Source organism: Melanostigma gelatinosum, assembly GCF_949748355.1.
Source record: "Melanostigma gelatinosum genome assembly, chromosome: 1".
In the NCBI taxonomy this organism is placed as follows: domain Eukaryota; kingdom Metazoa; phylum Chordata; class Actinopteri; order Perciformes; family Zoarcidae; genus Melanostigma; species Melanostigma gelatinosum.
The window spans coordinates 16959262-17031350 of record NC_136634.1 but is presented as its reverse complement, the minus strand read 5'-3'; the positions used below and the strand labels follow the sequence as shown (position 1 = coordinate 17031350).

The following is a 72089-nucleotide window of genomic DNA, read 5'->3' as shown; positions in this document are numbered from 1 at the left end:
TTTGAACCAGTCTTGTCCAATGCAGCAATTAAATGGAAAAGTCTAAACATTTACATCATGGTTTGGATTTTTCCGTTTGTTCCTGATCCTTTATGGAAAGACAGGAGTTACTGGAAATGAGCATGCAACACAGGCCCTATGTAGGCCAACGAACCCACCAGGATGATAACTGAACAAACATTTTCATGAGTGTCTTTTAGCTGATGCTCTATTAAAGCAGGGATCTCACAGTGGTTGGAACAGAATGATAGAACTTCGGCCTCTTTAGTGAAAATACTACAAGCAACAAGCAATTAATCCTAAAGTGCTCAAAACGAGATTGAGAGCTTTTTTATTGCCTCTAAACGGCTCTCAACATGGCAACAGCTGAGCAGAGGAAGCGGAGGGTGGATGCTACACTTCCGCCACGTCGCCATCGGTCAGGACGGCGACGTCAGCTGGAACTATGAGAGCAACGCAGGGCAAGTCTCAGATTACAAGACACACAGAAGGAGAGCGACTTCCTTGTCTGCTTACTCCACTATATCTTTACTATTTGCAAAAAGTTGTTTGCTGCTAAACTCATGCTCAGAAAATGGAATTAAATTCTGAAGGTATTACCGGATTCCTTAAAAACTCTCCATTATAAAAAGATCTTTAAAAAGTTTCCCAAGTTAAGACTCTATTTCCTATCCAGGTAGCCGGAGATGTCATCACTCTTTGAACGTTTTGTGTGGCACAAAATAAATGACAGCCAAAATAATGTACAAAAATAAAAGGTTATAGAAAAACAAATAAACTGATTCAAGTACTGCTGATTTTGCGATCCTTTGAAATATAAGCAAAGTCACTCGCCCTCCCGTTTCAGCAAGTTCCCAATTATGTTTACGTTCAAGAGACAAAGCCCTCTAGCAACCGTATTAATTATGATGGAAGCAAAGTCTGCAACATGACGAGTAGATGGATGGATGAAGAAAACATCAGTGTAACACCTGAGACAGATGTTAGTTTCCTGTTTTAAACTGACAATCAAGGTTGTTTTCAATCGTTCCATAACCTTCATCAAGTGTTTATTGTTGTAACCATGATAATAAAGATCACTTAATCTTAACAAAGTAGCGCTCATATTTTAAATCACAATGTTTCCCGAAACCTAAACAAACTCATTTGTGTGGTTAAAACTAACCCAACATTATAAACATGATAAAACAGATTCATTTTTCAACAGTGATTTTTAATGGTATTAGAAGGCACAAACAAATGATGTCGTCCTGCAAATGGACGGCAGACGGCATGGACACACATTTGATCTCATTTGGAGGACTATCATGGAGGAAGTTGCAACTTGGAAAGGCACAAACTGGAGCTAACCAGCCACTGTATAGGCAGCGGGACAGTTCACCCACATTATCTGGAGAAAAGTTGCACCGAATATAATTGTGCTCTTGTACAGCAATACATGTTTGAAAGGCAAATATTGATTTCAGTGTGGGATTATGTTTTTAATCTATATTTTACAGGAATCCCTTATTGGATGAACTGTAAAATGGCTTGGGGAAATGTAATGTGGATATAGGTAAAAGCCAGTGGATTGATATTGGTATTCTCCGTTGCAGAGGTTTCAGCTGCTGCCGGGGGATTGGCTGTGACTCTGTAGCTCTCAATACATATTGAGGGTCATTCCAAATATTTGGGAATCAGGAGGGAGAATTTGTCAAGGCCGGGGGAAGGTGACCAGGGCGCTGTGAGGAAGTGAAGCTAAGTGCTCAATAGTAGCAACATGAATTCAGCAACGCCGTGATTTTCCATTCGACCTATGACCCTGCTCTGAACGCGGAATACAGCGGCATGCCAGAAAGTCACAAAAATGAATTTCCTTTTGGCAGTGGTGTTCAGTACAGCTGCCACTTCTGTAATTACGTGACAATCCAGAGCCATGAACAAGTAAACACATCCTGTTGGAAAACCCAACGCCTATCCTCACAATAGATCTATATTAGAAAGAAAAAAAACAATCCTGGAAAGCCAATCAACAGATAGGAGCAAAAAAAAGCTCAGAGTTGGAAAAAAAAAGTTTTAAAACGGGGACAAAAACACATCCTGCCTCATATTTAAACCTCACTGACTGAGCAGCTGTTGAAAGTACATCCCGAATAACAGGCATTTTGGTGTCAGGGTTGGCATCCTGGAGTATGCTCAGGGAGGGAGAAGCAGAAAACGGACGCAGCTGGGCCCAAAGGTGGGCCTCCAACCTCTGGGCCGCACTTTAACCAAAGAGATGTCTGCAAAGCGGAAATCCTCTTTAATAGCCACGGGACATCGGACTGTCTGAGGAAAACAGAAAATAGCACAAGCCTGCATGCGAGATGAGCTCTTTCAGACTGACAATGGCAAAAAAAGCATATAGGCTTCCCCATTCAGTTCAATGAGACCACTTCCTTTGCATAGCCGGGTGCCGCTGCAGCAGGAGAGAAGACAAAGCACCCAGAAAGCTGCAGAAGCTCTCTGGGTGCTTTGTCAACAGTAAATGTCAGATCATCAAGCAACGTCTGGCATCAGTAAACCAGAAACATGCGGGTGTATCTGCCAACGAAAAGACCTTGTAGCATCGTCGTTGTGCTACCTTTCTAGCATTGAAATAGATGACAAAATGACTGCTGCTACGACAACATTCGAGAGTTGTTCAATACTGAACAAATATATATATATAAATATATATATATATATCCTGAGTATAAACAATTCTGTGGTGTCAATCATAAGATTTAAGGCGATTGCATATTTGATATCCTTTACCAAACCCTGGTGCAACATGCCCACAACAATTCAGCCCCTTGCATTGTGTTAACATGGTGCTACTGTTGGACTAAATGCACAATTGTAGTACACTCTCTTAAAAATACTATTTTGGCAGTCTGAAAGTTGAGAATATTGCTTGAACAGGAGGTTCTGTTTTGCCCCCAAAATTACATAACCTTCAAAAACAACAATCTAAGAGTCATGCCCATCATCTGCAGTGTGTGATACGCCCTATTCCCTCTGTGTTGGAAGTGATGTAGAGGAGTGCCATTTTGCAGAGAAGACACAGGAGGAGTGCATCGGAGATCAAGTTCAGATATGCGCTCCCTGCATCTCCCATCCACATATTGAAATCACGATGGCCCATCTGGAAACATCGATTTTCTCTTTTTATTCTTTCAGTTTGGTTCACAATGCAGGCGGGGAGAGACTCACACACATGCTCCCAGTGATGAAACACGCAAAGACACACCGAGGCAGGACGGACGAAGAGTCGGATCGTCAGCCAGATACAGTAAGAAACCACAGACACACAAGACCTGCAGGGTTGACGCAGGGTAACTGGGGATTGAACTTTTACCCAGATGCCAGTATCCACCCAACTAATGCTCTCCTTATCCAAACGCTATCCATTTGCTCTATGTCATGCAAACACATTCACTCTCATATACAAAGGTATTAGAACGTACACAAAGGCGAATAATCCAGCTCCTCTCGCCACATTACTCAAGGATACCCTGTGTGGAAAACATGGGGCCATGAAGAAATCCGGGCCAAAAAACGTATTAAATAAATGAAGCTTGTGCCAAATGTTTTCATCAACCTCTCAATTCAAAGCAACCTTGCAGCTGTAATGCAGACATAAAACATGCTCTGTATACATTTGTTCGTATTTTACTTGATAAATGGAAGCCCACTGAGCGGTGGTCCACACTACAATCGAGTTGAGATGGGGACACGGGGTGACCAAGGCCTCAAATCAAACACAGCAACCTCAAAGAGTCCCCCAACTCCACCATAAACTCTGTCAAAGATCTGTTTGAGGAGTTGTGTGTGTAGACGTGTGTGTTCCACCCAGCATTTTGGAAACTTCTGCCAAACACAGATCCATGTAAGGTCATTAGCCCACCTCGGACGTCTCTGCTTTGTGTCTTAATGGCAACTTCCCAAACACTCAGCTCCTCTCTGCCAGGGCTTCCCACAACTCACACGAACACGCTTGTGTAGACTCACACTCACTCTCTCTCTCTCTCTCTCTCGCTCTCTCGCTCTCACACACACACACACACACACACACACACACACACATATACATACAAACAGAATACAACCTGGCTGCGATAGTGTACGAGGCCTGGAGGAGCCCAGACATCAGTCTATAAATAGTGGTTGGTCTGATTGTGTGGTGCCCAGGGCGAGAAGTTATTTAAACTGACTGTATCTACTTGTTGTCATTATTTCCTCTACTGTAGAACTGCAGAGATAGAAAGAATACTAGAATGTTGTACTTGAGTAGTAGTACAGATATTTTGAACATTTCACTGATGTAAAAGTAAAAGTACTTGTGTAAAAAGGCATTTCAGTAAAAGTAAAAAGTAGGTCAGTTAGAGTAAACTTAACTGTGTTACATTTTAAAAGAGTAAGGGATGAGGATATATGATACTACTGTTAAATTAAAGAGTAGGCTACAAAAGAGATTGCACTAAATGTAAACTTATAAAGTGGGATAACATCAGCAACAAGAAACTGTATCAGCACTCTCTCAACTCACAACTTAATTATAAATATACATTTAGCGTAGCCTAACAATAAACCACAATTAAGATAGATGCAACATTTTATTTTAACGATGTCGAGATAGAATAATGCTAGTACCGCACTTAACATCACACCGCATTTATGATCGTTAAAATTAGATTATGCTTGAAGCGCTTTCCTCGGCCGTGAACTCGGCCTGTGAACGCAAACATTTTGTAACGTGTAAATTTCCTCTCCGGAGCTCCGCCCTCCTGTGGCCGCAGTCACAACTGCAGCTTCTTCTCTGATGCTGCTGATTCTTCTCACTTTTTCTGGTGACTTTTGCTTTTACTCTGATATGGATGCAACTTGAAATGATGTAGAATACATGTGATATATAGTACTGAAGCATTACAGATTTTTTTCAGAATACTCAGAAAAGACTCTGTTACAGTAGCGTGGGTAAATGTAATTATTCCACTCTGAAAAAGGCTCCCGGCTCCCCCCCACTGCCAGGCCTTAACGTTAAGCTTTTACCAAACTAACTGCCAGCCATATAAATGAAAGTATTACAACCTTGTACTGCGTCACAAACTCAGTCAATACTGTGTGACAAAGTTCAGATCGTGTGGATGGTGACTGACCCCTCGGGCTTACCATTGCCATATGCGATCGCTGCGGAGACCGTTCAGCAAACACAACTCGACTTGACCTGACTCGACTCCAAACTAAAAAATGCCAAAGAGAGCTATGAGAGCTTTGGGGTCAGATTCGTTCCTGTAGCATTACAATACTCGCAGCAGACTCAATGCTTTTCAGCCTGTGGATACTATGGCTGCCTGCCGACTGTGTTGAGACTCGCTGCTGCAGTTTGATTGAGGGCCAGACAACGTTTAGTGCCGCTTAGCGTTGATAGTTGTTTTGCATTTTGAAACTTTCATCATTTCCAGGTCATTACATATTTAAACAATGGGACGTACAAAGGATTAACACAATTACAAGCAAAATACTTTGAGATTTGATGTTTTCAATTTGATGTAGCTTACAGTTGAATCATTTGAGAGTGTAAGGAAGCATATTGCTTTGCTTGCACTCGATAACCACAGTGGGCTCTGAACTCCTTTGACCCGAAGAGACATAACACTCAAACCTAGTGGCCAAAAATCTGTCAGTAACCAGAAATTTGTCGAAACTAAAGGTGAGCACTGGACAAAAGAACTGATCGTCTTGCCTTTGCATTCTTCACAGGAACACACAACCTCAGGGAATACATGATCTGTGCGATACTGGATTAACCAACGTAGGCCACACCAGTCAGCTCCTAATGTGGGAAGGTTGTGTTCTTCTTTGGAAATAGACTATCGTGACAGGAGCCTGCTGTTCCTGAATGTTGACACCTCCGTTCCAGCATGCAGCTCTTTGGTCCAGGTCAAAAGAGGAACACTATTTCGCTGACTTAGCTTAGATAGTGTCATGCATTTACAGATTGGTCGCCAAATGCACTGTAGGAGCGTCAAAAACGATTCAGGTTTGAACCATACAGGGTTCCTCAGAGGGAGATTTAGTTTGATATTTAAAAAATCAACCAGTTAATCCGTCAGTCAAAAACTTACAATGAAACCAAATGGCAAAGTTGTTTTTTTGGAGTTGCTGTTTTAGAGCGCAGTCCTGCACTCGTCACCTGCAGGGAATTTATTAGACCCCTCCGTGGATGAGGTCAACGTGTTTCATGCAAGGGATGTGCTGGTGTTTCAGTAACTGAAATAAACACACGCACACACACACACACACACACACACACACTTTCCACAGACATACACAGCAAATACACACTCTCTCTCTCTCTCACACACACACACACACACACACACACACACACACACACACACACGCTGTATGAGTCAGGCCAGCAGAATGTGTTTGCTGCCTTCTCAACTCTCATCTGGAAGCTCCAGACATGAGATAACATGGATCCAATGATGACTGTCTGCCTCTTGAGAAGATATCCATTACAGTTTGTACATTTGCAATAAAAAAAAGAAAAAAGCCCCCCCCCCCCTTTTGTTTTGGCTTAGCTTTTCTGTACTCTTCGGTTACCTCCAAAGGCAGAGTAAAAAGAGATGGAGAGAGAGAGAGAAAGAAAGAAAGAAGACGAAAAGAAAGATGGAGAGAGCTGGAGGGCAGAGCAAAGGAAAAGGACCCCCTGGGCTGAGTCCTGTTCACATACACACTTTCTCACACACAACTGACACAAACTCAGCAGTACACAAACAACCCCCAGCTCCGTGGCATAATCCCATGAGGCGTGCGGGTGATCCGTTGCATATGGTCGAGAGGAAATTTACACATGCCATCCATTCATTTACTGTTTATCTATGATTAATCAGCGCACTACATCCTGTCACCCGCCTACAAAACAAGTCATATATCTGCAGGCCAATGCACTGACACAGTATTGTGTTTAATGTTTAATGTCTGCTCGAATGGGTTCATATAGGTGGAGGAAAGGCGCATGAAAGTGGATTCCATGAAGAGCACTGGAATCCTGGTGTTACGCCAAGGAAAAGCCCCATTTCCACATACATGACACTTAACGAGAAGTTATATCCGTAATTGATGCAGTACAGGACTTGCATGTCAAGATAGTTTGAAATGCTGCACAGTACAGAGCAGCTGTTAAGATCTCAGAAATAGATTGGATTTCACCTCAGATGGATCCTCGTGCCTCAGTCACCGCACACACAAGGGTAGAACACTCACATGTAGGCCTACAATGCATTGCAAGTTATACAGTATGTACTGTGAGAATACACACAAGCACATGTGTTTCTAAATCCCGCACATACTGTATAAACCCTACGTATATGCAAGTATCCCATTACAGATATACCCATGTTATTTTACCCCTTGCCATTTTCCTCCCCGGCCAAACGCAACACAGTTTGGAAACTCAACATGGATCGGTTCCCATCATTGCCATAGTTGCCATTTTCATAGCGTTAGATTTTTCCAGAGTGGAGAACTTCTGTTTGTTTTTACTGCTACTGTCAAACATTCAGCTGCCCTGCAACCTGATTCATACTGCCGAACCTGACAGAGCTCCTTTGTATCATAAAACTGGCACACAAACTGTGCACAGTACACACACACACACACACACACACATGAATACACACCTTCACCTGAACTCATGGAAATGTACATACGTATGCATTAATGACAGCTAATAAAGGCATCTCCTCCAACACACACATACACACACACACAAACACACACAAACGCGCACACACTCTTGACAGTAAGAAGGTAAGCTGGTTTCTTTACATCAGAGTTTCCTCCAGTCCGCCTCACTGGGAAATAAATAATAAGCAGCATTTAACAAAATGAAACGGAGAGAGAGAGCGAGAGAGAGAGAGAGGGAGAGCAGCCACCATGTTCACTCACACAAAGAGTGCGTTTGAGCACCAGTGTTGCAGATGGAGCAAGTGAGTGAGCAATAACAACGTTGATGACTGATATTTCTTTAACACTGGAGCCGATTCCTCCACATGGAAAAGAGCAGAAGAGGAGGTGGGGGGGGGGGGGGCTGCTGTATTCACCTGATGCCAGACCATAACATTATGACCCAATCCCTGTTACTGGTGGGGAACACTCAGTGGTGCAGGAAGAAGCTATAACATTGTTTTTCCCTCCTGTTAAAAAGCCTGTGTTCTAGTAAAACGTTGGGGGGCTCAAACCCACAGCGCCCCTCAATCTGCTTCCAGGGGCTGAGTCACCTGAGCCCGCCTCTGCCCTCCGGCTCTCTCTATCTGTCTCTCAATCTTTCTTTTCGTCTTCTTTCTTTCTTTCTTTCTTTCTTTCTCTCTCTCTCCATCTCTTTTTACTCTGCCTTTGGAGGTAACCGCAGAGTACAGAAAAGCTAAGCCAAAAAAAAGGGGGGGGGGGGCTTTTTAAAAAATGTTTTATTGCAAATGTACAAACTGTAATGGATCCATAATGTAACCCCAGGAGAATCTGCTTTCACGCACTGTAGCACCGTTAAATGGGCCAGAGATGTATACTGTGCATGTGTACTGTACGTTGAAATAACTTGGAGACTGACAATAGAAAGGGGTAAGAAATACAAATGAGTCCTTCTTTTATGAGTCATTTAGTGGGCGGCCTTCTCAAGATGTCATCAACACAAGAGAGGGCTCTTTCACACACACACAAACAGATATTATGTTACAGGAACAACAACCGAGAACAGACGGGTAAAGGAGGCGGGGGGGGGGGGGAAGCAGGCCTCGATCATAACAAGGAAAGATGGATTTGCTGTTGTCTGGATGAGGACAAACTTTTTAATGACAAATAGATTTGACCACTGTGATGTTGTTGAGTGATCTCCCTCAATATTTTGTTTTGAGACTTGTGTGGTCAGTCCATTATTTAACCAGAAAGGCCCCAATATCTCCTCTGCCAAACAGTCCTGGCCAAGATGGGAAGCGAGTAAAATGATTCATGCAGAAACACGAACAGATAACATCACCAAGAAAATACAAGTACAAACATCACAATGAAAAACATACCAAAACACAGCAACAGACACAGAACATAGTGGAATCAGAGGCTAAAATAGGCAACAATATCGTGCCGTAAAAGTATACTTTAAATCTTTTAACACAGAGAAGATAAAGATCTCAAGTTAAGTTTGCCTCGCTGATCGTTCCGAGCTTGTGGGGAGTGAAAGGGAAAGGCAGATTTACCCAGCGCTGTTCGGCTGCCCTTTTGAGTGGCGAGACTGGCCAGAGTGTTACACTAACTGTACACTTAAGCGTCGTGTAACGCGCCAATACCAGTCACTTCAGAGCCACAGATGAAGTGTCAGACTGGAACCACGGCGTGCAACATTAACAGGCATTCACCCCCCCCCCCCCTACCCTCGGACTGCCTCTGACTCGGGTCCAGAGCTGTGGGCTGATGTTGTTATTGTTGTTTTGTGTGCTGAGAACAGGAGTTCCAGCCAAAACGGACTCCTGTTGCAATAACAAGACCTGGAGGGCCCCTGCTCTGCTCTACGCAGGGCTTTATTGGTACAGGGGAGCACCAGCAAAGAGGCGAAATGGGAGATCAGCCAGAGACTCTTATTTTTCTTTGTCCGTGTCCGAGTGCCGGGTCTCTGTCACTGTTAGACATCAATGTATGCTCACTCCCTCTTGTGTGTCATTGCCCACCACAAGAGGCCAAAAGGAGATGTTAGAGGCTATCCAACACGTACGCAAGAACATTGTGGCCTATCTCAGTCGAAAACATTAAAAAGAAATGTGTAGGGAAAATACAGACCGACTAAACAGACATAAAATGCACCAAACACACATAATGTGGGATTGGGAGTTCATAGCTATATGCATATTCATTGTACATTAACAGAAACGAGAAGTATAATGATGCACAAAAAAGGTTTGATGACTTTTAGGGTCACATTTTGATATAATGTCGCTAGAGCAACAAACAATGTAAAACAAGAAAGACAATATATCATAAGCATAGGTCTAATTGAAGCTCCAAAATAATGTGTATGTAAAGGAAGGAGGGTCAAGTAAATTTTATTTAAATAGCCCAAAATTGACCTCAAAGGACTTTACAATCTGTACGGCGCACGACTCTATTTTTAGACACATGCAATAGTTGTGAGATGAAAAAGAATGGACACGCGTACAGCAACAATGGAAATATCACACTATGGAGAAATCGGATGACAACCACTTTCAGCATGAATTTATATTCTGCGTTCTCATTCTTACATATGTGGATTATTATGGATTCTTGTTTGCATTTGCTACGGCTCCTGTCTACATGACGAGATGTACATGTTCTAGACGGCCAAAAACTGAATAATAGTAACACTACCTACCTTTGACATAGGCTGAAATTGTTTGTTTCATAAGACATAGTGAATTTTAAGCCCGCTTTGGTAGACATACATGCAACTAAACTTCTAACAGAAGCTCAGGTATCAATAGGCTCTTTAAACCAGTTGCAGTCCCAGAAGCATCTAATTGGTGGCCTTGCACTGCAACACGTTATTGTGTGTGGATACGTAACTGTTGGGATTACTTACAATAAGCACAAGCTTTCTGCTAGCGCGGTTGACAAAAGGGGTTACTGATGTCGAGGATGGGGATTGGGAAGACGGAAGTGGAACCCCTCAGACCCGGCTATGCCCCCACATACTGGGGAAATCCCACTCATATCCATCAAAACTATTTACATAACTCCATGGAGAAAATTGGCCCGTAGCAGTCAGATTTTCCATGTGCGCCATACAGTAGAGACGCTGTTACGATAATTGTCCTCTTGACACGAGCATGAGGGCATACACAGTACCGTATTTACAGTGATAAAATAAAGGCGGGAGGGATGGAAGGGAGAGAGGAAAAAGGGAGAGAGAAGGGAGAGAGAGAGAGAGAGAGAGAGAGAGAGAGAGAAGAGAAAAAACTGCTGATTCAGGAAAGAGAGTGGGGTTCCACAGATATTCCCCAACAAAAAACACATCCAGTGTTGATTTTGTCATTTTCTTGGCTCTGTGAAGTACAGTAGTTGGCAGAACAGTCAGCTCTCTGATGGTTTGTATGACTGGCTGTCATGTCTTAGAGAGGTGGCTTCCCGCTGCCTCAGCGTATGCCCCTTCCCTCTCCCTCTGTGGTGACCCTAACCTCTCTTCTACTCTCTCTTCCGCACTTTTCCTCATTCACACGTCTGCCATTTCTTCTCTTTCCCTCCCCTCCGACACAGTTGAAAAAACAATCAACCTGGGCCCAGTTGTGTTGCCTGCTACACCTACTGCCCAGCTGGCATCCATTGTTTGCAATTAGTTCCAGGGCATGTGTTTGACAGCATGCCTATTTGTATGCGTGCAAGCTTGCTCGTACATTTTTGCAGGCATGCACATCTGTGTCAGGGTGCAAATGTGTGCACACATCTGAGCATAAACACATTATTATTGTTTGTGCATTTTATAATCAGCAGAATACAAGGCGGCCTGGGTCAACCATGGACGGACACGGGTCTGAGTAGGTCCAATTATTAAGAACAATCCATCAATATGCAGTGCAAGTCCTGGAGCAGGCTCAGCAGAAAAACATGGCAAAAAAAGTGAAAGCAGAAAAAAAATGTGGTTCTTGCGAGGAGGGAGAGAAAAATCTGTCTTTACAATCCCCCTGTTTCACCCTGCCAACTTTCTGCTGGCTGTTGGTAGTGCGGAAATGAGAGCGTGCTAGATTCTCCCCTCCCGAGAACAACACAAACCCCTCAAAGCTCAAATCAAACACACAATCCACGTCACAGGAAACCATTTTGAAGCGTAAAACCTCCCAAAGGGAGCTCCATTTGAATGCTGCGGGTATGCGCTGCCTTGCTCGCCCCCCTGCGCCTCCCTCTTTCTCCCCTCCCGTCTCTCTCAAGGCTTCAACCACAACCTAACCCGAACCACACCACCTCTCAGACGACAAGACTCCCTTTCTCTCACTCCCTGTCCATTTCCCCCTTTATTCCTTCCTTTCCTTTTTCATTTTTGCTCCTCTTTGAGTCTCTCTCAATCTCTCTGTCTCTCTCTCTCTCGCCGAGCCTGCTATCAACAATTATAATTTCATCATCAACAACAATAATAATAATGGAATATAAAATGTCTAGATAGATAGATAGATAGATAGATAGATAGATAGATAGATAGATAGATAGATAGATAGATAGATAGATAGATAGATAGATAGATAGATAGATAGATAGATAGATAGATAGATAGATGGATGGATGGATGGATGGATGATGTTTTTACCATGCACATGAACATGCAGACATGTGAGCCCCCTCCCCCCATCTCAAAACCTCAACTCCTCTTTGCCTGGCAATTGAAACGTAGAGGTCAGGGGGGCATATGGGAGGCAATCACAGTAGTTTGTTTTGGATCTCTCACCCCCACACCAAGTCCTTGGCTGTGCAGGAGCAATGCCGCCACTTTGCCTGCTTGCTGCCTGGGAAACAAACACATCCTTAATCACTCAGGGCCTGTATCCGCCAAGGCCACGCTAGTTGAGCCCCATGTGACAAGCTCAGGCCAGAAAAGTTGGACTCCGTCTGATGAACTCAGGCCATACAAGTCAAACTCTACTCTACAAGTCTACTGAACCCAGGCCACATTAGTGGCAGCCAGACAGTCAAATCCAGGTCGCACTAGTTGAGTACCCTTTGTTGAAATAGAGCCAATGAGAACATACTCTTCAAGCTCAGTGTCAACTCAACCCAGACCACTCTAATCAAACCCTGATGGTCAAACCTAGTCCGGGGAAGTCGAGCCTCATCTAGTGAAGCCAGGCCACAAAACGTCCAGCAGCGCCGGTTGAAATCAAGCCAGAAAAGTCTGATCCGTCTCTGGCTGGGTGAGCTGTTCTGTCATTATGCTGGCTAAGTGTTGCCTAACTGTGGGATTCTCTGACGTAAGCACTGCGTAGCTGAGGGCTGGCAGTGAAACGAGATGTAAGACAGAAGAGAAGACTCTTTTAGAGCCATCCAGTGGCCGACAGCCATTTAGACCCGAGATGAGTTCGGAGAGTTCTCATCCTTCCTGATCCCCAAACCCAAACATATAGCCTCTAAATCTCACTCTATTTTTCTCTCTATCCATCTGTCTCTCACTGGTTCACCTTCCCAAATATTTTCCTAGCTACTCTACCTAACCGCTTTCCGCTTTACCACACGTTCACCCTTCTCTCACACCTCTCTTGAACATCAGTCACGAACGTGCTCAATGTGGGCGACCAAGATCAACGTCTGAGAATGTCTTTGTGTAACTGTGTTTGTGTGTAAACAATAGGGGTACTAAAACTCGGGCAGCATTTTTGCAGATGCTCCACTAGTGTCTGTTTGACAATGAGAGCTAAGGCAGAGATTTGTGTTGTACGGTAAACCACAACATTCTCAGACCTTAAAGAATCTCCCTTTTGAGATATCTTATTAGCATGTACTGGATAAGCCCTACACACACACACACACACACACACACACACTATCGCCACAACACCCGTCATGTTACATTCTGTCTCCATCGGGATGTCAGACATTTAACCTCGAGGTTCTGCTCCCCGGACGATAGAAAGAGATTAGTGACCCTGGTTTGATTGTGCGTGATGAGAGGAGACTTGTGTTAAAGTAAGGCAAGGCAAGGCAAGTTTATTTGTATAGCACATTTCAACAACAAGGTAATTCAAAGTGCTTCACATAAAACCATTAAAAGCATCAAAACATAAGGCAAAAGAAAAGGAGATTTAAAAACAATTAAAGAAACAGTGTAAGAAATAAAATTCAGTAGTAAAAAGTAAAGGAGATTTAAAACATACATTGAAACAACAATTGATGTCTCCCTGAGACATTACGCTGCACGCAATCAACCATACACTGCCGCAATTCTGCATTTACTCGCACACAAACCACGTCTGGAAAAGATCTCTGCCGATCTGCGTTTTATAGTGTACGCCTTGCACGAACTCGGTCCCTGAGGAAATGGCGATATATTGTGCAGTCCTTTTAAAACCATTAAAAGCATCAAAACATAAGGCAAAAGAAAAGGAGATTGAACAGCAATTAAGAACAGTGTAAGAAATAAAATACAGTAGTAAAATGCAGAAATGCAGGAAATTGATTAATATATGAATTGAATGTGGTTCAATTAAAGGCAGCAGCAAACAGAAAAGTCTTCAATCTTGATTTAAATGAGCTGAGGGTCTCAGCAGACCTGCAGCTTTCTGGGACTTTGTTACACAATATCTCATTGCTTGAAGGAAATGAATTCTCCCAATCTCCGAGGCTCATTGTTCCCATCTCTCCTCTCCTCTGAAGCGTGTTTCAAGTCGGAGTGACCTGCGGGCAGGCGTAGAGCAGTGATAGACCCACTGATCCCTATCCAGCCCACCGTGCAGCCAGGCGGCAGCAGGAGCGCTGAGCAGGTACATGAAGCGCTGAGACCAGCCGGGACGTCCAGGAAGTTCAGCATCAGGGATCAGTGTGTGTTATTGACTTGGCAAAGCCTCCAGCCAGTACGATTCCACCAGCGAGGGGTTGGCTGACTGCACCAGTGCACATGTGTGTATGTGTGTAGACCAGGGCTCAGTGCTGTGTAGTCCAGATGGGTGGCCCGGCCCCAGTATTTCTGTTACTCTGTTATGACAATTGAACTCATTTGAACCACTGAATCCTTCTTTTTCTCTGGATACTAACCCTGAATGCACCAAACCAACTCCCCTGTCCTGCTTGGCTCTTCTTATGTACGCCTCACTATTATTAAGTTGTTTGAAATGTTAATGCATGTGTTGTTGAACAGCTGGCAGTGACAGCAGAGGAGCATTGTGATAATAGCAGATAAGCTGGAATGTCAGGAGAAATTCTTCCCCTCTTTCAGACAGACGTCTGTGCATAAGCCTCACAAACACTGTGCCACAAAATAATTTGCCCCAAGGCTCCTCTCTCTCTCTCTTGGTCACCACAAACTAATCTTTCAGCACAAACATAGATCAAAGATCCCGCCACTGCGTATTTAGTGATGAAGGCTGGCATGTGCCATCTTCTATTGTCAGGGCTTCAAATTGATCCTAATTGATGTTGTGACAGGAGAAGAGGGGTAGGGTCTCTAGAGGAGCGCAAAGTTGGAAAACAGCATTCAGCTTTTATTAAGCACCAGCACTGCTGAAGAAACCAGAATAAGACAAGACTGATTAATCCTTTGTGTAGACGCGCATGGAAGCAATAAGATGCTTCACACGAACCAGACCAGGACAAGATGTTAACAGATCCTACAAACAGTGGAGGAAGAACTATTCAGATCTTTAACTACAGTAGAAATACGAAAATAAAATTATAGATTATTACAGAATTTCCCCAGTCAGCGGTGTCATTTCATCATACAGTGATTTGTTATTGATGCATTCCATGTAAGGTGAATTTTAATGGTGCAGCTGGTTGAGATGGAGCTGGTTTAACTACGTTATATCCCGATGGATGCTTCAATTCAAACAAATGCATCAAATGCTGCACACTGTTTTATTAATAACATTTCTATCTGCATAGCAACAAGTAGCTGTCAAATAAATGTAGGCGTAACAAGTACAATATTGCCGTCTAAAATGTGGTGGAGTATCTCATGAAATCTGGCAATACTCAAGCAATGGTGGAAAGTGATTGAGTACTGTAAAAAAGAAAGTACTTGTTTTTATGTTATGCGTTATTCTTAAACTACACTACAACACAGTGATACATATTTCACTTTTTACTTCACGACATTTATCTGATAGTTATAGTTACTAGTTACATTGGAGACATACAAAATACAACAGCACACAATATTACATCTACAATGTTAAAATGTTGTTTAAATGTTAATGCATGAATACTAATAATAATAAAGAAAATGTAATATATATTATAATATATTTACTTTTACTTCTGAGTACTTCCCGCACCAAAGTACAGGTACCTCAAAATTATAATAAGCACTGTCCTTAAGTCATAAATGAGATGATATAAAAGTTGCCAAATACCTTGTTTATGAACTTCAATTTAATCTAAATCCAATAATGCAGTTCATTGACAGTCAGCATGTGTAATTGCAATGTAGAAACACTCGATTTGACTTTGTTTGTTCACAAAAAGCTGCAAATTGGAAAGAAATCAGTGTGTGCTTTATGTCTACAAACAACAGAAGATCATCTGTCATTCCTTCTTAATATCAGAAGAGCCTTTCATAGTGAAGCATTCGGATTCTCTGTAATTTAAGCAACAATAAACAGCCGGTCCACATGTTTCCTACAGCGTCCCCCTTCAGTTGTTGCTCCTGGTGCTGAGCCAACAGGCGTATGGATGTGAGTACTGTATGACAGCGTGTACGCACACACCGAGGGGCCACATCAGGGTGCACTTACCGTGCGAGTGGTCACGATGAGGCCTGAACATGAACATCACGTGCGTTTGTCGTAAATTCTTGGAAAAACTGAGGTTGCAAACTTTATTTTTATGAAAAAATGCATGAGGGTACATGGACTCACACTGAAACAGACACACACATGCACATAGATACACACACGTATGGGGTGACAGAGTGCACTGAGCTCAGATGAACCAATGGCAACCTGGGGAAGGAAGAATGTGTATGGCGCTGGTCCAAACGAGACCGTCAGAATCCTCAGCAGGCAACCCCGGTTGTCTTAGTGAACACAAGTGGGAGTGTGTGGGAGTGTGTGCGTCTGCACATAAAGGCTGGTAGGGGTAGTAATTGAGTAACGATATGTGTGTGTGTGTGTGTGTGATTTTACAGTTGGCGATGAATTGTGTGAATCCATGTGAGAAAGCCTTTAATTTAAACCTTTTGTTATTCGTTGAAGCAGACTACAATCCATGTGAAGCGCTCCCTTTCTTTCTTTCTAGCATACAGTCAAGCACAGCCATAAGGTGGGCAGTGTTCCTGTAATATACTTGATTTAAATTCCTTAACAGCTGCAGGATGCAGAGAAGCATCTGTAGGCGAAGAGCTGCCGTGCAAGTGGGCAGTTACTACAGCCAGCAAGGAGATGTGCCCCCGTAGGGAGGCTATAGAGAGGGAGGATGGACATTCGCTATCGCGCCACTCATCCCAAAAATACAGCATGATGTCATGCAGATTCCAAGTGTGGACTGCAGTAGCAGAAACAGGGTCATGTGTGCACTTGAGGGAGAGAGGAATAAGGAGGGAAAAAAGAGGAGAGTGAAGGTCCGTTTAAAATATTCAACCCCCCTTCCATTAACTAACCGTGTAAGGATGGGAACACGGCCTGCACTGTACATCTCATGAGAGAGAGAGGAAAAGAGGGAGAGAGAGAGAGAGAGATGGTGCACTGTGGGAGTAGACCTCTTTCATCCCTTGTATCCAGCTCAGCATTTTCTCAGTGATGTCATCTCTTTTTCACTCTCACTTCACCCTCTTCACTTTCTTCCTCACCTCCATCTGCCCTCCCTCTCCATCCTTCCTGGGCTTCCTTCATGTTCGATCCCCCCCCCCCCCCCCTTCTCTGCACTTACTCGACGTGTGCTGCATTACAATATACGATGCATCATGTTCAGCACACACGGATCCCTATAAATCTGGAGCTACCTACAGTCATCCCGAGTTCAGCTGGAATAGGATATGTGGGGCTCGCTGCTTTCGCTGCATACCTCTCTATCCTCCTGTTCCTTCACTCTGCAGCCATGCAGCATCATCTGACAAGCAGGGAGAACACTGTGTGTTAACAAACAGGGAAGAGGCTGCTAGCCGCATGGACAAGGCCTGCAGCTTTTTATTGGGTTTGAAGACAAGGGAAAGGTATGGGAAGTACATCGAGAGGAGGAGTGTATAGCTCAGGCACACACACACACACAACCTTCCTTTGAAGTAGTCATTCTTTTTTACGGCGGTGGATTTGGTGCAAGATATTTTCAGAGCAGATAGGTTTGGCTCTAGTGGAGAAAACTAGAATCGAATAACACCCTGACGAGCCTGCACTTAGCTTTGTGACTTCAGGTTTGAGACAGCGATGACCGGTCTCTGCCAGCAAGGACCGGTCTGATCTGCTCTCACAGGAGCTCCAAACACCTGCTTACATGAACTGTAGCAAATTCATCGTATCACTGACATTGTTAATCTATTTCTTGATAGTTTAATATGGTTATGCATCATTCAACACATACATTTAGTATGCATTTCTATTCAGGAGTGCTTAAAAGCCTCCATCTCCCCACATTTCCCATCGCCTCTCTGTCAAAAATGCCAGAGAACTATAACAAAAATGTACCGGTATTTTCCTCTTAAGAGTTACAATCCCTCTCATCTCCAAAAAAGGAATACCCTGGGTCTGGTTTGGCTATTTCTGGATCGCGTAGGACAGCGAAGTGCATTTGAAAGTCAGAGTAGCTAATCGATTCAAATGTGATTAAATAACGATGTTTAAGTATCTCTAATATGTTTTGTTTTTACCTCTGTGGAGTCTGCTAAACAATTCTCACATCCTTTTTGTAAAAGATCTCAAAATCAAAGGGCTGCCACATGAGGAGTCACCTGACGGTCCTCAAGTATAAGCCTTTCTTCATGTTCTGCAGCCAGGATGATCCACGATCTCCCTCCACCTCCAAAGTGACTTTATTCTCCAGTTCACTGAAAGGGGGGGGAGACACTTATCCCATCAGACTACCTCCCCTTGTAATGAAGGAGCATCCTGCTGGTGTGTGCAGTGAGATGGGGGTCAGCTGGCTCTCCCTGTAAGCGAGGTCCAGCCGACTTCTGGTCCCTCTTGAGGAACAACCAGAAACCATGTTCTTAACATGTAAACTGCTGGTGTCCAAATCTTAAGGAATGTGATTTGGCATTCATTCCACCTCAGATGTTTTTAATGTAAACGGTGCACTTTGAGGTAAAGCAATCATCTATTTTATTCACATCCAAACACTACGCAATTTTGGCAGGTCCTCCACAGATGTGATCACTTAAAGAGGAAAGTCGATCCTCATGTAACCAATGTTACATTGTCAATGATTAGAATAATATGCTAGATTATCTCGTCAGCAGAATGATCACTGCGAGTAGAAGTCGAACTCATAAAATTATTTTCTGTGGAATATAAATGATTTACTTCCATAATGAACTTGAGTCACCCAGAAATGTATCCGTCAAAAGAACATTGTGTTACATTGGATGTCTCCATCTATGACTTCATTTGTTGTTCTACTTCTTCAACCTCCAAACATTCCATCAGTTGTTCCTGTTGGTTCTTCATCGAGCTAAAATGACTAAGATATTCATCTGCATGAGCAACAGATGAGCTCATTTGCAAAGTGTGTCTCAGTGTCCGTCTACGCTCCAGGACAGTCCAAAACACCAAACAAACAAATCAATGCCAGTCGACAGTAGGTATGCACAAGAGTGTGCATCAGACTTCAGAAGACACAGAGTATCCCTGTGACAAGGAGCCGGAGGAGAACAGGGGCAGGTTATTGCTTGGCAAACGCCAGAATTTGATTTCTCAACTTTTAATGTGGGGCCTGTTCAGGCCGGGGGAGAGTGAGAACAGGAATTTGGTCTTACTCTCTGTTGGTTAAGCAGCTGTTTCTCTGGAGGTCCGGACTGAGCAACAGAGAGAGAGAGAAAGAAGAAAAGGGAGAAAGTGAGTGAGACAGAGAAGAAACGGAGTGGCTGTGTAACAGGAGGCTTGTTCCGTTCTGAATCAGATCGCTTTATAGCGACGCAGGGGGTGAGTGGTTCCAGGCAGCAGACAATGGGCCAACAGGATCAATATTGACATTCTCCTTAGTGATAGCTGAGTTGGCTGGATGAGGTCAGGGACTGGACCTTTGTACTAGCCAGCCAGCATTAGTGGTCACGGCTGGGGGACACTTACTGTAACCTTGGCCTTTCAGCATAATGGAGGGTCTGAGCGTGCCCAGGAGAGGTCCCTCCCCTTTATGGGCCAGATTACCGTAAGAGAACTCAGTCCTCCAGTGGCCCGATTCAAACACAGATCATTACATTGTCAAAACAGCTACCAGACCACGTTGGCACGCGCGAAGGCCAGCTTGTGTGGCAAAAAGCGTCTCGAAGTGCCAGTTGTTGAGCGCAGCAGCCGTGGGAGATGAGGCGAACACAAGAAAAAACGTAAGTGGAGCCCTTTTGGACAAGTGACCATTTATTAGCTCTTATTCCAACAGCACTTACAATTAGACAGATTCACTGGCAAGTCCTGCATGCTCGGCAAACACACACAAACACTGGGTACAATCTCTCAAGAGTTATGGCAAGAGGTGCCACCGCAAAATAATAAAACACTCCGGCAAATTCCATGTCGTTGCTTTGCTGAAACAACAACTCAATTGTTGTTCACCTAAAGTGGTCAATTAATCCAAGGCAAACTCATAAAAGAGGAAAGGATGTGGGTTGTCCAGGTAGTCTGATCCAACTGGCTGAGAGTCAGGGCTACTAGGGATGCCACCGCATACCCCTCCCCAGCGTGGTCGAGGAAGAGGAGCGTAGGCGAGGGACAAAGTGAAGGAGGGACGGCAGAGGAGACACACGAGGAGGAAAGGAAACTCCCAAGGAAAGACGAGAGAAAGAAAGAAAAGGTGCAGAGGTACTGTTGTCAAAGAGGAGGGGTAAAAGGAGAAGGAGGTGGAACAGGAAGGGTGGGGGGAGGAAGAAGAGGAGGTCATCTGAGGTGATGGTGATGCTGTACGATGGGCTGGTTTCATGAACGATGGAGCCGGGCCACTCCCCTCCTTCCTGCGTTTCTGTTCTGGCTCGAGTTACTGGACCGAAGCCTCACAAACACACACACAAGTCTCCCACACACATGCTCCTTCTTCTGTACACTTGTGACTCTTTCTTACAGAAATAGAAGTGACATCACAACAGTGGCGTGCATCAATACACGTTGCTCCCAATGAAACACCCACGCCACACCATACGAGCACAGAGTTCACGGTCAGGGGGCTGCCTCACAGTCCGAACCACTCCGTGACCCCTCCTCTCCTGGGGTCGAGTTTCTGCCTCTGCTTCTCGTTCTCCATGAACTGCTCCTGCAGCTCGTCCATGGAGCCCTCTGACGCCACCCGCTCCTTTTCTGGGAAGATGTTCGGGAAGGTGAACGTCTGTTCCTGGGCCTGGGAGGCAAAAAAAAAAAGAGAAAAATGAGCAAAGGAACCACCATTTTCCTACCTAATAATGAGAGGAATTTGTTGTTTATTTTCTATTTCAAATCATTTCAAAACGCGTCAAACTGCATTTTCCTTAAACTATTTCCTTTTCTTTGCGGAAGAGAAGTGAGATACAGATTTGGAATTCAGGACACTGTTTCTCCCTCGATATCCCTATTTCCAGTTATACGCTGACTTTCTCTCTGGCATTCAATTTCTCCAACTCTCCCCCACATTTAATCTCTCATCTCTCTCCATTTCTCTGGTCTTGATTTATTCAGGGGGAAAGGATGGTATCCATTATTTATTCCATACCAACCCATCTCTGGCCATGGCTAATGCATCACTGGCCTAACCGTAGTCTGTGTCAGGCCGCCGTAGATTACAGTACAGAGCGCACACACACACACACACACACAGGTCAGTGGGTGCAGGCATGCACACATACCCTTAGCCTATCCCTCTCAGCCTCTCCCATGGACACCTGGGAGCAAGAATTCACTGTTATCAGTCTCAACTGGAGGCAAAGCATTGCCGACCTTAAATGACTCAACTTTTGATGATGAAACTGCACTTACATGTGCCATTTTTATCACTCTTTAGATTTTGAGCAAATGATTACGGTACTAACGTGGTAGTTTACACTAAACAGCAGCTTCCACTTCATGGTGACAAATGTCATAATGTGAGTCATACACTTCTGAATTCATTCAAAAGGGGCCTACCCTCATAAAATGAATTGCTTCCATGAACACAATTGTCAATCAACTGTTCAGTTTAAATATGTGAAATATTTTGTTTAGGGTCAGTGTGTGTGGGCGTGAAGGAATGGTCTGGCTCTGATGTGAATGTTACTTTGTCTGCCTCCAACCCCCAAAATACCAAGAAAAACATGCACATAATTACCACATAGCATGGTTTAATTCCCAAAGGAGGAGAGAACATGAAGCTCCCTCAGCCAAAGAAACAGAACGGAGCTGGCTACTCCAAAACATGCTCGACTGACACAACCTACAGCAGGAGTCTCAGGGATCCTTATTGTACTTGTGCATGTATACATGCGTGTTCTCAAGTGCATATTTGCATGCGTTTTGTAATGTTACGACCAGGTCAGAACATTATAACATCTTTATAAAGCTAAATAACAGACAAGATAAATAAGGGAATGGATGCTTGTTGGCTGGATATACGCAGGTTAGAGCTTTATAATGCACACAAGTGATGAGATACTCCATACTTCAAACAAGACTGACAAGCACCGAATGGAGGCTGCACCAAATTTGGTTTAGGTATAAAGGTCATAGTTTCCCAGAATTTCTTCTCCGATTTTTAGAAGCAGCAGACTGGTTTTAAACTCGCTCACTTTTAAACTCCAACTTAAAATCACTCTTTAGTCTTATGTCTCCATGCATCCAACGAGTGTAGTTTGCTGCAGCCAGAGAACACTGATAACGGGAAGCTTCATGTGAAACGCATAACATATAACATGCTTCAGATAACAGGAAGTGAAGAGTTAAATGGGGAGGAAATGCAAATGAGCATAATAATAAAATCGACAATAAACTGTTAAACTACCTAATGTTCATGCTGCAAAGGGTATTTTTAATTCAAACTCCCCTCTAGATTTTGAATAGTTCCTGTCCATTTAAGACAATGATAAATAAAACAACAAAATAAAAATAGTTGAGAGGCTGCAGTCCACCTTCCACCGCATTTCTTAGTCACTTACTAATCCTAATTGGAGGTTTTCAGTGAAAACAATACACCCTGGAGGGAGAGACTGGCTGGGTCTTAGCCTGCAAAGACTGCAGAAAGGTTGTGAAAAATGACTATTTTGGTACGATACTTTAGACAGACCTGAATTCATGTTACTCTCTAAAACCTGGCCATTACTGTCTAAACTCTCTGATACCAGCTTTGAGGAGCAGCTGCAGCCAAACACGCACCACCTTCAATCAAAAGAAAAAACACTGTTCTTGTGTTCCTGTCTTGCGGTAACGCCTGTATTGCAAACTACAGGAGGTTTTTCCAGTGAGCGCAGTAATGCAGGAAGAGAGACAAGAGTGCAGACCCAGTGAGGAGGCACAGGCCAGAGGGCTGCCAAACACCAGCGATGCACCTGGAAACCGAACGCCCCTGCCAAGGCCCTTTGTGTCTCTCTGCACTCGCACACACCGTCATCGAGGAACACATAATCCAGAAAACAAACACTGCACCGGGCCAAGGGACGCTTGCTGCAGGAGTACGAGGAGCGGGGAGATGGTAGCAGCAGGGGAAACAGATCGGGGTCAGCGATGCGCGGGACGTGACTGGAGAGGAGGAAGAGGAAAGGATCTACCGAAGCACTATAAACAGCAGACCTGGCAACGGGGGGGAAACAACGAAACCAGTGAGCCAACTTCACCCAATTTCAACCAAACCTTGTCGCATGACAGTTCCCAGTTATACGGCGTAGCGCTGGACACCTCGTGTATACACATGGCGAAGATTGATATCGGCCTCAGTGAGCGGTGATTCACAAAAAACAACAAAGAGATTGAAGATTGAGATTGAAATCAACAAAGCGCCGAGACTCGTTAAACAAGTCTTATTGTTGGCAGCAGGCCGCACCCTGTGTGTGTGTGTGTGTGTGTGTGTGTGTGTGTGTGTGTGTGTGTGTGTGTGTGTGTGTCAAGCGTCTGCTGGACACATTTCCGCAGTGAGAGAAAGTGCCGGCAGAGTGCATTCTTATTTTTGTTTGAAATATATACATCGCACCAAAGCAGAGGCAAAGCCAATGACCCCTCGGTCTCCGAGCCAAAACGCTCTTTCCTGTGTCTGTGTGAGAGGGGGGGGGGGGTTTGTGTATGAGTGCATATTGAGTGATTTATGGAGAAGACCGAGGGCTTTGGCCAAAAAGGACAAAAGTGGAGAAAAACAGTCACGCCATCGTCTTCACCGTGCTCCCAATTGAATCAAGCTGCCATCCAGGAATTTGGGGACCGCTGTCGGACTTTGAACCAGTTGATTGGGGACATCTGTCAATTCGGGGGCAACGATCGGTGTCCCCGTGTTGTTTATACAGCAGCTACATTCAGAAAGTGGCTTGCGTCTTAATTGGTATGCATTTGCTCACTTATAGTTGGGGGAAGCCTCTACGGTGCAAGCGAAATTCAGTGCAATGTCCCTAAATTAACCCTGCTTTTGTGTATGTGTGTGTTCCATGTGGAGTCATACACAAGCACTAAGTTATCCTGTTTGCAGCCCCAGAGGGAAAAGGGGTAAAGAGCAGAGTGAAAAGAGAGAAGACCGGGCGAGAGGTGGAAAGAGACTCACAAAGGACAACTGTCTTCTATCTGAATCATTGCTTCTGATCTGTAACAAACTAAGCATACAGTTGTGAGTCAAACACAGCCGTGGGGGACTTCTATTCATAAAAGAAGAAGAAAAACAACAGAAGAATGTTGAAAGAATGGACGAATGTGTCCGGTAACCTTGGAATGCATGTGAAATCAATACGAGGGAAATGTGAAGGGGGCGACTCTTTTGTTGTTCATCAGCTTGGGTTTAAGTATGGAATATGAAAGCCATAGTTGTTCTGGCTTGATGTGTTAAAATGCCTTTGATGAAAACGGGAAGGTGCCGGTTCACGTGCTTTTCCGACCTGGAGCTGAATCCTGAGGACACAAAAGGCTGATTCAACCTGCTGCTCCGTGAGTTAAAATATACAGGACATGACTGGACGGGACCGGGACCAGACATCGCCACGTGACGGATGTATTACAAATTAGCATTTAAATGCCTCTGAATGGGCTGCACAGTAAGCACGGAGTAAGAACTATGCTACAAATCTGAACATAAAAAACAAAACAAAAAGGAGGCTTTCAAAGATGATTACTCAACCCCATTGTAGCAAGTTTGGACCTAATATTTGAATATCCTCAATCCACAGGACAGCTTCCATGGCATCAGATTTGATGTCCTCTGGAATGGAAAAAGTTTGAAGCAACATTTTGTTACTTAAGAGACTGTTATACAGACGTAAACCTACCTATGGTGACTTCTATTCGGATAATCTATTCAACGTAAAAAAATGAATCCATCAGAAAAAAAACATTCTAACGACTCTTTTACGAGCCTTTTATTTTGTGCTCTCTCGAAACCTTGAGCACCTAGAGTTATTGTGGGGCGTAATAAGATGGGACTGAGGCGTCGGGGCCAAGTGCTCCGACTTCTTGGATGACCACACTTGATCGAGGAGCTCTCAATGTGGTCGCAGAGACTGAAAAGGCTTCAAGTGTTCTGAGAATACGAGACTGTCAGACAAACTACATATCCCTTTTATTGATGGACAATCCAGAAGGCATCTGAGGACAGTGCCATTCACAAAGCAGTCAGTAAAAATCAACCAGATGTTGGTGGGGCCGCGAGGGCACGGCCAAATCTGGACCGCACACTGAAACAGCGAGGTGTTGACGACGCGGTGAGAAATCTCATGAGGCCGTGGCTCATGGCAGCTGCGGTGGGGTAAACCGTGGCGAAGCTCGGAGACATCTTGGGGGGGGGGGGGGGAGAGAGTGTGTGTGTGTGTGCGTGCGTGCGTGCGTGTGTGGTGGTGAAAAAGAGACCGAGAGGTGTTCACATTGTGGTAGAATCTATTATGACCGCAACACGGTAGGCAAACCTTGCAGACTACAGAGGGACAGACCACACGTTGAGGTTACCAGGATTAGAGCTGAGGGCAACCCCCTGCTGAGAGTGTGTGTGTGTGTGTGTGAACAAACCCTATTTAACTAGGGAAATGTTGACTGCAGCACGCATATCATGCACTTTTTCAGCAACTCATGCAGTTGTACACATCGACATCAGAAGCTGTGAGTTGCTCATTAAAAGAGACACCATTTTCCTACTGTTGGCCAGTAACCAGCTCCACTTGACCAGTTGGAGGTGGTTACGCGCCTCAAATCCACCAGAGGGTAGAGCATTTACTACACTCTTTCCTAACAGGCCTGAGGAGTCCAGACCGCGGATTTTAAAAAGGTGTGATCACACCTTTGAGAGCCTGTTTTCTTTGGTCTTAACCACAGATGAAAATGTTGTGCATTTTTCTTTTCGGTTCATTTAAGTTCACACTGCCCAATTACAAGTGAACCGGGGCTTGCAAATGAAAGTCAGATGGACTCACAAGTAGCTTGTTTATAGGACAGAGTTTTGGCAACCTGTCATCCTACAAGATTACAGATTTTGGCAGCCAAGGAGCAAGGGGGGGGGGGGGAACTACTTTGATTCCAGTTCCTTTAGGTTTAACTACGCATTTGGAACTTATCTGCACTTTTTGACATAATTTAGCATCTCTGGTCTTCATACCAGATAAGAAGGAAATGGCTGACAGTGATCAGTACAGGCTGTGGTTTGCCCTTGGTTCACTTTGTTATGCTAGCCTTTCCAAGCATGAGTAACTGCTGGCTATCCGATATCAACATCCGTCTCCTTGTACCCATAAAATCATAGGAAAAAATGCCCAAACAATGGACATGTTCATGAGAATGTTTTTGGGGCTGTTTCTTGTAGTTAGTTCACATCTTCTCTGTTCTAACAAACTGTACCTCAGTTGACTTGGAAGTGGACCTACGAGGTTTGCTTTGAATTATACTGATGAGATGAACAAACCAACAGAGCGTTTCCCAATAATTCTCTATGTTTGGGGATGTGTGGAAGCTCAGACTCTTGTGTATACTAACAAACACACAGTATTAACTCCCTATCTGAAAGGCTAAAAGACAGAAAGATATCAGTCCACTCCAACACAGTCCAACTGTTGATCTTAGGTTAGACCTGCTGAGAATCCTGTGCTCATATTGTTGATCGCTACATTTTAGTTTCTTAGCCTAATATTGCAAAAAAATCTGGTTGCTTTTCTATCTGCAATCACTGAGAAATGAATAGTCTGAGCAAACTGGGAGAGGCAGGAAAGACGATGGAAGAGGGCAGAAGAGAAGAGATGATGACTAGTCTGATGACTGTAAACAGCTCCCTCTGCCAGGCCCCTGGGTGGGCCACACATTCACTCTCACTTTATCTCATTGACACACACACAATACTCTTCCCTATTGTCCCTCCGTCCAGACCTCCTCAATGGGAAGACGTAACAGGATACAATGAAAGAAATGTTAAAAAGTCTGGTGAAGAAGTCAAACCGTTGAGATCAGTCGACAGCCTGAAAGGCATTTAGCAAAATAACAGCTGAGAGAAAGGACAAATCATCCCCGTCTGTAAAAGACAGATAAGTGGCAGAGAGAGTAGACCGCTAACCAATAGCATCCTGCCGTGGGTTTGTTCGGGGTCAGGACCCCGGTCCTCCCTCCAATTACAAGGACATCTCCTCCACAGCCAAATAACTTGGTCAGCTTTGGCTTGCAGCAGTGTTCGTTTCAGTGTGTCTCCATGTCATTCACATGAATGGCCTTTGGTCCACATGAGGGAGACAGACAATATTTGACAATCTACATGTGCCTGCCGTGTGATTCTCGAGTCAGCATTGATATATAAAAAGAATAAAAAGAAATAGCAATTTTGTTTGTAGATGCATTTTTGATAACCAAATTGCATTTTCTGTGGCTGCTTCACAATAAAAAGTAGTGTTTTGCAAGTTAAATGCTTTTACTGTGAAGTAGCGGCGGTAAGATGCTCGGTTTGCATTGGCATCTACTCAATACAGCTTTGCTTCGATGTTAAGATTCCAACAGTAAACTAGTCTGTTATCAACGACACATTAGCAACCCTTTGCTAAGTCTTGCCCTCATACGCAGACTGGCCAATCGTAGCGTAGCTTTGGTCAGCTCTGACCAGGGACCAGCAAATATCCGGCTTTGCTCCTTCGACTCTCATTCAATCATTTCAGGTTTTATTCATTTTCAGGCTGGTTTTGTGGATTGTGAATGAACTCTGGACCTGGAGAAGTTGGAAGGAGGTATACATTCCTAAAATATTATGTATTAGAGTACGTTAGCACTCTGAATGTGGTTCAATTAAAGGCAGCAGCAAAGGGCGAAGCACTCGACTCGCCAGCAGCCACCTCGCGTTACAAACGGGTCTTCTGCACCCAGCAGAGTTCTGGTCATAGGTAGCTCTATTCTGAGAAACGTGAAGTTAGCTAAACCAGAGGCTACAGTTACATGTATACCCGGGGCCAGAGCAGGCGACATTGAGTCCTACCTGAAAGTACTGGCTAAAGATAACCGTAAATACAGTAAGATTGTTATTCACGTCGGCGGGAATGACAGCCGGCTCTCTGAGCTCACTAAAGTAAATGTGGAATCTGTGTGTTCATACGCAAAAGCCATGTCGGACTCCGTAGTTTTCTCTGGCCCCCTCCCGAATCTGACCAATGATGAAATGTTTAGCCGCATGTCATCGTTCCACCGCTGGCTGTCTTGGTGGTGCCCAGCAAACAATGTGGGCTTCGTAGATAACTGGGACACTTTCTGGGGAAAACCTGGTTTGCTGAGGAGGGACGGCATTCATCCTACTTTGGATGGAGCAGATCTCATCTCTGCAAATCTGACCCAGTTTCTGTATGGACCTGGTACATGACAACCCAGAGATCAGACCAGGAAGCAGAGTTGCAGTCTCACACACTCCTCTGAGCTTCCATTAGAGCAGTTACTCACGCAAAACCACATAGAGACTGTGTCTGCCCCACAGCCACTTAAATTAATTAAATCAAAAACAAACGATCGAGGAGTTAAACAAAATAACTTAATCCAAGTTAAAACTACCGCAACAGTACAACAAAATAGGATAATTAAATGTGGACTCTTAAATATCAGATCTTTGTCATCTAAAGCTGTACTCGTAAATGAGCTAATATCAGATAATCATATTGACTTATTTTGTCTTACTGAAACCTGGCTGAGTAATGATGAATATGTCAGCCTAAATGAATCAACTCCTCCAAGTCATATCAATACTCACATTCCTCGAGGCGTCGGCCGAGGAGGTGGAGTAGCAGCCATCTTTGACTCTAGCCTATTATTAACCCCTAAACCTAAACTACAACTCATTTGAAAGCTTGGTTCTTAGTCTTTCACACCCAACCTGGAAAATAATACAGCCAGTTATATTTGTTATAGTGTACCGGGCCCCAGGTCCGTATTCGGAATTTTTATCAGAATTTTCTCAGTTTTTATCAAGTCTAGTCCTTAAAACAGATAAAGTAATTATTGTAGGTGACTTTAATATTCATGTGGATGTCGAGAACAATAGCCTCAGTACTGCATTTATCTCATTGTTAGATTCGATTGGTTTCTGTCAGAATGTACAGAAAGCCACTCACTCGACCTGGTTCTGATTTATGGCATTAACATAGAAGATTTAATAGTCTATCCACAGAACCCTCTTCTGTCGGATCATTATCTAATAACCTTTGAATTCTTACTAACGGAGTGTACACCGTTAAGCAAGAGTTACTACACTAGATGTCTATCTGATGGTGCCGTAGCTCAATTTAAAGAAGCGATTCCGTCTGTATTTAACTCGATACCATGCTTCAATATAACAGAGGACTCCTGTGCTAACTTTAGTCCTACCCAGATTGATCATCTTGTCGACAGTGCTACAAGCTCACTGAGAAGGACACTAGACTCTATTGCTCCTTTAAAAAAGAAGTTAGTAAAACGAAGGAGGTTCGCTCCATGGTGTTGGGGTCTGATTATATGGCTTCAACATGTGCTGTGGGACAAAGAGTCAGGCCTTCCCTTTTGCAAGCAACGGTTTCATCCTGATTGTGGTTTGATGAGCACCAAACCTCCTCTGAAGGAATTTCACATTAGGGTGTAAATTTCCTCCCCCCCAAAAACTATGGGTTCCTGAAGTCACCTGAATGCACCGCTGCAATCTCATTGGCCGAGAGCCAAGACAGCACCAGGACCCCTGTGGTTCAGCCACTGTTCTACAAAACTACCTGTAGCCCCCACCTCAATGCTTTTCCACCAATCCCTCCAGGGTAGAAGGAGGCACGCAGCAACGTTGTTCCTCCTTTTAACCAAAATCCTAGGTTTCAGTTATATTCGCTGGCCGAATTCACCAAACTGTCTATTTTATCTTTGTTCGCATCCACAAAGCGAACCCTTTGAATCCTGCAGAAGTGGAGAAGCCAGACTTCTTCAGAACGAGAGGCAGAGAGCTTCCACTCCCCACCAAGCGCCTCGTCTGCTCCGGCCATAAGGACGCGAAACTCCCTTATCCAGACGACAGCGATTCTCTCCTACCGAGAGAAACACGGCTTCCGACGCCGCAGGCTGAACCCACCGAAGCCCAGGAGAAACCCCCCAGAAGACTCCCCTCAATCACCACGATTGAATCGTAGCCGTAAGGCAAAATGGAGTCTGGGCAGAGTTAGAGAGAGTTCATTTGTGTTTATTTTATCTTGTTTACGTGCTTAAAGTACTGTTCATTTTTATAACGAGGTGTATGCTTAATAATCGCCGACACTAACTATCGCTGAGATCGTTGGGAGTTTGTGTCGAAGTAGCGTGGATTCCATGCTACTGTGATCTGTGCTGAGCGAGCCGCCTAGTGAGATCGAAGCTGCGTCTCATCAGTTCAGGAGGTCAGAACCGCCGGCTGAGGCAAAGAGTCGCTGTTCTCTCCCCTGGCTGAGAGAGCAATCTTCCGTACTCCTGCGCGGCGCAGAGGATTGTAATCGCTTGTTTTATTTCATTTTGTTTGGGTTCCTTTCCCTTTTACTAACTCACACACACATATAGCTTTGAGCTAATCTAGCTACGTGCTGAACAGCTGCTACCACATGTAGACGCCGGGTCTCCTTGTTGGCTATCCACCATTTTGGGTCTCACGCATGAGAGACGTCACCACGTCCCCACGTCACATGTCACTGAGCTGTTCCCTCGCTCCCCCCCCCTTGCTCACACACACACACACCCCCCCCCACAAGAATTTAGTTTCTTAGATGCTGACAACCCAAACATGCTCCTTTACGTTCCCAACAATGGTATAAAGCAAACATCGCGAAAACTTGAAAGAACATGGCGTTCCACTAACTTGGAAGAATCTCGGTTACTCTGGCGAGACAGTCTTAAGACATATAAGAAGGCCCTCCGTAATGCCAGAGCAGCTTATTACTCATCGTTAATAGAGAAAAATAAGAACAACCCCAGGTTCCTCTTCAGCACTGTAGCCAGGCTGACAGAGTCACAGCTCTGTTGTGCAGAGTATCCCTATAGACCTCAGTAGCAATGACTTCATGAACTTCTTTAATGATAAGATTATAATTATTAGAGAGAACATTAATAATCTCCTGCCCTCGACCAATCTTTCCACAAATAGAGTAACCTTACCTTAAAAATTATTTTTTAAACTGAGCCAAAGAGGTGTCCCCACATACATAGTGAGAATTCTGGCTTACTGGTATGCGCACCAGAGTATGCAAGTAAAATGGGGTAAAAGTGTGTCAGCCCCATTTGGGGTTAGCAATGGTGTCAGACAAGGGGGAATTTTGTCCCCAATTCTGTTTAATCTGTATATTGATGATCTGTCCAAGCAACTGAAAGCCTGTAATACTGGGTGCATGATTGGAAATACTCTGGTTAATCACATCATGTATGCAGATGATCTGGTGATCTTTAGTCCTTCTAGCGCTGGTCTTCAGCAGCTCCTCACTATATGTACTGTGTATGGTGTGGAACATGACATCAAATACAACGCCAGTAAGAGTGCTATCCTGATCTGTAGAACTAAAGAGGACAAATGTCTAAACTTCCCTGACTTCAAATTGTCTGACAATAATCTTGGTGTCAGTAGTGAAGTAAAATATCTTGGTCATTTTTTAACAGAACACATGACCGATGATAACGACATTTCCAGGCAATGTCATATGATGTATGCACAAGCAAACAGTCTCTCACGCAAGTTTAGTCTGTGTACAGATGGAGTGAAGATGTCTCTGTTCAGAGCATATTGTACTCCACTCTACACTGCACACTTGTGGTCAAACTACAAAAAAAAGAGTTTACAGAGACTTCAAGTAGCGTACAATGACGTGTAGTGGAGTAGTGCTAATGAAATGTTTGTGGCTGCACGAGTAAACACTTTCCAAACAGTTTTAAGAAATTTCATGTACAAATTCATCTGTAGACTGAATGACTCTGTAAATGGGATCACTTGTTTTAACCAACATAAGGTTTAGCACCACACGCTACCAGTCCCAGCTGTGGTGACATTGGTACAGCTGTCTCTTTGTAAGGCATTGCTAGGCCAATGTACTTTTATTGTTTGTGTCTGTCTTTTGATGTATCTGTCTGTATGGACCCTGAGTCTGAAATAAAGTCTATCTATCTCTCTGTCTGTAGACCGATCTCTAACCTTCCCTTCCTCTCTAAGATCCTTGAGAAAGGAGTTGCAAATCAGTTGTGTGACTTTCTGTGTAACAATAGTTTATTTGAGGATTTTCAGTCAGGATTTAGAAAGCATCATAGCACAGAGACAGCTCTGGTAAAAATAACTAATGACCTTCTAATCGCATCAGACAAAGGACTCGTCTCTGTTCTTGTCCTGTTAGACCTTAGTGCTGCGTTCGACACTATAGACCACTACATCCTGTTGCAGAGACTGGAACATTATATTGGCATCAAAGGAACAGCACTGAACTGGTTTGGATCCTATTTATCGGATAGATCTCAGTTTGTTTATGTAAACGATGAAGCCTCGATGAAGACCAACGTCAGTTATGGAGTTCCACAAGGTTCTGTGCTTGGACCAATCTTGTTCACCTTATATATGCTTCCTTTAGGCAATATGATCAGAAAACACTCTATAAACTTTCATTGTTATGCAGATGATACTCAACTATATATATCGATCAAACCAGATGAAACCAACCAGCTCACTAAACTGCAAGCGTGTCTTAAGGACATAACAACCTGGATGACCTGCAACTTCCTAATGTTAAACTCAGACAAAACTGAAGTTATTCTACTAGGCCCAGAACACCTCCGAAATCAGTTATCTAGTGATATAGTTTCTATAGATGGCATTGCACTGGCATCCAGCAGCACAGTCAAGAATCTTGGAGTTACCTTTGATCAGGATTTGTCTTTCAACTCTCAGATAAAACTTATTTCTAGGACTGCCTTTTTTCACCTACGTAATATTTCAAAAATCAGGCACATCCTATCTCAAAGCGATGCAGAGAAATTAGTTCATGCATTTGTTACCTCTAGATTAGATTACTACAATTCCTTATTTTCAGGCTGCTCCAATAAGTCTCTTAAATCTCTCCAGTTGATCCAGAATGCTGCAGCTCGTGTACTAACAAGAACTAAGAGGAGAGATCATATTACTCCTGTATTAGCTTCTCTGCACTGGCTCCCTGTAAAATCTAGAATAGAATTTAAAATCCTTTTCCTTACCTACAAAGCCCGAATTGGTCAGGCTCCATCATATCTTAAAGAGCTTATAGTACCATACTGCCCTACTAGAGAGCTGCAATCCATTGATTCAGGGTTACTTGTGTTTCCTAGAGTCTTAAAAAGTAGGATGGGAGCCAGAGCCTTCAGTTATCAAGCTCCTCTTTTGTGGATCCAGCTTCCCGTTTCAGTCCGGGGGGCAGACACACTCACATTTAAGAGTAGGCTTAAGACTTTCCTCTTTGATAGTGCTTATAGTTAGGGGTGGCTCTGGCTTGCCTTGGACCGGCCCATGGACAAACTGGTATAGGCAAAAACTACAGGGGGACTTCCTACACTGAGCACCTCTCTCCTCCTCTTCTTCACCTCCGTGCGTATGCATTGATGTCCCATTAATGCTCATTACTAACTTTACTTCTTCCCCGGAGTATTTGTGCTTTCTCGCCTCACAGGTTCCCATGACCGCAGTTTCATCTGGACACTGGTTCTTCAACCATCCATGGCCCTGCTGACACCTACTACGATCTTCATTATTAACATTATTAATCATATTACCGATACCATTAATGCACAGTACTGATTTTGTCTCTTCCCCGGAGTCCTTGTGCTTTCTCGCCTCACAGGTTCCCATGACCGCAGTTTCATCTGGACCCTGGTCCTTCCTCCTACCATGGCCCTGCTGACTCCAACTGCTAATATCACTTTTATTATTACTCACATTACTATTTCATACTACCGATACCATTAATGCACATTATTGACCTGCTTCTTCACCAGAGTCTCTGTGCTTTCTCGCCTCACTGGTTCCTGTGTATCCGGGTTTACCTGGACCAGGTGTTGCCTCCTGTCGTGGTTGTGTCATACATTGAATGTGCTGTAATTAAATTGAATGTGTTGTAATTCACTATCCTGTTCTACACATGACATCATTGCACTTCTGTCCATCCTGGGAGAGGGATCCCTCCTCTATTGCTCTCCCACAGGTTTCTTCCTCTTTCCTCCCCGTTAAAGGGGTTTCTTTGGGGGAGTTTTTCCTGTTCTGGTGTGAGGGTCCCGGAACAAGAGGATGTCAAATGTGTACATATTGTAAAGCCATCCGAGGCAAATTTGTAATTTGTGATTTTGGGCTATACAAAAATAAATTGAATTGAATTGAATTAGCACTTATATGCTACGCTAGCTACTGAAGGTATACTGAAGTACACACATGCTTGTGTGAATAAAGACCAACCCGACTTCTTGGGAACAGTGTTCCTTAATGTTATTGTCTTCTGTCTCAATCGTCAGGTTCACTTTTACACAGTGATCTGGAAGCTTCAGCTTCTATCTTTATCTTTTTCACTGCTGATTCAAATCGGCATCCTACCAATGCATATTGTAGACCTGACATCACTTTCTCGTGTTTCCAAAAGTGAGTGCAGTGAGTGTAGTTCGTGACAGTGTGGGCTCCATGGTGGCTCTGACAGTTTGACGGAGCAGGGATGGGGGACGGGGGGCGGGGCTTACCGATGGGTCAATTACACTGGATAACATGAATGCATTGTTTTCCTGTGAATTCCTCGTGCTTAGAGAGGCAATCTGAATCCATCACTGGAATGGCGGACTCTGCCACAACCAACAAGAACTACTATCTAGAAAGGGAAGTACAGAATGTAAACACATTGAATGGATACTGCATAAAAAAATGCAGACCATAAATCGAACTGGAGTTTGACTTCATTATATTTTGAGGATTATACCTTTAGACGCCGTTTCTCAGTCACTGTTCTAAAAATGAAGCAGCGCACTTTTCTAAACCTTACAATATAATTACAACATCAAACTGCATAAACTGTGTGTGTGTGTGCGTCCACTTTTAGCAAAGAAGGGATGTGTAGTTACAGCCTTACGCATAGGAACAGTTCCTTGCAGTGAAGCATTAGTGCACTTTGTTTTAAAATGAAGTACTGCATTGTATTGGTATGTAGTATGCGCCAATACCTTATCCGAGTAGCGAGTTTTTATCAGATTTTATGAAAGATATTGACAATTATGCTTTTGTTAATGTGGTCATACATTGAGAAAAAATACTTGAAAGTAATTGTGTGGTACCTAAGGATTCCCAGCCCGAATGCGTACATGCGTTTTGTGACAAAGAGCAAGGAGCAGGAGTCAGGCAGGTGGGCGAACACCGGCTCTGGTGTCGACTGAAAATACTTTAGGATCTTTTGGGACCCTCTGACATACTAGTGCAGGGCGTCCAGTGATACATACGTACATACTTCTGCCCAGAGACAAACAGAGGGTGTGAGTGAGAAAGTGTTTGTGTGTGTGAGTGTGTGTGTGAGAAAGTGTGCTTGGTAGTTTTCATGTCTGGACATGTCTGCTACTGGAGACGTTGGACCCTTGTAACAGAGCAGGAAAAGATCATCACCATCTAAATACACACCCAGCCACCCACAGAGACGTTTACATCCATCTGGTCTTGAACTGGACACTGAGGATCACAACAACACAAACGACAACAGGCAAGAATAACACGACCAAATCTGCCCATATTAACAATAATACCAAACGGTGAATCATTACGCCTTCTGTCTTCGACGACAACACAACCCCTGTACCTTAAATCACACCTAAATCTCGCCCGCCTTAACCACCCACCCCCATTACACACACACAAACAGCTGTTCACCATCATTATCCCCTCCATCTATGTCACCCCCCCACCAACCCCCCATGCACCCCATTTCTCTCTCTCCAACGCATGTAAACAACCCTCACGTACCCTCCCCCCCCCCCCCCGCAATTTCAAGCATCTCCTCCACCAACCCCGCCCCCTCTCGTCCCAAGACCCAACTATATAGGCTACCAAAGACAAAGACAAACACACACACTTAGACCCTGACACAAAAACACATACGCTTGACCCTACATGCACATGCAACATAAACATGCAGGCATTGCCCCTGCCCCCTTCCCGACTGAGGAATGCGGGGACCAGCTGGTGGAGAAAATAAAAAAAATGAAGAAGCATACCAAAACAGGAAATGCATCAGCAGGAGCCTATCAGAGGGCTTCATCAGGCCAGTGGCAGCTCTGCTTAGAACCTGGGTGGCACCGCATGGTGATTGGCTGATCAAAGTGGCAGCTGTGTCATTTCTGGAGGTCAGGGGTAATCAAGAAAGGTTACGAGCACTCGTGCTGTGTGTGTGTGTGTGTGTGTGTGTGTGTGTGTGTGTGTGTGTGTGTGTGTGTGTGTGTGTGTGCGTGTGTGCGCGCATGTTGGAATGCGTGTGTGTTGCCATGGCTATCTAAATAGAGGGGGGGAACCTGAACGAAATGTGGGAGGAAATGAGTGTGATGAGAGAAGATGCTGCAGAGATATAAAGTAGGAATCAATCGAAAGCGACAAAAGGAAAGACGGTGAAAGAGACGTAGCGACAGACACACTTGTCCCGCTTTGTTTTTCTTGATGTGCATCTCTGATCAACATTTGCCGCGGCAATAGTCACGTCATGTCATTAAAGCGGAATCGAGCGTAAAGAGTCAAAACGCGTGAGAAAGAAACACAGAGCCTCGACTGAAGCCGTTCAAAAAAGAAAGGGTTTGCGTGTGAGATTCCAAACCGGATGGTTAAGACCCTGCTCTGCTCTCTATAATTCATGTTCTCTCTCCACTGAGCTCTTATGAAACCTTACACATACACTCTCACACAGGATTTTACTTAGGGGTGAATTTTGTGAAGGAGTGAAATCAGGAGACACACAGGGAGATAGAGGGGGGGGGGGGGCTTTCAGCGACGCTTGATTGCCAGGAAAAGCTTCTCCTTTTATTAGGCTCACCACCGGCATACATGCATGTGTGTGCACACGCCCACACGTGTGTATATATGAACACACACTAATTAGCGTATCAGCCCGTTCCTTCCTTCCGAAGATTTATACGCCTAGAATGCTGACAGATATATGTAAGTGAAAGTAGGGCTGCATGACTCTGGATAAATCAGGATTTTCTCACTTCGAACTCGTGCTTCATTTTTCTCTCACACTTCTACATGTAATAAAAATGTTGCAACCGACTGTGTTACACGCGCACACTGGACATAGTGTTGCAAAAAACAAGGCTCTAGTTTGTGCAGTTGGAGAGCAGAGATGTTCTGTTCGATCTTCTGATAAAGTGTACTTGGCCTTGATAGCTTCGTCACATTGTGTTTTTGTGATGAGATCTCAGGGGATTCACTGGGGAGCAGGACATTGCCTTTAATGTGCAGTATGTGTTTCTGACTCAGCGCCTTTCTATCATTAAGTTAGACAAAAACATGACCCGTTATCAAGTATGAGCACAATGCTGGTGTTGGATACATTTTCTTTGAATGGTTTTATTGATAGTTATTTTTATGTAATGCAATGTTTGTTTTCACCATGACACTGCTGCAATGTCTCTCTTTTATATTGGGTGTTTTTGTTTCGGCTCACTCCTGTAAAAGCATCACAGGGTCACGTCACCAACAGTCCGGAGCGGTTCGTTTAAATGAATACGACACATGTTATTAGAAGAGGATAGCTCACGTTATCAATAAATAATAACAGTTACATTATAATCGTTTAAAACGTATTTCAACTACAAGGAATAGCATAAGAGGATGCCCTTTGCTGTGAAAAGTAGAGTTTCAAATACTGAAATGTACGACAAGCAGCCGTGCATACAGGAGAAACATTGTCATGTAAGAATTACTCGTGGAATGAAATGAAATGGCAAATTTCACGTGTTTAACTGTCCAGCTCTATGTTAAAGTGAAAAGCGAGACAGACAGAGGATAATAAAAAGCACTGGGGGAATTGTGGCAGAAGTTAAAAATGTTAATTGGCGTGATAAGCAAGGGTGAGGCAGCACGGGGAAGGGAAGGAAGCAGAGCGGCAAACAAGACAGAAAATGCTGTGAGGAAAGCCCGTGTGAAGGAGGGCGGGAAGGAGAGTGGGAGCCTTCATGATCCATACGGTTGAAAAATAATAAAATTCCAGACAGATAAGCCAGATTTCCCCCTCGGCCCGACCGCCTGATTCAGCACCTCCAGCTCCAGAGAGCCGGGGTCGGAACATGTGGAGAACATGATCGGGAGGATGAGGGGGATCCTGGGGGTTTTCACCCCCTCTTTTCCTGTACCCCTCTCCACCACCACCACCCCTCAGCCTAGCCACATAGACAAACAGCCACACATATACACACAACCCCGGAGGGTCTATTGTTGAGCAACAAGGAGTCAATAACAGATAGGAGATGAGGGGAGGCGAGAGAGAGAGAAGCTGAACAGCCAAACGTTGCCATCTAGTGTCAGTCAAACAGAGAGGAGAGCCAGACTTGGCCACAGCTTCCCTCTCATAATCACTCTCAATACAGCTGTTTCTTCCTCTCTCGCGCTCTCCCCCCTTTTCAGCTGTGTCACAACTCCTCCATGTTTGCCACTCAGTCGCTCCCTCTGTTTGTTTGTCTCTCTCCCCCCATTCTCGTTCCCTCAGAGTGATGCCTTCCCTGTGGATCGAGCGGGGGTGGAGAAAGAAGCAGAAAGAAGTCTACACAGTCTACACAAGAACAGAAAACGCTAAAAAAATGTCAGAGTTTAAGTTTGTTTGTCGCTTAAGTAAATAAAACAACTTCTTGAAATGCATATTTAAAGCATTTAAGATATGCGTAAATGGATCTGGGTGGTAGATCGTGACTACTACCAAAGTAATGACATCATTCATTTATGTGTAAACAAAACGAACTGCTCACTTCATGACAACTAAAGGTCGGCATCGTGACAAAACCTTGGGCCATCTGTGTGCCTGCTCTCCCTTCTGCTGCAAAGTTTTCCCTCCATCATCTACTCTCACTACCGTCGACGATGCTTACAGACTCCCAAGCGAGGTGTATACGGACTGTCAAACAACGGTTAACTAGCGTGGATATTGAAGCTAAATGGTTGCGAACACTCCTCCTCCTCCTCCTCCTCCTCGGAAACGATGGAGAAGCTTCACCTACCAGCTAATACACCTCTTTTATTCAATTATTAAATAAAGTACTTTCAACATTGCCCCCTGTAATGCAAGGGCGGTTCAACCAAAGAAATGCTAATGACATTTAAATTAATTTAAAAAAATAAAAGCGATTTTACAAAATCCTGCAAGCAATGTTGAAATACAGCATGCCGTCAGATTCGACCAGCTGTAGACAATCTGCTGATTGGACGTCGTTACTTTTCCAGCATGCTTCTTTACTTTTACAGCACAACGTGGCACTGATCTGGATCATTCAGAAAAGCCGAGACCGGTAGGCATCCCATTCATATATTCACAGCGTCGCCCTCTGGGAGCTTTCAACATGCACTCGGAGCACTCAGCCCACTGAAGTGCTGCAGCTGGCACCAGAAAGCAAAGCAAAGCAAACTAGCTGCCACTCCAAAAGACAGAGAATAACTCCTCCTCTGACCAAAACTCACCACAGCATTTCCAGTCGCATGCCAGGCGGAAAGGACTGTATCGTAAATGTTTGACTGATAATAATGCTGCAGAACAATGACTGAAAACATTTAGAAATGACTATAATTTCAGAAGTGCACCGCTTTCTCTTTTATGAAAAGCACCAGATTGGGTTTCGAAGGCTTCAGATGGAAGCAAGGTTTAACTGGAAATGGTGGCACAATGCACTTCAGCTGTGAGATGGCCCAAGATAATTTAATGAGGGTAAACCACAGGGTCTGACATGCGTTATGAACATGGTTAGCTGCAGAAAAAAAAAAAAAAAGCCTTCTTCTCTAGCAGGCACATGCAAGTCGACTTTGAAAGAGGATTCGCTGCAAAAAATGCGCAGGTTTTACTGGTTTTATGTGCTTTATACATACAAGAATATTCCTAAAAACCTCAGGAAGATATGACGGAAAGGCATCGCGAACCAGTCACGAAACCTAACTACACCTACTGTACGTGAAGTAGTGTCTACAACAGAGGTCAGAAAGTGCAATGCAGATTTGGATTTCCCTTTACAGCATCAAACAGATGGAACAGTATGAGTCAACTGCGGAAACAAGCGTTACCCTGAGCGTAGCGGTTGGAGTTAGCCCTTTTGGACTCGGCCTGTCCTAGCGGTGCATGAAACCAGCCCCATTGATGTGCAGCCAGACCTGAAAGCAGTCTGACAAGACTTTCATTTTGTACTGCTGTTGTTGTCACCCCAGTACCTGCACCACCACCCTGAGCCCCCCTCTGTCACTCTCACACACACACTAACACACATCCTCTTCCCCTTCCCACTGATCGCTTTACCCCGTCTCTGGACCTCCCTGCTCTGGCATGACTCCTTCATACCCTTAGTCAACCCTCCCCCGACCCCCACCCACCAGCCCCGTGTGATCCCCTCACACACACACACACTTTTCCCACACACCGTGCACATTTCACACATGCAGACGCTATCTCTTGCCCCGTTACTGGGGTCCCCCCTGTAAGTCTGAGGAAAATGGCAGTCACGGAACCCCTCTAACGGGAGGCCTCCCTTCAACCACAAACAAAGAGCAAGGAATGAGAGAGGGAGAGTATTACTGCTGCAATATTAGCTGATGGAGGGAGCAGGGGAGAGAGGCGGGAGAGGGGAGGATGAGGGTAGAACGGGGGGGACCGCGGTGTGAGCATCGACCCACAGAACACTCTCCCACATGTGGAGTCAATTAGGAACAATCTTGTTTTCTACCCACCGCTGCAAAAGGAAGGAGGGTTTTCTGGGGGCTTTGTGCGAGTGCTTACACAAGAAAGAGAGCGAGGTAGGAAAGAGAGTTGAGCGAGAGAATGTTTTTTTCCAAAAACCTGCCAGAGAAACAGGCCGGATATTCGGTTTTATATCAAGCCATTTTAAGCAGAAAGAGAGCCTGCATCTGAGCATTTCGACCCACTGCTCACCATCAAATGAGCGTGACTTCAGAAAACCGCGACGTTCAGAAAACCGCGACGTGATTGCGACTACAGAGCGAATGACACTCAAGGAAAAACACAGGTCCTCTGGGACACATGTCACAGATGTGTGTGTGAAGGTGTGTCGTTCTGCATCCTCACACCCATCACCGTCGTGTGCATCAGGTGAGACAGAAGCATCAAGCTTCAATTATGTATCCTCTTTCAAATGTCGTGTTTAGACAATTTTCATTATTCATCCATTTCAAGATTGATGGCTGGGTGGGCGGCGCGGCGTAAACAAGCGTCTACACCGCTGTTGATTTGTCTGGGCGAGATCAAAACGGCAGGCACCAAAACAAAGGCCCCTTGCTTTTCACGTCTGCATCAAAGGCGCATTAAAACAGTTTGAGGAGGTTTGTTTGATTTCAAAGACTAACAGACTTCAAACATGTGTCAAGACGTGCAGGGAATGGGCCTTCCTGACCCAACGCTCACCTCAAACACAGGTGTGAAGGCAACAGCTGTGATGCAATGAGGGAGTCTGGGTGTCCCTTCGAAACACAAACACGCACGCACACACCAAGTGCACACGATTGCTCACATTCCTTCTATTGCACATGAGCACAGAATGGAGAGCTACACCAGATGATAAACATATCTCAATATTTCCTGTAATAAGTCTGGCACGTAACCAAAGACGACCTTTCACCCTCGGGCCCTGAAAGAACCCAGACTGATGCTTTCTCAAGGGGGCCAGCCAGAGTGTGTGAACCACACAGGAGAGAGACGTGAGGTAGGGTGATTTGTGTGAGGATTCCCTCATGACAACACTTGAGCAATGGAAGGTGAAGGAACAGCGCTTGTTAAAAATGCTTCACTTTTATCGTATGTCTGTTCGTACCTGCATTTGTCCGAGAGCTCGCCTTCAAAAGGCTGCCGGCCCCTGGGGGCTCAACTAACCCGTCTCACCTCCCTCACCCGGCAAGTCCCGCTTTCAAAATTAGCTCATGGCACAAAAGCTGAAGGCTTAAGGCCCCTAAAAAGCCCTTTCCCCCTGAGTGTTGTGTTTAATAATGCCGCCCTCACAATAAGAAAAAAAACACACAGAGGGTTGGGTGTGTTGGAGAGAGAAAGTGATTGTGGAAGGGGGGGGGTCTCCACCTCCCACTGTGTACAGAACAGGAGTCACTGAGCTGACGCTACTCAAACAACACGCCAACCCGAAAAGACTGGGAGGATGAGTGTACGCGTGTGTCTTCTCACCAGCTGAACGTAGGCTACTTTATAGTCCGGCTGCTTCACCTTCTGGTTGAGATGATTCCTCTTCTTGTTGGAGCCTGAGAAACACAGAACAGCAGGTACTGCATTTGTTGGTAAACAGGAATGACTAAACGTGAGCAAATTGTGGTTGTGAGACAGCAGACAGCGGGACAAAGTGACGATGGTGACATTTATGAATATGGTGAGAGTTGGGTTGGCCAATATACTGTGACGATGATGGAAAAGTGTCAACTGGAGCTTTACTGCTTCTACACTGAGGTAGCTTCTCTAGTTGTTTTGGGTCTCGGTGGATGATGTTGCAAATGAGTGTGCAGTACTGCTTTAGTGTTTTTTTAAATCTATGAACATTTTTCATGATTGCTATCAGAGTTGCAATCAGTCGATTAGACGATGAAATGGCAACTACTTTATATTTAAGTACTCATTTGTCAATTTTCAAGCAGAAATGCACATTTGATCGTTCCAGCGTTTGTCCCATCATTAACGGTAACGGAATATTTTGGGTAGTCGAGTTTTGAACCTTTGGTTGAATAAAACAAGACATTTGATGATGTCATCTAGGACTCTAGGTAACACTGATTTGTCATTGTTTTCTGATGTCATTTCGCCCAAATGAATAATCTATTTTTTTTTTTAAAACCACCGCTAGGAAACAATGACTAAATCTAAAAATGACATCTATTTATCTGTGCAATAATCACATTATGTTGAATTCCTCTTTAATTGTTGTTAATCTCCCTGTAGAACAGAGAATATATTGTGTGTACGTGTGTGGTAAAGCAGAGCGTGATCTTGTTGACTGCAGGTTAAACTCTTCCCCAGCTGGAGAGGATGATGACATCATCCTCTCTCCTGTCAGACCTCTGCAAGTCTGGAGGACAGGGGGCTCTGGGAGCTGCTCTGTTTGTGTGTGTGTGTGTGTGTGTGTGTGTGTGTGTGTGTGTGTGTGTGTGTGTGTAGGCTAGGAGTCTGGCTTCAAATAAACTTAAAAGCACTTCACACAGGTGCCTCAATCTTTACATTACGCTACTATCAACGATGGCTACCGACCGCAGCATCAAACGTTTCATCTCTGCCTCAGAACTCGGATCTCAAAGAGACGCTGGTGGTCAAGTCAACTCTCCGTGTGACTGCATCGCCATGGGAACAGTTTATGACATGAATAACAAGGGAACCATACCGATGTAATGAGTCATTTGTGTGTGTCTGTGTGTCATATATATATATATGTAGCTGGTAATCACTAGTCAGGCAGCCCCAATGCTCAGGGAAAGCCCTGAGCATTGGGCTGTAAACCCCCCCCCCCCCCCCGGCTAACAGGAGGCCCATGTGTGGGTGGGAGACAAAGGTAACGAAGAGTGTGTGTGTGTCTGTGTGTTCCTGATTTCTGAGGGAATCCACAGGGAACTGCTATAACCTTTGAACGAGCAAGGTAGGACACTGACCTGTCCCTCCACAAACACACGAGACACACACACACACACACACACACACACACACTCAGAAGCAGAAGCGTTTCTCTTCATTCACATGACGGGCCTTTCCCAACGCATACAGACAGAGCTTTCATGCAACACTCGCAAACGCAAGCACAATTTCTCCCACTTTGAGATTGCGGTTTGGCAGCCGGCTATCGCATTACAAATCCCAGGCCGGAGGGGTAACCATGGCAACTCCTTCCAAAATACCCCTGCCGCCCATGGAGGGAAGAAAGGGTCGTTTGCGTTCCTCCACCCGCTGCCGACTTTGTGTTGCCAGTGGAGTGGAACTCCTGACGCAGACAGGGATACCTTCTCTGACGCACCTCTGGAGCACCGGGGGCCCCGAGCCGCCCTTTCTTCTCCGTCGCCCCACAGTTCACTGCTTTCCTTTTCCCCTCGCTTTTAATGACACAACTGTAATAAACAGCGTCGGCTACGCTAAGCTAGGTGCCTCTCTCTCGTCCTCCCTCCTCCAGAGGTAGAGGGGGCTCCTCGTGGCCCTTCAGGCGCAGCACAGAAGGAGCTGTTGTGCCGACTCTTCTCAGCACGTCCGTCAACGCCTCTCCAACATCAAGCCACCTATATGTCCTCTACTTCTGTTCTCCCATGAACTTACAAAAAGCTTACGACTAGAGGGACCCTAAAATCAGTCTATGCCAACGTAAGCGGTTTCCTCGCCCAATAAAAAGTACAGAGGAATATTAAGTCAATGATATAACACCGTGGCTCTGTGATCATCCTTGACAAGGGGGCAGGAGGGGAGGGGGGGGGCACTTAGAGCCCTGAAGCTGCAAGTGAATGGTACGTGTTTGTGTGGAGGGAGCGTGGAGTGTCCTGGGACAGCTGGAGGCTGGAATGCTGCTGCAGCAGATTGTCCGATAAGCAGCTGTGTGTGTTCGGGGGAAAGGAGAGTCAGGCACGCTAACAACTACCGCGGCCAGCCGCTGGAAAACACTCCCGCTGCTGCACGTCAATGGGAAGACCGAGGCAATTGCATTGAGCAATACTTTTGAGAGACAATAAGTGTCACTGAGCATTCGGATGGATCGTGATCGGGGGATTACGCTGCTGGAGTAGTTTGAGATGTTTGACTCGATGCTTCTATTTTCTACTGTGAAGCGTTCGCTAGAATCGGCTGGAAAATGAATGAAAGTTGACCACAGATACTTATAACTTCTGACAGCCAACATTCAAGGCTACAAATAGTGAATGTTTGATACTTCAAAGACACATTTTAAATAAAGACGGGACTGTACGCATTGACAAACACTTATTTAACAGTATATTTTCAATATTGGGCGGTGGGGAGTCGTCTAGTATAACTGTATAAAATAGTTTTATATCAAATTCCAACAGAATTTGATATCGATGTCGGATAATAATTTGTTATTGCCGGAAATTGCTTGAAAGTTACCTTTCTTTTGATTAAATTATCAAATCAACTATTCATATACATCACAGTGTTTGCTGAGGCAGTTTAGTTCACGGTGGAAGTTCAGAGCTCAGCACACGGAGACTGTGTGTTTGTGTGTGTGTGTGTGTGTGTATAGGTGTGTGTGTGTGTGTGCATACACCCCTTGCTCGATTTACTCACAACAGCTGCAGTACAACTTTAGGATTTTAATTTGGATGAAATATTTGCGGCTTGGTATTGCATACCATGAATCAAGTGTTTTCACCACAGCCTTAACGCCCTCTCTCAGCAGTTTGGACGGGCTCCACGTCCCTACACAGACGTACAGTTATGATGTGTGTAATGATCGTCCAACCCCGAGCTTTCATAGTCATGACTCATGCAATAATGCCTGCGTGTATTGTTTTTGTTATTCTCCAGTCGTCTCAATGTGATGCAACAAATAAAATACATTCTGTACCGGAAAACAAAGATAAAGCCAAACCCATGTGGCAGCACAGACCGCTCCAGTTAATTCACCCACAGGTTGGAGTTATCACTTCAGGCCTGAAGAACCAAAACATTTGCGGCATACAATTGGCCTTACAGGGATACGTACAAGATAAATAAAAAAAGTAGCAATATGCAATTACTCCGGCACTTCACTTCCTAATCTCCATTTCATGTCAAAGAATAATTGTTCTCCTTTGATGGTGTTAGACATATTGGCATCCAGATCCTGGATTGGTGGCAATACAACGGGATTAAATTAGACGAAATACATTTGGCCCACACTCGGGTCACAGGTCGGATCTCAGTTTATTAAGACCTGTGAGCTATGTCCAATCGTACTTTTAGTCTATGAGAAATAATGTCATGGAGGTAGTGTCAACCACTCAGAGTTCTGTAAATGTAATGGCTTTCTGCATGTGCAAAGCAGTGAGGACACTCACCAAACTGTATCCTGGTGCGGACTGCTCCTACGGGGACGTTATAGATCTTCTCCAGGTAGTTCTTTATGTCACACTTGGTCATTCTGTCCAGACATGCACAGAGAAGAGAAAGAACACAAAAAAGGAGACCAGGAGTTAAACAAGGCATCCAGCATCGGTGTTTGCACGCGGACTGATTTGAGTGAGTGTAAGGTTACAATGCTGGATTGCACAGTCCAGCAAATAACACCACATTCACTTAGTTGCCACCTACACAGGAATGATACAGCCTATTTCCACCCTGCATTCCCATAAGCTCTGCCGTTATATTACCTAGTGTAACTGACAGGACGCTCCCCTACGGTATAGACCCATATTCAGCTTTTATTCTCTGGACCATAAAGTGGAGAGAAGAGAAATGTGAGTGTCAGTGTTCATCCAATTAGCCGTCTGCATGTATTGATCGCGCCTGGTGAAACCCTACACAGGAAGTGGACCTGGCACCAACTGATCCGGCGGGCCAGCCCAGCCAGAGCTCGCCCACTGGGCAGCATTCGGAATGGATTGCTCTGAACAGAGGAAGAAAGGCTTTTAACTGCTAATCAATCGAGCCAATTGGATTAGCCTGGTGGAGAGCACTTCCCAAATGCGTCTGACAAAGTGCTTAATAGCGACGCTGTGGTCTGACATGAGTGCCTCGGATATGGCGTCTTCTATCACCTCATTCGTTTCTTTGATAGAACAGAATAATGTAATATTCTCTATTTGTGTTCGGGAGGGAGGGAACAGCACAACACATTGAGCTGCTGTAACAATATTAGGTGAAGCAAACATTTGCGTGACAAAATCCCATCTGTGAACACAAAGACATGACAAATTCCATGCCGTACAAACAGCTTCGTTGTGCTCTATAATACGATAAATGTTGGCAAAGCTTCCACTGATGTAGACCTGGAACTCTTCCACTTGACCTGCTGCGTCGTGTTTATCAAGCAAGCTCGGCATACATTTACCGTACTTGATTGACGATCTCCACATTACAGAAGCAGGGTGGTTTGATGCGGTGACTCTTGAGTGTGATCCGGTTTTTCTACCAAACACCACCTTCAGGCAGCTTCCTTTGAAAGACAAGACCACTAAGCAGTCAATAAGCTCTGCCTCTCAGACCCAGTTCTGGTCGAGGACTACTGGCGGCGTTAGGGGGAGGGAGTTGCTGCATCACTGTGTGAAGAAAGCTGTAAACCAACTTGTTAACATCCCGTTAGGACTATTTTGCTCACTTTACCCAGTCGAGAAGAGAGAAATGTGTTTCTGATGCGGCATGCAGATGCGCCTTTCTGGTCCATTTGCACCCGCCTCCCCCCATCTCACAGTGTGCGTGTGCGCTGGAGGGAAGTGAAGCAGAGCAGCCAGACCAGGGGTACTTGAGGTCAAGGGAGGGAGGGGGGGGGGGGGGGAAGAGAGAGAGCGAGAGAGAGAGAGAGAGAGCGAGAGAGAGAGAGAGAGAGCTTTCCCTAGAAAGCAGGGGCGAGGAACTGGAGGAAAAGGAAAGTGGCTCGGGGACTGCGAAGTCTCGTCTGGATCATTAGCAGAGGAAACACTGATCCTGATTAATGGGGAGAATCTGAATCCTGCTGCTTTCAACACTCAAATGATCCAGTCACCAGAAACGCAGAGATGTTGAAATATACACTAGCACGGTAGAGTTACTCTGCACAAGATGCCTGTGCATGTATTGCACATATATGCTTAATGAACTAGCGTTAGCTGCAAATACACGACACAAAGATAAATGATCATTTACCTATGTCAGTAGTAAGTGAAATACAAAATGCAACAAACATACATACATACATACCGGCTAATAATTTATATAGAACACTATATTTAGAGATTAACGATGAATACATCCACACACACACACACACACACACACAGAACACTAGATTGAGAGGGGTTACATTAGATTTTTCTCTGACCTGAGTCAATACATGACTCCCATTTCAGCTGAAACTGTAATCCAGTCCCAGACAAAGCCCTGGGGTGAAAGTTGAGGAGAAGATGTCAAGTTAAGAGGGTACATAAGCAAGACTAAACTTAGACAAAGGGAGTGGTGTCTCCAGTAGTGATGCAGGCAGCATCTGATCATCATCCCAGTATAAACACCCATCTTTCTCCACAAGCTAACCTTTCACACCTCTGTCTCACAGGAAGTATGAAAACCTCCCTCTAGCAACTGCCAGAGCTAAAAAGGCATCGTTCCTCAGCAACCGGTGTGTATATTTACACACATACGCACGCGCTACAAAGATCCCTCGCCCCCAAGATGATGAAAGAACTCCGAAAGCAAAACCTAGAAGGGCATCCGACGACGGATTAGGTTCAATTACGGTACGTTGTTGCCGAGCAGGTCTAAAACAAGAACATCATTGTTAGGAAACAATTCAAAAAGTGATATTGTTCTGCATTGTTCAGGGGGAGGTGTCAAAGGGAGACGTAAGACCTAAGTCTGATACCAAGTCGTGCTCAAAGCAGGAGGTCTCTGAAGGGATGCAGGCACAGATGAAGGAACAGGGTAAACCCGATGCCTTTGCTTCGCCCCGCTGTGACATAGCGGTTTGTGTGCGACAATATAGCAGATTTGTGAATCTGCAGATTAAGCCGCACACCTCGATCAGCTGCTCTCAAATGTGATCCCCCCCCCCCCTCTGCAGTGACTCTACATGCTCCTGAATATCTCCCATTCTGAAATGTGTGGGCTAAACTCGCACTGAGCCAAGGAGATTGTGAGTATCAGTTCCAGTCGTTGAAAGTCCATTTACACCTGTGCACATGAGAGAAGTAGGTGAAAGGGCACCGTTGAAAACGTGCATGACAGGACAGAGGCGGCTTTGACCATGTTTGACAATAAGGACAGTGAATGTGTTCTGAGAGCTCAGAGGCTACTGCATGCCACTTGTCCTTTAATGCGCTGGTGCTAAAAGAACATCTGCCCAGTGAATGGGTGGGGTCTCTGTTGTACATAAAGAATGCCCTATACGTCCACCCACTCACAAATAACACACAATATGGACTGAAAACACTGAAGTTAAGCAGATCTGGATTGTTTTAGGCTGAATAATATTTGCTCTTTGGTATTTGAAGGTCCTCAACACAATTTTAAACAACAACCTCTTATTTACTTGAACATAGATTCAAATACGTATAGATAGATAAAAAGGTATAGAATATACATAGTATATATATCTATATGTATGGAGTATATCACTCTAATGTGCATGTACTGTTTGACTCAATGGATTGCAAATGCAAAAATATTTCTAAATGTTTCAATAACTAAAAGTATTGGATTTGAGTTTAGAACAGACTCAACATTGTATTTCATCAATGTTACTACTCACAAGTTCATGAAAAAAAAGGTGCAAAACTGGAAAGTAAATGATTGTGACCTAAACAAGTTGATCCACAAAAAGGAGAAATGGTCAGTCAATTGTGACATTTTCCTATTTGCAAAATACTCAAACTATGGCGATTTTTCACATAAAAGGTTCAATGTCTTATATTTGGTAACGTTATCAAATGTGTATGTATGGTACAAACATGTCAGCACGGTTGCTGTACTCAGTATATGACCCAGAATAACACCAACATGTAGCATGGGAGGACATACCGACGTAGACCCTTTTCTCAGGTTAACAACAAACAGTTGGTTTAGCGGTGGGAAAGTGGGTAACTGAAGAAAAAAAAAAACGTTATGTGAAAAACTTTGGCAATTTCATCTCGGTCATCATGGTGAGTCACGCTTCAAAAATGGAGTGTGTACTCTGCTGTGTAAACTGAATGCCGTGCCACAGTCCTTGTAAATTAGCAAACACTATAACAACATTTGATCCAAAGAATGCTGTTGACATGTCCTCCTTGTTCTAAGCTGAACGTTACTTTGTCTAGGGATGATTCAGTGACCATTGGTGCTTCTTGTGGCGACCATGAATCCTCCTCGGAAAGGTTGCTTGTTTTTGCAACTTGACTTGGCAAACCACTGAAACGCTTTTAATGTGGTTCCTTGTTTGATAGAAACTGGGCTGCATCTACATTTGGGCTTTTTATGGGGCCTTTTTTCGGGCGGCAGATCGACTTGAAGCATTGCAAGGGAATGGAAAAGAAGAGGATGCAGCCACACAGAGGTGATGCAGGGCTGCAGGCGCTTACTGCAGTTTAGCGGAGCCTCAACCCTTCAACACGTCATCAACTATGTGGCCTCTTTTTTTCTCCATGCAACTTGCCTCACGTTACCCAGAAAAATCCTTTAAGTGACTGCCAAACCGCCATCAAGCTTGACATAGATGTTATTTTTATAATTTGCTGGCAGCATTTTCTGTTTGAATTGCCATTGTATCAGCTAATACAGCAGCATGATGTAATGGTTTAAGAGAAATATATGATGACGTACACGCCAAACAGGAAAAATGCATCAGCAGATAGGAACAGCGAACAACGGTAACGACTTTAAAAGAGCAGGAGCATTCCTCAGTAACAAACAGATGAATTGTCCCTCTGATATGTTAACGCTGTGTGTTCTAATAACCCTCTTAGACTAATGTGGAACCTTTATTAACACACCACACAACAAACATCTAAGGTACACCAACCAGTCTACACACACACACACACACACACACACGCACAACATCAAAGTGCATTGTGTCAGAGCGGCTTAGTGGTGAGAATGAAACAGGAGAGTTTTCTGCGCAGATGAAAGGCAAAAGAAAGCCGCTCCTTATTGTCAGCCTGCCCCATTGTCGGGTTTGGGTCGAGATACGCACACTCACTACTTTAACCCTCCCGTCTGCAGAGACAATGCATGCACAGAAGTTGCTCAACACTAAGTATCAAGATCATAATAGCATACTTTGTTTAGAGGGAAAGCCATTAAGGAACCTGAGACTTAGGGAGAGAGGAGACAGTTGAGAGGACGAGAGCAGCGTGTGATGGATTCGATTTATTGTTCGGGTTTTGGTCCGACAATGGAAGAGAAATAGATCAAAGAGCGGGTCACCAGACGTCACTTCACTACTTACAGAGAGACAGGTCATTAAAGCGTTGACAGTTAGTTACACTCCTCTGCTGGCTCCTATGACATCAACCAAGTTTAATTTGCGGGAAAAAATAACCCAGTTTCCTATTTGAGCCCGGGCTTGACGAATTGGAACGTCGCGAGCAGTAACACAGTGATGGCCGTGGCGACCATAACACTGGTGGATCCAACAGGTGGAGAGACGACGGCACACTGTTGTGCAGCGGGGTCATTTAGTTCACGTCCGACTACGGTGAGAAACCGCAGCACGGTCTGGGTTTCGTAGTTATTCGACAGCATAGTAGCATGAAATGTGACCGAGCAGTCGGCCAAACACAACGTTCAGCGTGTTCTTTTCTTTGTGTGTGTGTCGGCACAAGAGGTGTGTGCGTGTGTGTGTGTGTGTGTGTGGGTGTAAACCCAGAAACTTGATGATGTTCCTTCAAGAGCGGAGAGGGAATACTAACATAGCACAAAAGGGTCGAGAACAATCAAAAAGACAAACAAGTATGCCCCTCCAGCAGGTAGAAAGAGAAGTATGAGAGAACACAGTCCAGGTGTCTCAAAAGGTGTGCCAAAGAGGGATTGGTTTTGGATGCGTTGCAAAGTGTTTTAAGAAAAAGCACAATAAACAGCAGAGCCCCGGGTGGGACAGAGAGAGACATGCGCAGATGAGCGATACCGCAAACAAGCATGAAAACGAGAGCGAGAGCGAGAGACCGACAACCATTTATATCTCGCTCCCAGGTGTCAACGAGATAAAGGCCTACCCTCGAGAGTCATAACTATAACAGCTCATCAATACGCCGGGAGTGGGAGTGATATTTGCTTTGTGTCACCGTCTCTCCATCGGTGTCCATTTACTTCGTTGTGTGTACGAAAAAGCATTAAAAAAATAACAGCGTTTCAAGAGCACACCGAGGCCCCAGCAGCATATCAATCAGCCATGCACCTCTCCCAGGCATCAAAGACTGCGAGGAAAGAACCCTTACACACCCTTATAAACACACACGCACCCTGCACTTACCCCACTTTTGTGCATATATACACACACACACCATTTTCACAAACTGACTAACCCACACTGACAAGCACGTGCGCACACACACTCACAATTACATAAGCACCCTAGGAGTTTGGCAGAGAGGAGGCAAGAATCAGAGTGGGAGGCCAGGCACCTGGATGAACAGATTATGGTCTAAACCCCACCAGAGACACACAGATGATCTGCCTCAAACTTCCAATTTCTCCTCCCAGTGTGGGCTCTGGCGGCTCTCATCACCGGAGGAGCAGTGCTAACCTCGGTGACCTAGTCGAAATCAGCCCATCGCTGCCAAGTAACGGCCTCCTGTTGAGTTGCATGACAGAATGTGTTCATTTGTTTAACGAAAAAACTATGACTAAATGTGTTAGTCAACCAAAATGACAAAGCTTTTACTCATAATGCGTTATCCCGCTGGGAGTAGCCAAAGATGTGTAGGCGTTGGTCATAAAAGGGATGGGCTTGAATACTCGGGCCGGCTACGGTGTTTAAATGATGCTCAATTGGTAGTAAGAACTTATCCCCCGCACCATGACACCACCAGCAGCCTGAACCGTTTCTTACAATGCAGGATGGGTCCATGCTTTCATGTTGTTTACGCCGTATTCTGACCCTACCGTCTGAATATCGCAGCAGAAATCCAGACCAGGCAACGTTTTTCCAATCTTCTATTGCCCAATTTTGGAAAGCCAGTGCCAATTGTAGCCTCGTTTTCCTGATGTTAACGAGTGGTTATTTGAGTTACTCGCCTTTCTATCTGCTCCAACCAGTCTGGCTATTCTCCTCTGACATTTGCCATAAACAAGGCGTTTTTGCCCAGACTACCGTTCACTGCATAGTTTCTTTTTTTTCGGACTATTCTTTGTAAACCTTCGAGGTGGTTGTGCGTGAAGATCCCAGTTGATCGGCAGCTTTTCAAATACTCAAACCAGCACGTCTGGCACCGACAAACCATGCCACGTTCAAAGTCACTTAAAACGTCTTTCTTCCCCGTTCTGATGCTTGACTTGAACTCCAGCAGATCGTCTTGACCGTGTCTACACGCCTAAATGCATTGAGTTGTTGCCACCCGATCAGCTGATTCGATATTTGCAGTAACAAGCAGTAGAACAGGTGTACCTAATAAAGTGGTCATACACACACACACACACACACACACACACACACACACTATATGTATAGCAAAGGAGGCAGTAAACCCTATTTGACACAAGTTTTGGAAAACGAACAAGAACATTTCGCTTTCATTTTCTGTGTGGATATTAACATTGGCTCCTCTAGATGACGTCTTTCTGTTTACAACATGGCTCAAACCTCCACTGCAGCACCAAATAAAAGCTCTTTTGACCTCACCATTGCAACTGAGCTCATTGAAGACATAAGGCGGTAAGAGCTGACTTTACCGTTAAGGGACTGAGCCACCGGTTCCTGTTCTTGAGGCGGTCACGCCACCTGGTGGCCATAATGCCCAAATCCAGCTACACAGTTACTGGTCCAGCAGGACTGCTACAGTGCCATAAAAAACAAATCAATGCAGCCTAAAACATGAACCATAAGCACACAATACTCAAACAAAAGTAATAGCCTGATATAACTTGAATGCCTAATAAAATAACTGATTTTGCAGTCTGGTAATATTACAATGTGCAGCCCACACAGGGCTTGTTATATTGTTCATCTTAAGAAGCAACATCGATTTTGCTGTAAGAGTTTGTATAATTGCTTCATCCTCAGGTTGAGGTTGCTGTGATGATTATCATCTAACCGAACATGCGAGGCTGAAACCAAACCAGCTGCTAAAAAGGCCAAATATGATAAAGTAAGCCTTTAAATATATACGCTGCAGTCTGTATTGTATGGCTCTATGGAAAGTGGAGAAAGTGATATAAAATTGCATTAGATCAGATGCTTGCTATCAGATTTGATATTTGCAATAAGTAGTAATGAATAACAACGGACATGATCAATAAATAGTAAGTAATGTGAGCTAACATTTGGACTGAAAACTGTATTCTGAAAATGAAAGACGGAGGTTATTAGAAGGTGATAGCGGCAAAGAAAGAACTCATTAAATAAAGTAGGATTAGGCAATAACAGGACAACCGAATGGGATTATTTAACGTTTCTTATACACATGTACATCAACACATACACCTTTACTCATCTCCATTTCATCACAGTAGAAGTAATGTAGTATTATTATATAACAGACAAGCAATACACTGATGGTGCATCGTCTCGAGGGACACAAAGAGTGGCATCAGAACACCAAAATGCAAGTTGAAGCAAACTATTTTAAGTCACAGTAAACTTACACATGCATATAATCATTTTACCGCACTTGTGTCACAAATGCATGTTAATAGTAGGAAGCACTAAGGATTGCAGACTGACTAATATGATCTCCAAAAAATTAAACATCCATTAACCTTCGTGTAAGAAGTTTGACACACACACACTAGCCACATTTATGATGGACAATCACGGCTTTTCGGTGGCATTATATGTACAGTAGTACCATCCACGCTCCTGAGGAAGGTTTAACATACATATAGCTTATAACACATGAAGCTTGACTTCCTAAAGAGATTATATACCAAATAGATGACTCAAACGTAATATAATTCAACCACTACACCATATGGTTAACAGCCATACAATCAACAGAATTAAATTGGCAACCAGTTTTGTTAATTAATCATTTTAGTGATGGGGGAAATGCGGTGGCCATTTTTTTGACTTTGTTATGAAACAGAATCGTTGCATTTCTCCAATGCTGTAACAAAAGACTTACTCCATTGGGATGCGAAACTGGACGGTGTCAGGAGGCTGCTCCTTCCCGGGCCTCACCAGCGTCAGGAACCAGCTGGGTCTGAAGATCCTCAGCTGAGGGTTTCCCAGCTGGTAGAGAGGGTATCTGAGGAGAGGCACACTTGCATCATCTCCAGTATCATTCCCAGACATCCTGTATCTGATACGACCCCACTAACAACTGGGAGGAGATTAGAGAACAAGTGACCATCTCGATTTGTGTGGTGACGTTTATCTGTAGCCTTTTGTTGAGAAAAAATGATAAAAAGATAAAAAGCAGGAACAAAATAAAACAGATCAGTTTCAAAAGAGAGCTCTGTAATGAAAGCCCACAGGATGTGATCACTGTTTGCCATCCAAACCACACGCTGCGCCTTGATGTGATGTATGGCATGACGTATGGAAACACGTGGCTGATAAACGCTCCACTATGTTCAGCAGCTGGTCAAAAACTCTTCTTTTAGAAAAGATCATTACCGAACTGGATGTCATGGTCACGTGTTTACAGTAGTACGTTATGTTTTTAGCATATCTGGCTAATGCTGGATTGGTTCTTGTTGCGTAACGTCATTTTAACAGCGACAGTGACCACTTACGTAACTGATTTAAGCACTCCAACAAATGGGAAAAACGTGTGCAAAAAGCTGCTTTCAGACATACAGGGGGGGGCAGCTGGAAGCCCAAGACATGCTAAGGTTAGCTGGGTTTGCTAGTTTACATACTGACAAAGAAGCGGACTAGCAACGATTTAATCTCTATCTGGGACGTCCTTTTGCGCATCCACGCCTAGAGATTAGGAGAATCAACTGGACACTTACAGCAGTCGTGTTACTGGCATTACTGGAGAGGTTTGTTCCGACACAGCTGCCAGGTAGTTGTTTTGTAGTCTTTTTAAGGGTTGTCAAAATCTACGCGTGCATAGAAGTACTTCCGGGGGTACTCGCACCGCGCAGGCGCAGTGGATGTGCACCATGCCCTTGAGGTAAACTTCCCAAGTCTGCAGCATGGATGTATTAATGACCTGCAGCTTTGGAAAACGAATTCAAACTACACTGTGGGTATTTATTTCACGAACAATAAACAGTTACAATAATGATAACCCAGTGAGAAGATGTTTTGTTGTTAAAGACTAACCTGTTGAGTCAATCTAATACCAATTAAATCTATTTTCTGAATGTTTCCTAAATCTATTAATTCCTCCACATTTTGTCACACTGATGATATAATTAAATAAATATTAATTCTGCAATTTCAATATTATCTTTCCATTTGAGATAAACACATTTATAAACATTTTATACAAATGCAAATACAGAATGCAAATACAGATTATATCAAGGCATGTTTCATTTTATCACATGCAAGCGCATGTCCTGCACAGTTTGATAGATGGAGAGGTATCCATAAATGGGCATTTAGATAGTGGTAATGAAACTAAATTAGTGCCTTAGTATGCAAAATATAAAATTGACACAAATCAGAAATCTGCTATAATTGTCATGAAAATACATGTTTCCCATTTGGACCAACTCCCTTCATCTCCTCCTGGGATAACAGCAGAGTTCATACTCTTTTTAAGAATGGGTTTCCATTTTGGGAATGTCACTGCCTGTGTGCACTTTCTCAGCGCACATATGATGAGACAGCAGCAGAGGGAGACCTCGTCCCATCTCTCGTTTCAGTCCCTTTGCCCCGCCGTCTGACCTCACAGCCACTACGGCGTGCCTGCAGCGGGGCCGGGGGTAAGAGTGATTGAAGGCCCCCTGAGTGGAACATGAGTCCCTGGCTCAGCCGGTTCAGACCTGGCAGGAAATGGACCACACTGACAGCCCACACTATGCCAGGAAGGGAAGTTTCCATCAGTTAAGATGCCATTGAGTGTGTGTATGTGTGTGTGGACGGTGCTGGAGGGCATTAATTTGATCATTATGCAGTTGGTGTAATGTTTACCAGTAGCAGCAGGTATTTATCACACCGTATCAGAGTGTCATGTCATCCCTACAGTTATCCAGTTTAGTTTTGTTTCTGTTTTTTGTCTCAAGAAAAATAAATGTTCACTGACATCAGTTCCTTGATTGTTTACTTGTTTGTTGCTGTGGAACTGGTTGATCTGACAGCTGATATGAGAGCATACGGTGCTGGAGATTCATAAAGGAGGTGAGGCGTGGGAGGTTTCTTTCAAAACTAATGTAATGTGTACTGGTCACTGCATATTATGCATTAAAACATTAGATTGTTCAATAAAATAAAGTATTAAGTTATATTGAATTTGATTAACTCTGAAATCGATGATTCGATATACATATAGAGTGTTTGTTAGAGTGCCACCTGTAACAGTCAAGCTGTTCAGTAACATATCATTTATGCATGACATTCTAGTAGTAATTTATGACTTGTTGTTCCCTTTCTTTCATGATTATTGTCTGTGCATACCATACCTAAGTATAAAACAGTAACATAAAAAAGAGCCTCCTCAGTCAGCCTACACAAATACAACACCAGGTTTCAACCTCCGGGTCTGAAAAGTGAGACTGAAGGCTAAAATGCCTTAACTTGCATTGTTTCTAATGGCCAGCAGGGGGCGACTCTCTCTGGTTGCAAAAAGAAGTCAGATTGTGTGACCCTACTTCTCACTTGATTCATTACTTCAGTAAACATTGTGAACATGAGTTTATGGTCTCAATCGCTTGCTTCAAGTCTTATTCAATACAGCATGATGTTTATTTTGTAAATAATTTTCCCATTTAGAGTGAATTACACCATAAAACAGGGTGTGCTTTAGGGCGTGGCTACCTTGTGATTGACAGGTCGCTACCACGCCTTGTCAGGGCTGGGTGTTGTCCGTGTTTTCGTCTTAAAACTTTGACCCTTTCGGAGTGCTTTTTCAGTTCATGGAAGTTAATTGTAACATTTTGGTCACCTAAAAATGCCTTATTCATCGTTTGGTTGTACTTAGCTCCGCCCACTAGTGTCACATCTGGTTACAAAAACTCAAGATTGCCGATTGCAAAAACCAAGATGGTGACGGCCGAAATGCAGACCTCAAGGCTTTAAAACGGCAGTCTACAAACCAATAGGTGACATCACAGTGGATACAGTCTATGTACAGTACCGATTAATTAACTTGACTGTGAAGAAATACAGATACAGAATGAATACAAAGCTGTATTATCAACTGAGGAAATAAGGCAACTACCCCTAAATCTTAGGGGAAATAAAAATGCCCCCGGTTCATTGTGTGGCAAGAAATATATGGTAATTGTCTTAATTGATCAATATAGATCGAGCTTTAATTGCAACTGTATGTTTTAGGAATCTTGTGCTACACAGTTGAGAGTAGAGAGATGAAACGAACAACAAGCCTGACACATTTACCGTACTAATGACTAGACCTTTGTGTGAATCTAATAGCTTCAATTTTCCAGTTGATATCATGTGTTGACACTCTTGAATAGACAAGTAAACAAATTTGGGGAACACTGGGGTTCAATAGGGTCCCTCAGCTTTATTTATTGCCTCGAGGCCTACTAGTGGTTCATCCCCCTGTGACTATGTAAATGTCTCTTTGTGTTGGAAAGACATGATTTGTGAAAAGGGGCCATTTGAAAGCATCTATACATTGATAAATGCATTTTCAAACAGCCAAACATGATTTAACTCCTTTGTTTGGGAGAACGATCATTTAGAATAAGAAGGATATGGTTGAGTTACATGTTCTTATGACCCTTCTTATGCTACCTTGGCCATAAGCCTGGCAACTGCCGTGGGTGCAGCAGCAGTAGCTCCATCAGGGTGCCAATGTTTAGCAAGGCTCCAGCCAGTGCAGTCCAGGCCAGGTCTAAGGGGAGTGGAGGGGGCAAGCAACATGAACCAGTGCAACCTTCAGCCAGAAGTCCGGTCTCACACTGTTATCCAACTCTGCCATTTATAGATGTGATTCAAGCCTGTTTGTTAATGCACAGAGTTGGGCTCTTTGATGGAAATATAAGTGAACTACATTACCTAATTTCACTGGTTTCCATAAGAATACAAACCCGATTAGAGAGGTTTTATTGCTTTTCAAATGGCCGGGGGCAAAAGCCTGTTAGAGCTCTGCTGCTCTCGTTATTTTGCTCTCTGTGAATTGTTTTTATTTTTGCATATGATTCTGTTTTGCAGAAGTCATATTCTGGTTACAATGGCTTGGCCTTAATTGTCACGGTACTTATTGTGTGACGCACAGTCATACACACATCTGTACTCGGTTGGACATGTAAGGTTCATGTTGAGTTCCATCAGCAATCAATTATTCATTTTATTTCAGACACTCATCAATGCCCTCAGTATCCTTCCAACTAAGTGAGACTTAACTCACACCACGTGTGTGTGAGTGTGTGTGTGACAGAGAGAGAGAGAGAGAGAGAGAGAGAGAGAGAGAACTGGAATGAAGGTTCAGGTCTGGGGCAGTGGAAAGTGGCTGTTTGTGTCACTGTACTAAAAGGGAGAAAGTGAGAGAGGAGAAGGGAGAAGGGAGTGCTCTAACAGCAGAGGTGGCTGGACGGAAACAGTTCGGTCTACAGCGGGATTGTCCCGCCAAGAGCGGGTGCTGGGGCCACATGGAAACTTTCTCCCTCCGACTTTCAGGCTGCCGGAGGATAAGTTGTCGGTATTGAATATCCAAGAAAAAAAAAAATAAGAAAGGGAAACAGTAAATTGAAGATCCAGACGTGAAGATGGAAAAGTTTGTCAGTTGAAGTGAATAGTTTTGCATGTAAAGGGGCTGAATCCACTTCATCCTTACATGAGGAACGGACCATATTGACAGCACTACGCTTCCGCAGCAACCCTCAGTGCAGAGCGTCGGCCATTAGCTAGCCAGAGAGACTCACATGCACTGAAATGCATGCACGGCCAGCACAGCTATGTAAACAAAGCACAGAGAAGCTCTGATAACAACCCACATAAAAGGAGAGCGACTTCATCCTCTGCTACTTAATGTGTTGTACGACCAAATATGAGCATAGTAACACGCCAAACTAATTAATTCCAAGTTTTCAATCATGACAATTTTGAACTTTCTCTTGGCTTAATGAAGCAGTCCACTTGATACACTAAAACATAAACCATTAGCCGTTCTACCCCACACCTAATTAAACCCTTGCCCCTTTGCCATCAGCACGAGATGAGTGGTCAGAGGTAGTGGCCAGTTCAGGTCAGATTCCTCTGTTTTTTCATGTGCCATGTTCACACTCCCGGAGAGAGTCGGTGCATGCCACGCAGAAGTCCTCTGTCTATTAATAGCCGTGAGGGATGGAGTTGGGAGCAATCTGGATGGCGGGTAAATTTAGACCCTCCCTCCTAGGATGTTCCGTTGATGTCATAGGCCTGACCTCTGACCCTGGAGCATGGCTGCCACAAGCCCATGTGACCTTGAATTTCATTGGTCCGAATTCAAGCATGCACATCCAAACACATGCAAACACTGATTCATCTAGTACAGTACATGTATAATGCACACAAATGCAACATCAGAAACAGTTGGAGGCAACGAGCTGTATAAATATGTCTTCAAAGATGCTCAGTACTCTGCGCCTTCTTATCATATGACAACTGACACATTAACTGACATTCTCAAACTAGTCTGTGCAGATAGAAGGACAGTTTGTTTCCTGCAAGATTCAAAGTAAAAATAGTGTCGTCTGTCTCGTTCTATCCTGACAGTTTGTCAATAAATCGCCTCAAAGTCACACACGATTACAGGCTGATTTCCGGAGATTTTTAAATCGACTGCAGTCGGAGTGGGACGATTAGGTAGAGTGCGCTCACAGGTTCCCACAGCCTTATCCAGTGTCTCTGCCCCTGCCAGAGTTATGTGATGGATTTGGATGGGGGGGGGGGGGGGGGGGCTGACATGCATAAACAGGGATGGGGGCAACTGATCTTCAAGGAATGTCAGCCGACACTCTGCACTGGGATATCTTGTGCACAGCACCGCGGAAGAGACCTTAACCTACAAACATAACAACATTGTTCAAGCCATGATTCCTCTTGTCTTATTTTTGGGTCTGATAGAGTTGTTGTTGGATACCAATAGAGCCGTGACCATGTTACAGTAAGAACTGTGTTGAAATAAATGGACAGTGACACTGAGATTAAAATGAGTCAACATAATCTGCATACAGTTTCGGTTTCAGAAAGTTATTACAAAGGATATGATTCTGTGAGAGCTAAGAGTCGAGCAATGCTTTGCATTGTACATCAATACATTGCCTCAGCACATTTATTGTCAAACAGTAGTCCACCTGCATTGCATATTTATTCTCATAGATCTTCTTTCAGGTTTAGCTTTTTTTTTTAATGAGACATTTCTTTGAGTGTTTTTTGCGGGGATTCAAACGAAGCGATTTAAGAGTGAAATGGAATAAAAGCAATCTAAAATGACAAATATAATACTTAGTATGTTATACAGTAGATACTTGGTCATGGTGATTAGAGAGCACTGACCCTGGAGCTTCAGCATGGAAGTTTGGTGGATGACAGGTGGTTCATCACACTTTGTAAACTGAGCAGAACTGTCAACGCAAACTGTCTCAAAGCCATTTTAACCTCCACATGCAACCAAGTCCCCGGTATGCAAACCAAATCTTCATAACCAACAAAATTCCTTTTTGTTTAATTCTATTAAAAATAATGTATTAAACACTGGACATGGTATTATTCACCTCTTCGCCAGTTTGATGAATAAGCCCTTATATGTAGCCAACTAATCTAAACACACATGGCATGAAGACTTCCCTGGACCTATCCCACTGCTAAGGTAGGATTTGAATGCAGTTTCAGACATCACTCTTTTGCTCGCTTGCCATTCAAATATGGAACACCACATTATCAAATGTGGATAGGGCATGGCAAATGACGCCCTGGCCGTCTACCAAACCACCGGATGTCAAGTCTCCACAGTCTTTACGCACGGAGAGCGCACGGAGAGTTTGCAAACACGCATGGGGATCCCTCCCTTTCAGGCTGTCCGTGGCCTCCTCGCCCCGGCGGGCTGTTCCAAGACTCAGCCAAACCCTCCCGATCCCCCGTTTCCCTCTCTCTACCTTTCCGCTGAAGAAACAACCCGGCATTACGTCAGAAAGTGCAGGGCACGCAAGACAGCGTCTTAGGAGCTATTCGTAGGCATTGCTGCCAAACCCGGCTTGGGGCTGCTCACGAGCTCACTGCAGCCAATGCAATTTACAAACGCAACTCTTTTAAAACAGCAGCAGTATGTGGTAAGTCACTTCTTCATTCATACTGTTTCATTTACTCGCTTGGATTTTTTATTTCTCACAGCTTTCTTCACATGACAGGTCACTGTTGCAGGCACAATTGCGCAAAACAACAAGAGTGTAAACGGTGTAAAGATAAAGAGTAGGCTGGTTTACCCCGTAGCCTGACTGAAAACACCATGACGTGATGATGAAGCGCCAGAGTTTTTTTACGCACAGAGATTTCTACAGCATTTTTTGTGTTTGATTCAAAGACAACATGCCCCACGCTCGAAATAGGAACCCTAGCCCCATCCCAGAGGTAGCATGGGACACAGGATTGAAGGAGATGAACGAGACCTGGAAAGGAGCTATTGCCTGTCTCGGGGTGGCCGTCTTCTTTGTCATGACCATCGGGATCATATATTGGCAGGTGGTGGACCAGCCCAACAAGAACTGGATCCTTAGGGGTACTTTTAGCGGACTGATCTGGGAGAGAAGAACCCACTCACTGGTCATACAGACCCTAACGGATGACAAGACCTATGTGGAGATAGACGTCGGGAACGTGGGGAACCCCGACATCGAGGTTCCCTTTGTGAGGAACCTGTGCTGGCTGAACAAAACGGAGTTCTGCTATACGTGGGACTCGGTGGCCGAGGTGAAAATCTCGCTGAAGGTGAATGAGGAGTCGGAGACAGAGTGTTACAGTATGACTTGGACGCCGGTGCACTGTCAAGTGGAGTTGAAGGTAGGGTTTCTCTCTGTCGCACTAAACACAGTCAGACTTAATGAAATGCCATTTTACGCGCAATGTTATGTGCAAAAAAATTAGTTTTGCACTTTGTGATATAAATCAGGGGTCTACCTAAATGTCCCTGATTTCAACCACCACCGAATTGTTTATTGTCATTCACAAGAGACTGTATTCAAATGAAATCAAATAGCTGTCTAAGGAAAAACAGGGATTTTTGCAGAAGACTATGGTGTTTAATCCAATGTCATAAATAGCTTGGCTCATTTGATTCAAATACAAAAAAATACAAAAAAATAAGCCTGTAATTAAGGTCAATTTAATTTTGTTGGAATTGTTTAAATTAAATTTCTGAGGAAACTACGACATCATATCAAATCAATTCAAACAAAATACAATGATTACGCTTGAGTGACTCGTTTGAGCTGACATGCTGTCACAGGCCAAATGAAAAACAAATAAAAAATGTGCGTGATTCCCTCATCCTTTCCCTCTCTACACCCGCGATTGAACTGCACTGAGTAGACATTCGTGTTAAATCTGCTTCCTCACAGTTGTGCTTTTTTTACGGACACACTGTACTTTCCCCAGCTTAATTAGGCATTTAACTATTGGGTTGTTTGGGGAGGTTAATCTGTCCCCACTGGAACATTCCTCGCCATAACTCCCTGTCATGTGGCGCGACTGCTCACAGAAAATCTTTCCAAACTAAAGACGCCTTTATTTTTTCCAATTTTCAAAATCCTGCCTGACGCCTCTCAGGTGACCATTGGCACCTGTTTTGAAGCTCCTTAGCAGAGCCCAGATTTGCTGATTGTGAAATAAATGAGCTGCCGGTTTGCGCATTTGTTCAGACGCTTTGAGGAAGGACACGCTTTCTCTTTAAAAACATTCTTGCCATTCAATCCCTTCTGCGTGCGATGCTTTCTGAGACAGTCTTGTGTTCCAGCCATCGCATACCGACCTGTGCCCGATATATACTACAAATTGCACTAATTGTCGAATACATTTACCCAGAATTATCCAAGAAATCAGCCACTGGAAACATACAGTTAAATTCACCTTATATCCACTCATGAATTAAATGTACAATAGTAGTTATTAAGTCTGCTTAAACATTTAAATGATCTTACATCAAATTGAACTTGCATTTTCTTCTATCAGCTCTATTAATTCTCAAACATCCCACACATATCTATTTTATCCAGTCAGCATCAATTTTAGTTCAGTTGCTGTCTTCCCTCGGATTATAAATCATCCTCTACCGCTTTCCTTTCCTTATGTGTCTTTCTCTTTTTTGTTTTTGTGCATCCTTTCAGGACTGCTTCTCCATGACCAACGTGTCCTGGTACGGCGGCGCCAGTGTCCGGGGTCAGACCTGGCCCATCAACAATCAGAACGCCACCACGCAGCCCTTCATTGTGAGTGATCTTAAGGACAATCCCTCTGGCTTTGGCTCTGCCCTGGAACGCTACTTCCTGGGCTCCTCAGGTGAGAGGTCATTGCTGCAAACAATTATTTGCATCAGCTGATATTTACTCGAGTGGAGGCTATCTCATTAGCAGTAAGTTCCTCTTCACACCTTGGTCCGTTACAGTGAGAAAGACCTTCTCAAATATGTCAAATGACCCATTGTCAGCTGTTGTTCCACACTTGCCAATGGTGCAGGGTTAGCACAAGGGCTTTTGGAAATTGGACCCTACATCAGTGGATGTACGATGTGTGGCGTGACTCCCAGGGTGCCAGGGAAGCCCTGTGGATGTTGTCGTGTTTTCTTACCACCCTCCTCGTGCACGTTTGTTTGTGTTTGAGCTGAGAAAAATGGTTCGACCGCCTCCCGAACCAGCATCCCCAAAAAAACACACACCACTGACTGGACAGGACGTTCATCCCACTAATAGAATGTAACACAATACTGTCTGTGGCATCTGAGTTGATTAATTTAGAGATTAGACTACAAAGGGAAGCGAACCACCTTCAGCGTCTTAAATTAACTCTTAGGGATTCCGAGGTAATTGCCTTTTGTTTCTATTAAAGGGACAAGTTGGATGATGGCTGACTCTTATAACTCATCAGGTTATTTTGGAGTTGTTTGATTTTATCCTGGGACTAAAGGGGGGATTGGTTAATGTTGAATGGTTCATGTGACTGATGAGGAACGTGTCGTGTGTGTGTGCTTTACTGCAGCCTCGAGGGACTATGCGCTTAAGTTGTGTTTGTCTGGAGTTTGCTGACTTAGCTTCTTCATTCTTGAAAGATTTTGGATAAACGCAAAACTATTTTGTGCAATCAGACATTTCCAAATCCAGTTTCACACACATGCACATTGCAACATGTACTTCTTCATCAGTGTGTTAGGGAACCCTGTGCATACTGTGTGTGCGCGTGTGTGTGCAGTGTGTAGCTACAAAGTCAAAGTGCCAAACGGCGTCTAGAGCAGGGTGAAACGGTGAGACATCGGCCAATGAGGTGACACAAACACCTATTATGACTTCGCTGATTGTTTGCAGCAGTCTCACGCACACATTCATTCACATACTGACAGAAACAAATGCACACATGCACGCGCACATACACCCATCCACATTTTGGGATGTTATATAACACGCTGGCAGGCTTAACAAGAGAGTCACATGACTTAAATCCCCTTTCCACCTTGTGAGAGGACGGCAGTAATTACCAGGACCTGGTAACCCTTTGTTTCTCCGTTTGGCTTTGCACAGAGAGAGAGAGAGAGAAAAAAAACCACAGATGAGATGAGATCCCGATTCGAACAAATGTTTGAACGTTGCCAAGTAACCACTAACAGACACACACTGAGCATAGCCCAAACGGAGAAGCCGATGCTCAGCAATGACAGCGATGCCGTTTGGATCATTAAAGTTTTTTTGAGATAATATCTCTCTTTAAAGTTCAAGGATGTTTTTGTTTGCATCTTATATTTACATGATGTGCCTCATGAGAATAGTTGTTCACAACTGAAGACGTTTTGCAATTTGTACTTGGCTGCTTTCCTATTCCTAGGATCAGTGGAAATAATTATGGATGAATCTTTTTAATGCATTTGGACAGTCTTTCTTCTCTCATGCATGCAGCTCATGAGTTAAATAGTAAAGAGACCTAACAATGTAGACTGCCATGCTTCAGATTCAGCTAATGTGTCAAGAATATTGAATCACCACTAACAAAAGTGTTTAACCATCACACTTGCAGGGTATTGTGTTGCAGGTAGAAAAGTGCTATTTTATTCAACTGCAGTGACATCAACTTGGTATCTTGGTATGATTCCCTCATAGCCTCGGTGGGAGGATAAGCGCAATAGATAGAGGGCTGTGCAATCCAATGATGTGCTGCTGCTTTGATGTAACATTAAGACTGACACCAAAACTTACTTGTGCTGCTTGTGCACCTTTCATACTCGTTTTTATTTGCTGTATGTTTCATTTTCATTTTGTAGAACAAGAATACAGAACCCAGTTGTAGTTGATAATTACTGGCATCCACAACAGTTTGCATCCTGTATGATGACCTCATTTCAGGTGTAGGTACATGGTCTATTTGCAGCCGTCGTTTTTGTGTAATGCCCATTGCAATTTCATATATCAGATCCGCTGGTTACCTTGAATTCATCGTTGATAAAATTCTGTAGAAGCAGCTCCAGGCTCCTGCAAAAAAAAGAAAAAACACAGGCATATGTGCTCTTGTGCACATCGGACTGGTTGGAACACCATTACCTCTCCTTACCTTCATCTGTGAACATCAGAACATTAGACTGCAATACCAGACTTGGCTGCACTTGCCATCCTCTTTTTCCCAATATGCGACAAACAGCACGATGTGGTAGAGTCATAACTGTGTTATTATTGTGGGACAGGAAGCAATTATAGCAGCTTTTGCGGAGAAAAACAATCCTCCATTATGTGGATAGTAAGTAGGGTCATTATGGGAAACTGTGGGTTTATGCAACCGTGCGAAGGCTTAATCAGATTATTGATTTGTTCCTAGTTTTGGCAGTGAAACATTGTTATTATTTTTGCATGTAAACCGAACAAATCGAATTGAATGCAGAACTAAAAATCACTTACAGCACGTAAAATAAAGACAACATCCAAAACTAACTGTTTTTTTATGAGCCATATTTCGTATTCATTGTTGTGTTTTCACGTAACTTTGTACAGAAAGCACAGCCGCTGGGCTTTCAATGTGTCTGCAAAAAGTGTATTTAACTTAAAACATTCACTGTGTACTTGTATGTGAGACTTTGCACTTCTCAGTCAATAATATCTCAGCTGCTTTCAACCAAAACAGAGAAGCTGGATTGACCATATTTGATACGAACCAAACCAATTTCCATTCATGATTATAATTCCGCCCCATTTCTAAATGAGTTGCAGGTGTGCTGCTTCAGTTTCAGTTGGATGTGGCACGTTTGTTTTGTTGATTCATGAAAGGTGGCACTCCAGTGGTAATAAAAAAAGTAATATAAGAGTCACCACGTGTCTTAATCATTTTGGTGAAATCTATATACAGTATAATCAACGGACTGACAAATCTGCATTTCGGCTTCTTTTTTTTTAGCTGCAGTTTTAGTGTAATATTAACAGCCGTGTAACCCCATTGACTGCTGTGTGTGTGTGTGTGTGTGTGTGTGTGCGTGTGACCTGTCTCCACTGACTCTAGTTAGGCATAGGAGCACATTGTGAATGTGGTAGGCAACATGGAGCTGTGAGTGACGACTGACTGAGCTAAGGGGACTCCTGGGGACGGTCAAAGAGCAAGACAAACGGAGTGAAACACGGAGCCACAGAGCAACAGAATCAATGCATACTGTACTGTGACAGTTGAGATTCGACATAACTACGCAAAGAGAGCAAAAAGTAACAAGTTCAAGAAGAGGTAGAAAAGTAAAGCGGAGAGTCGAGGGGAGACGATATAGGCAGCTGTGCGGTAGAGTGACATTTGAGAGTGTTGCCAACTGGAGGAACTTATCATAGCCCCACCTGTCTTTATCCATACAAAAACAACTGGGCTACTTAGAACAGATTAGATATCACTGAAGATTCATCCTGCATGCAAAATATAAGAGGGGACTACGTTGTCCCAAAGCTCTGGGGGCTTATGCTACATTTACTCAACTGGAAGTTTTATTAAGGATCCAATGTACACAAGGTTTCAGTGAGCACATGTAAGCAGAAATAGTATCGATGTACAGTAGGTAGCTATACTTTGGAAAAGAGTTAGTGTACTTGGTCAAATCACATGACAGTAACCAGGTGCTGCCTGTTGACTTAATACAATACTGGAGGGATAATACATGTACAAATTTTAACTTTTACAGAAGGATTAACATTTCATCAATAATGTATTTTAGTGTGGGTTTTTTTTAAATTAAATCACAGCTGGTGTATTTGAAACCCTTCAATTTAAATTCACAAAGTCCAAATAAATAAATAAAAAGATAAGTGTTTTGCTTAGTTTTTAAAGTTTAAAGTTTTTTAATTTGAGCTTTAGTTCTGGCTACTTTATTACTATTGTATCTCTCTCTCGCACGCACACACACGCACACACAGATATGATCATTTTCATTTCAATGCTAATATTCGATTGCATCATCCTATTTGGGATATTAGTAAATAACTTTTGTTTTTGCTTTTTTTTACTTTCAAATATATTTTTATATTTGAAGGTAAAAGATATGAGAGTGTAAAATCCTTTTGAAATCCTTTTAATATGAGCGTCATTCATAATCAGAGGGCCTCATTCGCATGCAGAAACAGATACTGTATGTTTACATCAGACAAATACCTTGGCTCTCATCAAACTTTCCCCAACTCATCATTACAAATAAGGGCTTGGAGAGATACTATTTGTCTTCACAGCCGGCTGTTATAATACATGAGAGAGTGATACTCTAACTTTAACATTACATAGCTCTGGATTCAATAAAAGTAATTTATCTACTGTCTCTTCATATCTGAGCATCAGAGATTACCGTAGACTTGACAGCATCTCCTTCAGATCTAAGACCACCGCCTACACGCACATACACAAGTCCATATGCGGATGAGGATACACATTACCTCTTTCTCTCTCTCTCCCTTTATGCTTCTGGTCTCTCCATCAATCATTTCAGCATCATTTTTTTCTCTCTCTCCTTCCACTCACCATCTCCCACCCCTTTTCTTTTATTTCTATCTCTGACTCAGTCTTTCCGTACGGGATCCAAAGAAACAATACTTCACTGCTCCTGCTCGTTCGTTGTTCTGTCTCTCTCAGAAGGGCCCGGCCAACCACAGCACACAGATCGGCATAAAAGTTATGTAGCCGTCATGTTGTTTTCTTTTTTTTCTTTCAGATAATGACACTTAATCAGCTTTATTTGAAGTAACTGAATCTTATAACGACAAGGATGAGAGCAATAAGTAAAAACGCATTTCCATTATGGTGCGTACTGGTGAGCAATAGTGAAGCAAGATTAGATTAGATTAGAAAACTACAGAAAAATGTGACTGCTACACAGAAATCTGAGCACAAAACGTTCTAAAAAAGCAATCATTTTGTCCGTTACTTCATATTTTTTGCAGTTAAGTGGACCTTGAGTCAAAAGTCACAGCATTTTCTCTTCTAGCTGTTTGAATGCACAAAGCTGAGGCCTGGTGGACTAAATACCAACACTTAATATAAGTATAATTGAGGCGGCTTACTCAAGGTTTAGTACCAAATTATAACGGAAAACACAGGCGAAGTGAAGGCTTGTTCTCTTCTACAGTGTTTTTTTTTATCGTGGTTGAGTATTTCCTTCGCATTTTCTTTGTCTTTATGTCAACCCAAGATCACTGAGTCACAGGTATACAGAAATAAATGCTGAGAAAAATCCAGCTTGCATGTAGAAGGAAGACAAGCTGCTCATCTGTTACTCAATCGGTCACCAGGAGGTCCCTGGGCAGCTGCCCCGAAAACCTTTACTCTTCCAGGACGAGCAAGAGGTGAAACACTTGCACAATGACTCACTTCGCCAATTCAAGCTTTGTTAAAAGCAAGCTGTCATCTCCTGTATGAGAGGCCTATCACATATATGAAAATCATCCCGCAAGATTTTCCACAGTCGATCTATACTTTCCATCAAGGACAACAAGCAAGAGACAGCAGAGATTGACCCTTTTAAATGGAGCGCTCTGTCCACTGATGTAATTACAGTATGTATCAGCTCATTCACAGCCGTCGACATAAACAGTGGTTACTCAGGTCAGCTGTGTTTCCTTTGTTGAATACCTTTTATAAATGCTCTGAAATAAATCCTTGTTTCATTTTTGAAATTAAAATAAAACACAATCTAGTCAGGAAGTTGTCTGAAAACACTAGAACTGAATTGCTTTCTCAGTATGCTTACTTCACCAGCTGAGACTGAAGTAAATGGTAAATAAATACTTTGATATTACATCAAAGTATTCAAATGTGAGATCTTCTTCTCAGATCTGTTTTCATCTTTCTTCTGGGGACATTTGTGCAGAACACAGCGTCTCACACTTGCGTGTTTCATTATTTTTTTCAACAAGTGGAATTGGAAATTTACTACCTTGGCAAGATCCCAGTTTTGTGGCCGTCAATGTCTTGAGGTTGGGCACAGAAACCAAGTTTCCATTGTTAAGGAAATGCATGCCTGAACACACACACACACACACACACACACAGACTTGCACGCACACACATAGTTCGCGTTTGAATGCACCTTTTACAACCCCAGTCAGGTCTGTGAATGTGCACAGGTGTCATAAATAACAGTATAAATATGACAGTTAAAAGAGTGTAGCCCATCTGGACAACAGCAGCAGGGAGTCAGGCGGTGGCGTTTTCCACCCGGACCAGCCACTCTCCGAGGGCTTAGACGCCACATTAAAACCTTCCTGACCCATCAGAAGACACATGGGGTCACCTCCAAACGTTCAGCTCGGGCTGAGCCAGAGGAAGTGCCGAACCTTTATGGTCCTGCAAGTCCTGCTCTGTCTTTTTCTTGGAAGTCTACAGTTTCCCATTAAAGGACGTGTGTGTGTGTGTGTGTGTGTGTGTGTGTGTGTGTGTGTGTGAGAATGCACGTATACGTGTGTAAAGAGGCGACCCAAGGTTGCATGATTTGTGTGTTCGTTCAACAGCTGTAAAAATGGAGGCATGTGTGTATCAAATCATTCAAATCTGCACAGTACACTTTCATTCATTTTCACCTTTGCGTGTCTGTTGCTTTGAAGGTGAGTGGATACGGTCGGTCAGGCATATAATTTAGCTTTTGAGAGCTAGTGGAAAATATTTCGGGGGAAGCTTGGAGTGTTTAAGGATTTGTTCTAAAAATAGAGTCCTTCCTCTCGCTTCCCCTTTAACTCCTGTGCAACCCACCTTGGCTGTAACTCAAGGCTTCAAACCTGCTTCACTTTCTTTAAATAACACTTATTGATTCCTGCTCCTGCATGGTACATGCATCTGGAGATACCGTTCGGTCAAAGATGTTAGTCCGTGTCATTCTGAGCGCTGAACTTTGAGGTTAGAAGTTCC

At 43.8% G+C, this 72089-nt stretch overlaps 2 protein-coding genes across 2 annotated transcripts in view; one reads left to right on the top strand and one right to left on the bottom strand.

Annotated features, from left to right (window-relative positions):
* Positions 1 to 20223: 20223 nt before the first annotated feature.
* On the bottom strand, positions 20224 to 56488 carry mrpl23 (mitochondrial ribosomal protein L23). The gene is made up of 5 exons (XM_079281123.1): positions 56378 to 56488; positions 55543 to 55665; positions 46654 to 46736; positions 42809 to 42882; positions 20224 to 21201 (listed from the first exon to the last, which is right to left on the bottom strand). Exons 1-5 carry the CDS (start codon positions 56395 to 56397, stop codon positions 21037 to 21039), a joined length of 465 nt encoding a protein of 154 aa, XP_079137249.1. The 5' UTR covers positions 56398 to 56488; the 3' UTR covers positions 20224 to 21036.
* Positions 56489 to 63071: 6583 nt separating this feature from the next.
* LOC306777871 (SITS-binding protein) overlaps positions 63072 to 72089 on the top strand; it is a gene marked incomplete at its 5' end in the record, with an annotated part of 19119 nt that continues 10101 nt past the window's right edge. The window contains 2 exons of the mRNA XM_079269178.1: positions 63072 to 63542; positions 64865 to 65036. Of these exons, the coding sequence (XP_079125304.1) occupies positions 63072 to 63542; positions 64865 to 65036 (643 nt within the window). The remainder of the gene's footprint in view (positions 63543 to 64864; positions 65037 to 72089) is intronic.

What these genes read in the sequence shown, in the direction of transcription:
- mrpl23 (XM_079281123.1), bottom strand. Translation starts at nt 56,397, where the DNA reads ATGCCAGTAACACGACTGCT. An exon ending in CCGCACCAGGATACAGTTTG is followed by an intron (nt 42,883 to 46,653) that starts GTGAGTGTCCTC and finishes TGTGTTTCTCAG; the next exon opens with GCTCCAACAAGAAGAGGAAT. An exon ending in AAGTAGCCTACGTTCAGCTG is followed by an intron (nt 21,202 to 42,808) that starts GTGAGAAGACAC and finishes TTTGCCTCCCAG; the next exon opens with GCCCAGGAACAGACGTTCAC.